Below are 60,948 nucleotides of genomic sequence, written 5' to 3' on the forward strand. Positions count from 1 at the left end.
GTCGTTGTTTTTCAAATATTCTGCTGCCTGAAACAAAATGTTTTATATCATTTAGTACTGAAACATTTTGATAATTTTGTGCAATAACTATGCCTCTTGAGGCAAAATGAACTCAAAATACAAACCCTGCCAGGCATAAAAATCCCTGCCAGAGTTAAGAAACGTTTTACGTAAAACCCTTTTTTTTTGTTGCTAATATGAAAGAGAACTGAGTAGCATTACACCAAACACGTTATAAAATTTTATGAAGTCTCCCGTCCATAAATAGCCTGGGAACATTATGAAAAAAATGATTCGAATTAAGCACCTCCTCCTTTTTTGGAGTCGGTTAATAATAAGTAACTACTCACAACAGCAAGTAATTTGAAGAACAATGTGTAGTATCCTGTCTGTATCGGTTCCACGTTATCAGCTCTCACTTTGAATATCACAACTCTATAGTGCTCGTCCGTCAATTTCGGCATCAGTGCGAAATGTCTGGAAATAATAATATAGGCTAGTGTTAGTCGCTTGTTGTACCTACTTTCATTTGCTGGTCGTATTACGAATACATAGGGCTTGGATGTCCTGCAAAAAGGTCAGGTGCGTAGGATTAGTGACCGGCAGTCCTGTTTGACAAGATGTGTGGATATGAATGAGGCAGGAGAAGTATGTAAATATCGTAGCAAGTGGCGTTCTTTGATCTCTGCCTAACCCTATAGAAAGAAGGTGTGATACCTTTTTTAGGTATGAAACATTTTTAAGCACTGGACGTCGCTTTTTAGATAATTATCACTAGTTTTAAAATATAAAGAACCCGAATGGGTCTTTTTTAACGAGATTAGATTTTTCATAAAATTTAGACTAACTGAAGGCCTGTCCTGATGAAACTTAAAATACTATTTTCAGCAAAAACTTTTTGATTTTCACAAATTACAAGCATGCGGAGCCACGGGGGTCTGCTAGATTGATAATTCCTTTAAGAACTGGTTTGATCGATTCTTACGCATATCGGTGATAATTAAATTTGTATTTGTATTTTTTTTATGTAGGAAATTGCAAATACTCACGCTTTATTCAAAACAGTCATAACTTCACTGTCTCTTAGGTTGGTTATTTGGAAATAATTTGGCATCAAAGTCTTGAACGTGCAGATTTTGTCTATTTGTTTCTTTGTTCGCTCTATAGAGCCTTTTGTCGTGTAAATGCATCTCTCAATGTAACCCCTGCCTGAAAAAAATTAAATAACGTATTCTTTATTAATAAGTTTATTTTATTTAACTGTAACTTGAGGCGCTCATAGCCAGTTGCGCTCACCGGTCGGTAAACGATCTGTGGGTTAAGCAAACCTTGGCGCGGTCATTCCATAGATGGGTGACCGCATAGTGGTATTTGAACTGGGCGTCTCCGTGCTTCGAAGGGCACGTAAAAAGTCGGTCCCGGTTGTAGTCTACTAAGACAACAGTCGTTAAGCCACGTCAAAGGCCTCTCGAGCGGCTTGAACAACTTTGACACTAGGTTGACCACTAACCATACGATAAACAAACAAACATTAAACTGTACAAAAAGAAAGCAGTAGGTTTTTAAACTTATCATCTAAGAAGTTAAGAAATATGTTATAGGTCACAAAAAAAGGGAAGAATCCTTTCGCAAATATTTAAGCAATTCAGATGTTTTTTTCCTTTACAAAAAACATCTTACCAGACCGCTAACCTTGTATAATATAGCGATTGTAGTAAAGTAGTATTAGTAAAGTTATTTTTAATTTTGTAAAGAGTCAACGTCATAAAAACAAAATAGTACTTTTTTGTTAAATGGGTTTCTAAACGAACAATATCTTTGTGTGATGAACACTAGTATTTATTCTGAGCCTGGTTGTTAATGTATCTATATGTAAGTGAGTATTTAGAAGTGTATAATTTCATCAGTTATTTGGTTACCATAGTACAAGCTGCGCTTAGTTTAGAATCAATTGACTGTGAGTGAGTTGTCTACTGATATTTATTTGTTTTATTTATTTATCTTTAACAGTATGATCAGATATTAGGAAATTGGTTTCTAAATAGTAATACTTACTAAAATCCTTCTTAACGATATGATCTTGAGTTTTGATCCAATCTTCTATAATCTTAATGGCTTCCTCTCGATCCGCTTTTTTAGTCATATTGTATTCTCTTCTGATGTCATCTAATACTTTATTATCAAACCGCAGTAGTTTGTTTTCTGGTTCCCTTATGTATTCCGCGTTCATTTTGACTTCTGAAACATGAGATATTAAAATATTATTAATTATTCTCATGACTTTCTTTCTTCTTGGGTACAGAACGCGACGCGAATGAGATGCGACGGGATCGAGACACGTATAATAATTTTCATTTTAATACCGATTACTGGCCACTACTAACTCTTGCTGGGCAAGGGTCTCCTCCCGATGTAAGGATGGGATAGTATTTCATATTTATTATTTATCTATTAATAATAATTATATGTATGTTAAATTAGACTTTGAATGCAGATATGTGAGAAAAACGCCGGTGTTTTGACATTTACAAAGTTAGTCCAATTGCAATGAAAGATGAGCCTACTGCCATGTACCGAAAATAAGACCAAATATTCTTATATAAAATACAAAAGCCGATAGCAGTATAAACTTTCGTACGGAAAACAGATACAGTCAAAGAAATGTGTTAGTCATTGTTTGCATTAGTGTTTCCATCAAAATAGTAAACTACTGAGTTTTCACCATGTCATCAACGCAGTACACAACTTTGTAACATATTGTTTATTTAGACCGAGTTTACGTTAGTCACGTTTGCATCTTTGCGTCGCCGCGTCGTTATTTGCTCTCGTAGGTAATTATGTTACGTTTTTTATAAGCCAACTAGCCTATATGTTATATTCATTAACCTATGTTACCTGTTGACGTACGATGCGACAAAACGGGATGTTTAAACTATAGCGACTTGCATATAATGAATTATATTGTGAACCTTTATACATCAATCGCATATGAGAACTCCTTCGCAGTATAATTTCGCATTTTCATTTTAAATTGTGTTAAACTGGAAATTATTGTCAATGTAGAGTACAAGTACTAGTTAAGCGGCTAGCTTTCACTACATTGTTTATAGCTGCTCTTCTCCTGTTGGTTATAGCGTGATATTATATTGCCATCCTCAATAAATGGACTACTTAAACATCACAAACATATTTGTTTTGATATTGAGATGAGATAAATGCGTTAAAACAAACAAACTCTTCAGCTTTAAATATTACTTTGTAGCTAGTTTTTAGTGGTCACGTTGGTCGCATGACCAGGGTCGCGTCGCGTTTCCGTCCACGCGACTCAGCGCCTTACTTTTAAATGGACGCATCATTAGAACTATATTCCAAGGTTATCCTAATCACTTCAAGTCATCTAATATAATAATAGCAGGTGTGCAGGAGCCCTATAATCTGCAGTTGTAAATAAAACATTATTTATTTAATGACTGGTATAAAATGATTACATTATGTAATTAAAGCAAATGTATGTAATATAAGGCGTCACCTTAGTGATCTTTTTTCTTGTAATTTTATTGTATTTATCTAGAGATAGCATTAAGTAATTATTATTATTTTATAGTGTGATTAGTGGTCAATCTAGTGTCAAAGTTGTTCAAGCCGCCAAACGGTCTTAAATGTGGTATCGACTGTTGTTACCCATGCACAACATGGGTTATGGCTTATGAGGCACTAGCTGACCCGCGCAACTTCGCTTGCGCCACATAAGAGAGAATGAATAAAAAAATCCCCGTTTTTGTAACATTTTTCGTTGCTACTCCGCTCCTAATGGCCGTAGCGTGATGTTATATAGCCTAAAGCCTTCCTCGATAAATGGTCTATTTAACACTGAAAGAATGTTTTAAATCGGACCAGTAGTTCCTGAGATTAGCGCGTTCAAACAAACAAACTCTTCAGCTTTATAATATTAGTATAGATTGACAACAGCCTAAAGCAGCATAGAGACACTCAGCATATTTAACACTAAATGAGCAGTGGGCACTCATCTAAGAAATGATTTCATTATGTAATTAAAGCAACTGTATATAAGATAAGGCGCCACCTCTGATCTTTTTTTCTCGCAATTTGATACTACTAGGGATATCTTTAAGCAATTATTATTGTTTATCGTGTCCGTGTGGTTAGTGGTCAACCCAGTGTCAAAGTTGTTCAAGCCACCTGAATTGCTTTCAACGTGGCTTAACAACTGTAATGCACGATATGGCTTATGGCTTAACGATTGACAGATATACTTAGCTTAAACAGTAATAAGTGGGCACTCATCTATGGAATTATTACTTTATGTTATGGCGTCACCTTTGTGATCTCTATTTCTCGTAATATTATTTTATTTTTCTAGAGATATTATTGCGCTATCATTGTTTTTCATTGTATGGTTAGTGGTCAACCCAGTGTCAAAGTTGTTCAAGCCACCTGAATAGCTTTCAACATGGCTTAACGACTGCTTATTGACTGTCTACGTGGCGCAGTGATTTATATCACCACGCCGATACCGTTGCGTCGAGAGGTCGTGGTTTCGATTCCCACGCGGAGTAATTATTTGTGCGATCCACAAATAATTGTTTCGGGTCTGGTTGTGCTTTGTGTCCGCTGTTTGTATGTTAGTCCCAAGAGCAATTCTTAGAGCGAGAACGGCCATAAAAAAATCTATAACTTGGATTAATTTTTCACCACAGCACGGAAGCACTTTATTTATTTATTTAGCCTATAGATCGTTTACCGACTAGCAAGCGCAACTGGCCATGAACACCCCGTCTCGTTGTATACCTATTTGTTTTTGTCTACAACAAATACAGTCATTTTATTATTGTTTTATTTCCATGAGATATGACATAATTATACACTAATTGGATTTTAATTGTTTTTTGTACTGTCTTTGTTATTTTTATACCGAATTTTAAACGGGTTTTAATGTGTTTCATTTTTTTTAAACATCAGATACATGTGTCGGAGTTTATTAATACTTCGTATTTGGTACAAAAGCAATCTATTGCTATGCTAAAATTAATCGCAATCCGTTCATTCGTACAAACGTTAAGGAAGAACAAATAAAGAAATTCTGTCACATCTACATGTGTATATAAAATGAATCCCTCAATATGTTGCTAAGCCCAAATTCAAGAATTTTTTGTCATAGTTGCTTTAAGGCCCGTAGATTTTTTTCATGATGAGAAAAAAAGCACGAATAAATTAATGAAGAAAAGATATCAGTTTACAAGTAAGCGAAGTCTCTTCGATCAGCTTGTAAATAATATTTATATGGATTTTAATGGCCAGCTTCACAGCTTATGAATAGGTGTGAGATAACTAATTTACCTACTAACCTCTTTCTTTCTTGCTAAATGTATTCTCTCTTCTCTTCTCTTTCTCTTTAAAAAGGCAACTCCGCACAAAGAATAATTGGTCTTGAACCCACGACCTCACGACACAATGGTAGCAGCGTGGTAACCTTAACCACTGCGTTACGGAGTATGAATAAGTGTGAGATAACCTATTTTCTAAATAAAGTGACAGCTAATGTATAAAAACAACTGTTAAAACGCCATCTGCAAAGCTACTTGATAGTTATCTAGTTGTGAAGTTGTGAAATATCATAATATTATTAGGTCGGGAAAAAAGTCTTTTCGCATTATAGTATGTATGAACCTGTAATAAAATCTCTTTGGCTTCAAGAATCACAAATGAGTACACGGGTCATTAGGTTTCTTTCAGTGAGCTCGTGAGGTACCCAAATATCGAGCTTTTTTGTGTAAAAAAAAGATTTTATTACAAGTTCATACATACTATAATGCGAAGACTTTTTTCCGACATAATATAATATATTATGCTCTTATATTAGTACCTACCTAGTGTAGGAAAATTTATTGTTAATTCAATATTAAGGTCGGTCAAACGCGTTTATTTTTAACTTTCCCTTAACAGATCACGTTTGTGAAGCTTTCAACTGTAAATCAAGTTTAATTAATTAATCGTTTAAGTGGACAAGATTAAACTCTTTAGGGGAAAACACTTCCTGCCAAATAATTTTAATTAAGTTGGAAAATGCCCCCGAGGGATTTTCTTAACAGTCTTTGATTAATTACGAATTACGATCAACACATTTTATTTAAATACATTCAACTTTTGTAAACTTCTTTGTAGGGATTATATTCCTTGCTGCATCCGCTTGGCGAAATTGACGCTTGCAATGATTATAAATATTTAATACTAGCTGACCCGCGCATTTCGCTAGTGCCACATAAGAGAGAATGGGTCAAAATTTTCCCCGTTTTTGTAACATTTTTTATTGCTATATAGGCCTACAGCCTTTCTCAATAAATTGACTATCTAACACTGAAATCATTTTTCAAATCGGACCAGTAGTTCCTGAGATAAGCGCGTTCAAACAAACAAACAAACTCTTCAGCTTTATAATATTAGTATAGATTATGATTATGTACGCATTCCCTCCATAGAAATAGAGAGAGTCCATAGTGACCCTGTCACTTATAATTAACAAACCCATTGAGATGATTGATAATTCTGCTATATGAAGCAAACTGAAACGGATCCACAAGAACCACTACACACTGTAGAATGTGTAAATAAATCTATTTTTATTCCCATTATTCTTCACAAACAATGTCACCTTGCATTTTTTGCATTTCGCAACAAAAGGTTTAATTACACGTTAACACTAAAAAGTGTAGAGATATAGCAATTATCCTCATTATATTAACAGAGTTAATTATAGAATTTTAAACAATTAACGTATTTAGCGTTGCATTGTTGCTCGTGTCACACGGTAGTTAGAGATTATTTTTTTCTGAAAAAGGATTAATGCATTTTTTATTTAAATTGCATATTTTTTGTAAGAATGGTAATAGTTTTTCACGTACAGGAGAAATTTACCGCAGTAGTAATTGTAAGGGAATCTTCTAAGGCCCAATCAATACTAATGTCATAAAGCTGAAGACTTTGTTTGTTTGAACGCGCTAATCTCAGGATCTACTGGTCCGATTTGAAAAATTATTTCAGTGTTAGATAGTCCATTTATCGAGGAACGCTATAGGCTGTATAAAATCACTCATCAGCGGAGTAGCAATGAGAAATGCTACAAAAACGGGGAAAATTATGACCCATTCTCTCTTAGGTGACGCAAGCAAGTTGCGCGGGTCAGCTAGTTCACACATAAAGCTTGATATACGGTCGTATGAGATATTTAAAGACACACCAAAATTAGTTTTTCTTTAACTCTAAAGATCCAGGAAATGAAACTTAATAATAGAGTATTTTTTTAATAATAGAGTTATTTTGCGCTGAAAGGATTAAGTGCGGGGTCGGGATTTTAATATTTTATAAAAATGGAATGTCATGAAAAACTGTGATTTGCGCGTTTTATGCGTAGCGTAGCTTGTTTATGTTAATTATATCAATTAAAATTGCAAGGACAACTGAACGTGCGACATAACTTTATTAAACCAGGTGATATCACCATAATTGAATTTCATCAAAAAATCCTGCCTGTCAGTCTATCGGAGCTTCTTTTATGCCTCTGAGGTTAAAATAGTAGAACCAATTAGGTATAGAAAAGACCCTGTGATAAATGCTATTTTAGGGAAAGACGAATAAATCTCTATAAATATAAACAAAAAAGAAATCACTGACATTTGTGTAGGCAGGCATTACTTCAGAAAATCTATACAACATTATATTTTGCTATGATTGTAATTTTTGTCAAGGTTGGTCTGGGATCTAAAGTCTCCCACGGGAATAGCCCGTGGTACCAGGCCGAAGTTGGGCCGGGTAGCTAGTTTAATATAAGATTCACGCAACTGCATCAACGGTATAAAACTAGCAAATGACTAAATGCAACGAGGTTAAATACTTCAATAATTGACAAGATTGCTCTAGAAATAGCGTAATTACCAATAAATAAGTAATTAAAATAGATACACGTGTCTAAAGTCATTTATAATTTGAATTTTATTCATCAGGTCAAAACGTTCGCAAGGAAAAAAATTACATAAAAATTTTGAATTAAATAATATCAAAGTTTTACACCTGTGTACATTTTTCAAGGTCTTGCGTCGGGATTTACAGCAATTATTTTTAGTGTGCTTGTTTTATTTTATATTATTTAGGGGACATTTTGATTACTATATTATTACGATTTATGGTGTCCGGAGACGCATTTTTAGTTTCTGGCTGTTACATGGAATTTTTACTTGTTAAGACGCAGACATATGCTCGCCGTTGTGGGATGGAAACTTTATTTTGTTTCTTATATAATATAACTAGCCGACCCGCGCAACTTTGCATACATAAGAGAGAATAGATCATAATGTTCCCCGTTTTTGTAAAAAAAATACTGGTACTCTGCTCCTACTGGCCGTAGCGTGATGATATATAGCCTATAGTCTTCCTCGATAAATGGGCTATCTAAAACTGAAAGAATTTTTCAAATCGGACTAATAGTTCCTGAGATTAGCGCGTTCAAATAAACAAACAAACTCTTCAGCTTTATAATATTAGTATAGATAAAAAAATATTAAATATAGATACAAGAATGTACGCGATCACGCATGTTATCTAAAAAAGTCTGACATTTCGGGGCAGATGCACCCTGGCTATATGATCGCATGCTGTGAACCTGTATGTACGATGCGTGTTCGTTAATTCGCGGTTTCTATTATATAAGAAACGGTTACTTATAACTATATTGCGTTTCCCATGTGTTGTCTATTTTAATATTTGTTTCTTTTGTTAATTTGTTAGCTATTTAGTATATACAGTTAGTTTATTGTTGCTGCAAATAATTTAAAATGTAATTGTAAATATTCACCATAAATAAACTAAAGATAATTATATAAGAAACAAAGCAAAGTTTTGCAAACAAAGCAAAGAAATGCGAAACTTTACGAGTAAAAGTACGTATACTTTATTTCATTTACATTTTATAGCTAATCCGGATACACTTTTTTACCGATAATTTTTCCATTAAGCTGTCAATCGTGTTTTAATATTCAATAGTGTTAAATAATCGCTTCTCTGTCTACAATGACGATATAATTTAGTTTTTTCTTTGATTTATGGCTGAAGTTTAATATAATGACAATAATTATTTCGCATTGTCATTGCAACACACGCAATGACATAAAAACTAGTTGCATAGAAACACCTGTAGCGTGATTTCCTACACTCAGTATTATGAAGACTCTAGATTTTAATATTCTAAGCTCACGAGTTCAAAATAAATATTAAGTCGCATATTTGGGTACCTCACGAGCTCACTGAAAGAAACCTGATGAACCGTGTACTCATTTGTGATTCTTGAAGCCAAAGAGATTTTATTACAAGTTAATACATACTTTAATGCGAAAAGACTTTTTATCTATCGCTTAAGTTATCTGATATATACAAAAGTTGCGATTTTCTACAGTCGTTACGTTACTATCAAAGAAATCATCAATCAATGATTAAATAATTATCTATAAGAAAGACGACTAAGGACGCTAAACAGGTTTTCGTATAACCTTACACGACTGTCAGAACATAAAAAGGAACCTTTGTTTTATTTTCGTATATAACTATCTCCATGGTAAACAGTTATCGTTCAAAGGATCGATATTAGCGTTTATAATAGGACATATTGATATGAAAGTCTTACCCCCGGTTTCAGAGGTAAATTTAGCGGTAGTTTATCTATTCTTTAAAGAGTTGAAACGCTATTGAATGGTTAAACTGCCGCTAAATGGGCCTTAGAAACCGGGGTCTAGTGATCTAAGTGTTAGAAGACTACAAACCTGCACTTATCTTTTCTTAGAGATAGATTACTAAGAAAATATAATATGAAAGGTTGGAACTTGAAGCAACTAAATCATATTTAAAACAAATATTTTACACTAGCTGACACGTGCAACTTCGCTTGCGTAACATAAGAGAGAATGGGTCAAAATTTTCCACGTTTTTTAACGATACTCTCCTCCTATTGGTCGTGATGATATATAGCCTATAGCCTTCTTCGATAAATGGTCTATGTAACACTGAAAGTATAGATAACATGAATGTTAAATTTCTTAGCATAAAATCGCGCGCTAAGCAGCTAAAGGTTCTATTTAATCTAACCACTTAGATGTAATGACTGGAGTCAATATTTTCAATACTAAAACAACTTAGCAATTATACTTATATAATGACTAATATTTTATCCGCCTTATCTTGACTACCATTTATGTAGTTCTCAAGGATTTTTGAATAAAACTTTGTACGTGCGTAAGTAGTTTTTTCGAGGTAAGGACATTTTTAAAACCAACTCTATAAATTATTATCTATGTAGACATATTATGTCAGAAATGAAATTGTTGAAAAAAAAATGCTTCGGCTCTAGGAATTCGTTTTGTTTACACAAGAAAGTAAAACAAAAGCTTGTGTAAAACGACTTTTTGAGTCGTGATTTAGATTACTTTCTTTGAAAAATGAAATTTAACAATTTGTACCTTTTTCATACTAAGTAGATCTTTAAATATACTAATATTAAATATACATACACAATAAGTATCGATTTGTTCTAAATGTGCGTGATCAATTACAATCACCGACCCACGGTAATATCCAATAAGATTTTTAGGGAACATTTGTTTTTCAGAAGTGTTTCCAAATGATTTGTCACTGAATCTGCTAGGTAAATTTATTATCCTACAGTCATTGACCATTCGTCGTTAAAAATCGATTGATTTATTATCAATTAAAGTCATTAAAACAATAATCACTATGTAGAGTTAACACACATTATTAACTAATCTACTATCAAAACTATATCGAAAAGAAACAACCGCCTGTATACAACAAACGCAAGGAAATATTTACAAAAAAATTAAAAAGGTAAACAATTAAATGACCTATACTAAAATAATTAAAAAGAAAAATGTCTTACCTGAATAAAAAAACAATGAAGATAAACAAATTAAATGTCCACTACCGTCCAGTCTAACGACCAAGCTTCAACAACATTCACTAAACACTCAACAGCATCAAGCAAACAGTGTTTTTCCCTCTTTATTAAATGGTAATAAGTGGCAATTATGTACCTGCTACTTATGACCCTTTGGAATTACGGTATCATGTATACTAATAATATCAAACTGTAGGTTGTTTGTTTGAACGCGCTAATCTCATAAACTACTAGCTCGAATTGAATTTTTATTTATTTGTTGAATAGTCTATTTATTCCTGGCAGGGTCGCCATGTAAGTTTAGAGGTATTTAGGGAGAGAAATAATAGTCTCGACTGCCAAAGTAATACTTTCTTTATTTAAGGTTACATAAGATTATATATTAGTTACATACATAGACATCACTTGTTAGCTAACACTACATACACACTGTAAGGTCAGCTGTATGGTATTACTCTATGTCTTATAGGAGCGGAGCTGAAACTAAAGTATATGCCACCAAAATCATTCTGTAAAAACCTCAAGTCTCGCAGCTCAGTCTTTCTGGCGTAAAAAGTGGTGAGATCTATATAATACCAAGTCGATTAATCTATTTAGTCTCTACTTAAAGGACCTTTTGTCCTAAGTTATTATCATGCCAATATTAAAAATATTTTACGTTTAAAACAAATAGACCGATCTGGCCATCGCATGATTTGTATGTATAACACTAAACAGCACGACGAGAAGTTAATGCTCCTGTAATTATAATGGCAAATTGTGTATTTATGTCCAAGTCGCGGGGGCCTCTAGTTAAATTTAAGTTGGAAACTCTATAATTTTTTGCACGAACATTTTTGATGTAAGTTTTTGCGATACCTATAAGTAAGTTTGGTTGAAACCTGTTTAACTTATCTAACTGTTAAGACAAGCTGTTTTTTACGGATGTCAAACGTGATAATATAATTAATAGGGACAGGTTCGTAGTTATAAATAGAAAAAAACGGATTATATTTGTATTTATGCGTCTTTTCGAGTTTATTTTAGATAGTTTCTCAATACAAGTCCGGAGTTTTGAAACGTGCCCGGTAAATGGCAATAGGCTTTATTACATGGGCATAACGTTGTCAAGGGCGAAACGTAGGTGTATTTCATACACCTCTGCCTATACCTTCAGGTATGACGGGCGCAATTTAATGTTTGAATATATAATGTATGTGTGTGTTATATTTACCGCCGAATTAACTACTTATTTGCACGGCTTCACAAGCTATATTTCAATAAATATTGGTTATCTTATCAGGCGGATTTCTATTATAATTTTTCACTATTGGATGAGTAATTCGACAATATTATCAATAAGCTATGGAACTAGCCTTTAATGGGAATAAAATTAAGTTTTCATTTGTTTTCATTAGTGTGCTGTCATTTGATTTATCGAAATGTTGATCTGTATCTGCAAGTTTTGAACCTAAAGTTAAATTTTCGGGTTTTGTCCGCTTCGTCCGTTTAAATCTTGCAGTCATCTCGTTAATCAGATTTCAAGTTCCTAATTACATTATTATGCAAAATTATGGATTTATTGTCATCTTGCTTTTCCTGTTTAGTTCTTATTTTATCTTCAATCTTAAACATGCGGGGGTTTTTCTGAAGAAATAATAAATTTAATTAACAATTATATAATAAACATTACGAGTAGCTAATTATAAACCAAAAGTAACTAACAAAATGTAAAAATTGTTAGTAAATTGCGATTTTTTATTGGTTTTTATGATTTTTGACTTGTCTTATGCTTTCTACACAGTAAATCTAAGATTTAACTTTACTGTATGCAACTATGCTGATTTTATTAACGTGTTAAAAAGCTTTAATATGATTATTACATTACGACAGTCTATCTTTATGTACGCTCAAAAAGCTAAACTATTGAAATGGTACCCGAGCTAAGTACATAATTATCTTCTTCTTATCTCTTTCATTATTTTGCTAAATATTCTTAATATTATATTCAAATGGGGAGATAACAGTTGCATCTGTATGATATAAATTCCATAGAAAAATGTTAAAGCTATATTTAAATCCATTTCAAAAGTAAGTCCTGTAGTAACGTTATTAGGTATGGCTCAGGGTAGTGTTTTGGGACCTTCTCTGTTACAATGACTATTGACAGGTATGTATTTGTTGCGCAAAATTCATTGTCGTTCAAAAGTCATAGACATGACTTTTGTCAGTGGTCTTTCCAAAAGTAGCTTTCAACAAAAACAGTAGGAATTTTACTGACCATTGGTCTTTTTATCAACTTGTGACAAGTAAATTTGAACTGAATCAAATAATGATAGAAGGTAATTTACATAAAACATAATCAGTATAAGTTAGAATTTATTTATAATGCGTTACGCATAAAAAGTCAGTTTTCAACATCCAGTTATAATGAATACAACATGTATTGTTACACACATACTACATTTTTATAGCATTTTTTGTCAGGTAATATACAAAATTTACAACAGGATCTGGTCGTTAAAATTAAATTACGCAACTGAGTTAATATAATAATATATCAAAGTTTATAATATAGTTATTTTAATAATTATAAAGACCAAATAAACGCAATTGAACTATCACTCCGTACACAGTGTTTTAATGCAAGACGGGTCTTAACCGCTATTAAAGGGCTTTAATAAATGAGGGATATGCCTAGCCGTGCTTATGTACTTCCAAGTATTTGCCCTGAGCCTGGTTGTAAATTAACCTATATAAGTATGGTTTTAGATGTATATAAGTATATTTATTAATTATATGGTTACCATAGTAGAAGCTCTGCTTAGAATCAAATGACTGGTGGGGAGTTGGCCTGCGCCTTAGATCATAATAGACTGTCTCTTTTAACTTACTGTTGAGTATCTCAATAGTAATCTGGAGTTTAGTCACGTATCTGGTAAATGAGAATAAGCTCGCGCCCTATTTCACAATGGGACTAACAATTTTTATGGCGAAACATGGGTGTATTTTATACACCTTTACCTACACCTTCGGCATCAACTAGTGTAATATTATGTATGTTTGTATGTAATAGCAGATCCATTACAACAGTATAAAACCACTTATCTAAATTACTTAAATTTATTCGTAAACCTAAGATTTTTTTCGTTAATAGTTCGTCGTCAGCGCTGGTCTTTGAAGGTTATGAAACCTTATTTATTACTTGACATTCGAGCGATCAAATGTAATAAAAATACTCTTTACCCAGACAACTTATTAGAGAGCTTTGGCATGAACAGTTTGTCTAGATTCACTAATAAACGTCGAGTAAACTCTTCATTCATAAACACACTATAAACCTATTTTAGTTAAAAAGCTACTAAAATATGTTTTCTCTTTTTAATTTCGTTAAGGAGTGAAAGAAACAAGAACTTTATAAGCCTTTCATAACTTCATATATTTTTATGAATAAGAGGGTTATTAGTTACGCAGTGTTGTATATTTATTGAAAGCATAATACTATGACAAAGGATAATTAATACCGAGTGCCTATATTGCAAAATTCGTTCGCTGCGTGTCACTGACGTTAAAAATTCAAAATTTTCTATATTTTTGCTAATTCAGCATACAAGGCTCCCTACAAAATTGACGAACTACTAAATGTGATTAAGATCTTAATCATGTCACTAATAAATATTAAACTTACCTAACAGTAATAAGAAGGGGACGCAATTTGGTATGCATTACCTTGTAAAAACTATTTCAAGATATTTTTGCCTTGAATTAGCTGTTCTTGAGGATAAGCGGATTAGATTATTTCCACCAAATATGAGAGGTTGTCTTTTCCGACTTACTGATCTATCGTAACGTAAAATTTTTATTTGAATCTGTTTCAATATTTTCACGTAATATATGTATAGATAGACAAACAAATACACTACGTTTATTCTATTAGTAATATAATTATGAAAGATAATTAAGTAATAATACTATCTCCTTTCAAGGATTTAATTTTGTGATAAATATTAGGCAATAGTTCACCAAGCTAGTCAAGTAACATGTTTGCAAGTATTGTATATTCAAAGTGTGAGAGCAATAATGGTATTAATATCTTTCATCATTATTCAATTAATTGCCTCAGACTCTATGGTCTGCTTGAAAGTTACGAGTAGGATTTCAAACAAAGTGCTATTAATCATTTTAATTCATAAAAGTGTTGTGCCAAATTTATCTTTATAAAAGGAAATAAGTAATACTTCTAAAATTTAAGGATTAAGATAAATCTAATTGTCAAACCTTGAATAGACCGTCAGAATACATAATAATATGACGCAGCGGACTATTTTCCTGAATATGCAAGGACGAACAAATACATATTGTTTTGTACTTGTACAACAATGAGCTGTCATACTTATAGAGAAAATGTGGCCTGTCTATTAAAAGATTTGAAATAGTATGAGGATGATTTGCTAAAAAAGGTTTCATATAAAATTCTTACGTAATAAACACTGGGCGAAAGTAATTTAGATGTCAAAACTATAATAATATCACCAAAAAATAATCTTCTGAAATTTTCCAATTCGCAAGTAATTTAAACGTAAATATATATTTTTGGAAAAGGTATTAAAATAGACTTACCTCTAAAAATAAAACAGAATTAAGAAGATATTATTAATACAACAAACGATCAGCAAGAACAGGTATGGTCATCAAAAGATACCGTCCACTACTCAAAAGAATTAAGTATGGAGTTGATACTTTACTCAGATTATCTAAAAATACACACACTTATAAATGCACGCACACTTAAATATACAAATAATCTATTCAATACATACTAATATTACAAATGCGAAAGTTTGTCTGTCTGTAACGCTTTCACGGCTAAACAATTGAATCAATTTTGAAGGAAACTTGCTTGGGGTAAGTTTCGTGTTCAGGTTACGTAATCAGATATTTTCTTTTAACCTTTTTCAAGAATCAACCCTTATGCAACTGTAACAAGGCATAAAACATTGAAAGCAGACGGACTCGCGAGTGTCAGCTAGTAAAATTTAAATATTTAGTAATTTATAGTTTTTGTGTCTGTCTGTTTAGAATTCTATTAAATTTCAAAAATAAGTTTTAACGTTAGTACTCACTAAGTTAGGAAACATTAAATAAGTTATTTTGTAAAATTCTATTTCACATTTTATTCATTTATAATGATTAGAAGGTCCCTAATTCCAACTGAGTCATGTTGTAAAATTATACATAGAATAAAATCTAAAATTTTTGGTCACCGGTAAATCGACCTAGACTCTTCTGAGAATCAGTATACCCAGTTCCCAACTAATTTTACTATGATACGCCCCACGTTATACCTAAGAGTTCCTAAGTTATTGACATTTTTGTGCTCTTTAAATAAAATAACCATTTTATTTTTGTGCAACACTCTCTACTATCTTTATTGTCCTATCAATGTTCGATATGTGTATTCGATGTGGAAATAAAGTGAATTTCTATGTTTCAAATTGTACCTTAATACTTTATAGCTGACCCGCGCAACTTCGCTTGCGTCAAATAAGAGAGAATGGGTCAAAATTTTCCCCGTTTTTGTAATATTTTTTACTGGTACTCTGCTCCTATTGGTCGTAGCGTGATGATATATACCCTATAGCCTTCCTCGATAAATGGGCTATCTAACACTGAAATAATTTTTCAAATTGGACCAGTAGTTCCTGAGATTAGCGCGTTCAAACAAACAAACAAACAAACTCTTCAGCTTTATAATATTAGTATAGATAATTACGAGCAACGTTGAATATAGAAACTAGTTAACTAAAGGACCTTCTGTGACAGCAAAAACCTCACATGCACATGCACGGGTTTAGACTAGCTAGATTTTTATTACTTTACTTCCTTTTTTACATCACAAAAACCTTGATTTCTATAAATATATAATATATATATATAATGATAAAATATTAATAGCATATACAAACATTCTATTTCTACAGCTATTTATGCAATTATATTTTAATTTGAGGAAAATTATGACTTTATATGTTTAAATCAACACATCTAATTGCTTGAAGCTTTTCATTTTTATATATTTGTTATTTATTAAGTCATTTGAAACTAGCTTTAATCTTACGTTAAATATTAAATAATCTATACAGTTCGGACATCTGAAATACGTCCTCTAAGGAGCAATTATCTTTTTTTTAACCATTGATATTAAATGAAGAAGATAATTGGCTTTAACTGACATTGTATACTCAGGACAGTACCTCGATCCTCTACCACTATTGACTACCGACAACCGGCTAGCTATCGACATTTTGACGTTTAGAATGTACTGCCAAAATGTTTCTAACGACACCCGTCAGAGGCGCTGATCAGATTTTCACACAAAATTTCTCGATGACAGTTCGGTTGTCGGTAGTCGATAGCAGTAAAGAGTCAGGCACAGGTCTCTAATGTCCGCTTTTCATACGGTTTTCACCAAAAGATAAAGCAATTACGGAGGAGAGTCTTAAAGCATAATTTGTGAAGACATTATTCGATTTAAATTGGTAAGCTGAAACAGTGAAGTAACAAAGGCAAGTAATATACAAATAAATTTTCTTTAAGTCCTTTATTAATCCACGCTTAAATTTCTAAAAGATCCAGGCATCCCCATGTACTCTTCGTTGAATTTGTCTGTTCGTCTTAAACTCTCGTCCGTGCAGGCTCGGCACATCATCTCCATGTACTTCACGTGCTCTGGTGAACTTAGTTCGTCTATCCAGTCCGCTGAAAGAAAAACATAATTATTTTAAAATTTTACCTCTGAAGATGTGATCGATCAGCGGAGTTATTTTTTGCATTTTCGATTGTTGAAAATCAAGTAGCTATCGAGAAAGCCTATTTTATGTTTTCTTTCCATTTGTTAAATATTTTTCTCATCTGGAAAAAGAGCAGCTCTGAACTGTAACACGTTATCTTTTAAACCTCACTTGATTAACTTCAAATAATGTAATAGCAATGTTTTATTTAGTCGCTATTCTATACGCCTGGAAAAAAATATAGCAATATGAGTTATACGAGTAAAACATACATTTATTTACAAATCGTTGCAAAATCAGATTTATATAAGTGAAATATTAACTTACTAAATTATTTGTATTGTGTGTTTGAAACAAACATGACACGCTTTAACAGCGAAGAAAAATATCGATTGAATATTCAGGAGTGATAATTTTATACCTTCTTTTTATTGGCGTTGTATATCTTCCAATACTTGCCAAGAGCTTCCGGTTTTTCTTTCCAAAACTTTCTTTCCTGTGTCATATCCCACCACGATGGACCTAAATTTTAATAGGAACTTTTGAAAAATATATACCTGCTAAATCATCTACCGAGAAATCTTTCCCTCCATACTCAATGGGCAGCAATTCTTTAGGCACAGCCGTTTGTAATTCTTCTATAGTCTTGTGTACAAATATTCTATTACCAACTTTTGTGCTGAGTAGTTGTTTGACTACTTTAACTACTATGTCTACTGTCGTCGATTGGGTTAGTATGTGTATTCCTTTTATTCTTGCTCCGAAGCCTTCCTGGAATTAAAATAACAAGCTTTTGTAACGTATCCTTAACATTAACGGATTATGGGTCCGGTTTTCCATTGAAAGTCTTTTTCTTTGATGATTTGTTACTTATATTGTGATTATGAACCAGCTGACTCTTATAGCTCCGGTTGCGTACAAAAATACCATTTGAGAAGTTGTTTTAACTACCCCACCCAGTGCAAGATTCAATACTAAAATTGTTCAGTAAGTGTGTAAGCATAATAATCTGACAGGCAGACTTTTGTTTATTTTTTTTTGTCTATCAGCTAGATTTTCAATAATGATACTGTTCACAGTTTAATGCAATTATCTGACTATCGTGAGGAATGTACTTACGGTAATAATAGAAATAAACTGTTGTAATTCCACTGTATTCATTTTAGTCGCCAAATCTAACATATTTACTTCTTGCAAATCGTTCACAAAAACAAATCCGTCGCAGCAGTCATTTCTTTTTAGATATTCACATAACTGGAAAAGAAAACACCAAAATGCATCTTTATTTCATTTCATCTTTAAGCATTTTTTTTTATATCTTCACAATAGGAAAATACAATTGTTAGTGCAATTATCATGAGTCTAAGACTCACATTCGATTATAACCAGAGTAACTAGGCGAAATTGTCAAGCAAACCGTTAATAGTGAAATTTTGTATACTCGTGGAATAGCAGACAACTTCCGAGCAACAAAACAGTTTTACAAATTAGCTTCCAGATCTTCTTACTATATGTCTGTGGTATGATTGCTACCTCTACAAACAGGAAACGCTATCCTTATAATTGTATTGAACTTTAGACAGTAGAGCCAGCAAATATTGACTTTATGATATCATTATCTTAATATTTAACTACAAACAAAACAATTTATAAAACTACGTACTACAATAGCTCCCTGGTAATACTCAAAAAAGTGATTCACGAATCGTCGATCGCTGACTTTCAGCATCACCATTCTGTAGAAATCCTTCGTCAATGTAGGTAAAGGAACCAAGCACCTGTAATTTAGAACCGATATTCTTTTAAATTAAAAATAATTAACATAATTCGAGTTAATTGATGTCTTCCTATTGTGCAACGGTAGATGTATTGCTCCAGAGTAAGGGAGAGCTTAGGCTTAAAGTCCACCACGCCGGCCGGTTGTCACTAGGCCGGCGTGGTGGTTTACTAAAATTATGCTCTTTTATTTATTTTAAACGTTTTTTACACAGATTTTTTAAGGCGGAATTAACGCCAAGGGCATTGTTTGTCTTTCTACCACCTTTCATTAATATTCTGATCTGATTTAATATTTATTCTATTAGGGTTTTTCGACATCAATTTTATATAGTTTTTCCCAATTCCTAAGGCAATCGATAATTTAATTTATATCACTTACGCAAAACTCATCAGGTGTCCCATCTCCACCTTAGCATTGGTCTTTAGGAAGTACTGAGGCAACAGCGTCTTCATCGTACATAGTCTGTCTATTCTCTTCTTTGCCTTTTCTACGGAACCTTTGCACGTAATCAGCGTAACCTCCAAGTAATCTCTACCTGAAATTATGAAACAACATAATTTAGACTTGCTCGTAATATAAATTTGAAGTGTTTGTCTCTTTTGACGCGCTAATTTCAGGAGTTACTAGTCGAATGAAGTAATCTCTACCTGAAATTATGAAACAACATAATTTAGACTTGCTCGTAATATAAATTTGAAGTGTTTGTCTCTTTTGACGCGCTAATTTCAGGAGTTACTAGTCGAATGAAGTAATCTCTACCTGAAATTATGAAACAACATAATTTAGACTTGCTCGTAATATAAATTTGAAGTGTTTGTCTCTTTTGACGCGCTAATTTCAGGAATTACTAGTCGAATGATAGAATATTTTTGTGTTGAATAGTCAATTTATTGAAATTCTAAAATTAACTAAATCGAACTATATTTGGCGAGTCAGGTACCTTAAATAAAGGCAAACCTAACAAAACCGTTAAGGGTATAATTTTAAAAGCTTTAAGTAGATTTTTATGACACAAAATGATAAAAAAGAATGTTTAATCTAGAAGGAAATTAACGTGCTCAAGCACCATGGCCAACTTATGACCTCGAGTTGCAATCAGGTCTAAGTTAATAACTTTAATATCCTCTAGTAAAATTAAATTACTTAGATTATGATTCAAGATCATAATCTCTTTATCTACTTAAATATTTGTCCTAGTTTTGTGTCTCTCTGTCAAGCAAATGGCTCAACCACGGGATTTGAAACCCTATGATAAGTTATTTCTGGTCATTAAAGCTGTAAAAATATGTTAAAGCAACAAAATATTACTTAAGTGTACATTACTAATATGAAAAATGCAAAAATTTTGATGTCGAGATGATTGGATGAAAGTTTGCTACAACATCCCACCAAAACTATTAAAAATATTTTCATACAATTTGGTACATAGAAAGTTTATAACCTGTATTAACCAGGAAATCGTTTTATCTAAGAAGTAGCGGCTAGAAGCTAGTAAAATTATAAATAATACATACTGAAATCCTTCTTCAATATATGATCCTGTTTTTTAATCCATTGTTCTAAAATATCTAACGCTTCCTCTAATCTTCCCGGTTGATCTAAATTATGTATCTTTCTCACTTCCTCATTCACATTAGGAGGGAATTTTAACAAACAATTATTTCCTTTTGGTCCCATATTTGCACTACGAGTATTGAAAAAATCAACTGTGTTGTATGAAACGGGAACTACGAATGAGACAACAATTCTGTTGAGATAAGAAATATAGTTTTAAAACTTTGTACTGTATGTGTGTCTGTTGATAAGTGTGTTTATTATTTTTTAGTTCAGTAATTATTGGTAGTTTTATTATACTTCTTGTTTCTTTCAATTATTTTTTATTTATTTTTTGAGTAAAAAATATTGTAGAATGTTTTATAGTCTCGTTTTAAATCGTTTAAGTTTTGTTTCGTATATGTTTACTTTGAGAAATAGACGCTATGTTATGATATTCGTCTGTCAAAATGTAGAACAGGTTTTTTATTTACGTCAGTCAAACACGTGATTATGTATTATAGTAAATTAAATAAGTTATATAGTTTGAGTAATAGATTTTGATAACATTTAAAACATTTAAATTGAATCAGAATTATGAAACATTTTTTCTACTCGAATTAAAATTAGCTTGGGCTCTAATAACTTTAAGGATAAGTTTCAAGTTTTATTAACAAGTGTCGCGTAACCTATCCGATAGTTAAACACAGCAGGTGTCTAAAAAATCTGTTGATATTTCAATTGATAAACTAATCAATACTTATTAGAAATGGCGAATAAATATATACCGGCAATAAATCAGCTTCAATAATGTTCAGTTCATCACGAACAGACAGATATGGCGAAGGGACTTGGTTATAATAATAATATGTATCCGCCCGTGACCCTTTGAGATAAAAATAACATGTTACAAATATAAACATAAAATACATAACTTGTTTTGTCACAACTGTTACAAGTGGAGTCCATGGTCATATTTGTTTTGACGGTCTGATTCTAGATAACAAGTATTGCAGCTTTGTAAGGAAAGGACTATAAATAATAATGTTCGCGTTTAGTTCTAGTAGGGGTAAGTATTTCAGTGGCCGAATCGTTTGGACATAAGTTTTGGTATTGAAAAGTCTTATGTTTTCTTTATAGTTGTCTTATCCCAAAATATTGTTTTTGAAGGTAGCAATCCAACAATGCAACGTATAAATTGAATGGTATCGTGGAATTATCTTTAATGTTTTGAAAATCAATTCCCTAAAAATGTTTTAATTAGTAACAATCTACCCTCTAACGCAATAATTAAATACATATGTCTATGAGTAAATAATACTTTTTACATACATACACACATACATACATATAATCACGCCTTCTTCCCATAATGGTAGGCAGAGACCAAAGAATACCATTCGGTACGAGTCTTACAAACCAAGGAAGTTATAAACGTTATACATGTATACCTACAGTTATATCTCAAAATGTTATACACATAAGATTTATCTATGTATATAGAAACAGGTTATCTTAGGGTCTGGCAGTGACCCTAATAGCATACTACGTGCTGACTAGTTTGTATTAGTAATCAGTATTTTAACCTTTGACTTTATATATCTATATTTTATATATTATAGGCTTATTTATGACATATTATGATATGTATGGACTACTTTCTTAAAAGTATTAAATATAAGTGTATGAATACCAAATCAAATTGTCTTCATTTCAACATAGTATTAAAATGTATGAAAGCAAAATAGTATTGTTAATTATTTTATCCTTGATATGCTTGACACAACTACACATGGTGATAAGCTACGTATTAGTGTAGGTTTTTGTTTTGTTAGTGGTCAACCTAGTGTCAAAGTTGTTCAAGCCGCTCGAGAGGCCTTTGACGTGGCTTAACGATTGTTATCTTATTGATAACAACCGGGACCGACTTTTAACGTGCCCTCCGAAGCACGGAGGCGCCTAGCTCAAATACCACTATGGGGTCACCTATCTATTTTTTTTTTATTTTTTTTTTAATTATTATTTTTTTTAAAAGACAACTCCCGCACTAAGAATTGCTCTTGTGTCGCGGGGACTTTCACAAACATACAAACAAGGGACACAAAGCACAACCAGACCCGAAACAATTATTTGTGGATCGCACAAATAATTGCTCCGTGTGGGAATCGAACCCACGATCTCCCGATGCAATGGTATCGGCGTGGTGACCTAAACCACTGCGCCACGGAGGCAGTCCTATGGAATGTCATGGTCATTCCATAGATATATATTCCATATATCTATGGAATGACCATGACATTCCATAGATATATGGAATATATATCTATGGAATGATCGCGCCAAGGGTTGCTTAACCCACAGATCGTTTACCGGCCGGTGTGCGCAACTGGCTATGGGGCACCATTGTAGTAAAATGTATGTATGCAAAATAGTAAAGGGGCGTAACGTTAATTATTTTTTCTCTGATATGCTTGACTTTTCGGCGCATGGCACAACTACATATGGTGGTAAGCTATCTGTTGGTGTGGGTAGAAGTACAACAATATAGTTCGAAACTATATAGTTGTAATCTTATCCTATGTATAAGTCAAAGCACTGACAAAAGCCGTAAGTTCCTTGTTAGTAAAAGTTAAATAAAGACAGGTTTTGTTTCTCTTTTTTCTGTAATTTTATTTAATAGGTGACAAGTTACAAAACTTCAGTAAGCTACTGAAGATAGTTACAGGAAAACTCGGAATCTAGAAAAAGTCACCAGTTAACACACAGATAATATTATACATTACTACTGTGTCTAACATCCGAGCGAAATAATAACAATGTAAGTAGATATTTTTTTATAAAAATAGCATAAATGATCAAAACAATTATTATTGTGAGAACTTTGCGTGGAAATATTTTGTAGATCTCTATATTTTTTGTTTAAATTTACTTTAAAACAATAACTAGTATACAGGTCATTGTTAAAACATGCGTCAGGTGTTTTTTTAAATTAAGATATGCCTTTGATGATAGGTTTTTTGTAGGACATCGATGGACTAAAGCAAGAATCGACTGGCAGCCTTAGAAAAAATGGATTGCTAAATGATCATCGTCAGTACTCATAGGGTTAATTATAAACAAATATTTGATTTGATTTATGTTATGACCTACGTGTGTTCGGTAGTGTTGGTAGCAGCTCCTTAAATCATCAATGATTTATACCTACTAGAAATATTGTTAAAACCATTTGGCGATAAAAAAGAGTGGCCAGTAGTTTCTTGCCAGCTATTCTCATTGGCCCTACCTTCCAAACTGGTGGTAAATTCACTCTCTGTATCATTGACTATCATAAGTGTCAGCATTTGACTTAAATTAATAAATTAATTGATTTTGATTTTGAAAAGGCCTGTACCGTGCTAGTCTGACTTAATAGATATAAGGCATAAAATAATTGATCAAATCCATCAATTATTATGATTTAATCAATCAGTATTGTTAATTTCTACTTGACGATTACTAAAATAATGTAGTTATAACACTTTTAAAGATTTGAGGCATTTTTCGAGTGTTGCGTAGAGATTGCGTATTCATTTCTTTTTTTCTTATATTTCCTATAAAAATGTTTACAGCAAACCATTTAATGACGAAGTTACAACATATCTTCACAAGGCATTTAAAGTATATTAAAATGGTCTACATCAAGAAACAATCGATTGCCTATACAGTCATGAGAACAAGCGAAAAAAAATAACTCTTTATTTTTTTCCCCCGTATAGTTTCTCTCCGTTTTGCATTACTATGCTTTAAAATGACTAAGTTCTTAAAATCTACACAAGAGGCGCTAATAGATTTTCTATAGAATGGTCGATAATATCTTAAAGGCTCGCGATCTCTCCACTACTAATTTTATTAAGAGCTTGGTGTGTTAGTTACACTTGAAATTCCTAGATGGCGCTAGAGGCTAAACATTTTTCTACACTATTATATATCTTATTTAATATTAAAACTTAACTATACCTTTGTGGCATGGTCGGTAGTGTATGCGACTTCCGTACAAAAGTTTTGGAGATTCCCATTTCGGGTAAAGGATTGGTCCTATCTAATTTATATAAGAAGGTTTTCCAATTATGTATTGTAACCTGGATTTTAGTAATGCGCCCCTCTTATAAAAGACTCACGTTATGAATGTTGAAACGTAGTTATATACCAAATACAGGTGGCATACACTATTATAATCAAAAGATATCAGCATCAATAGAATAGATAGATAAATAGAAGGTAACACTTAACATCAATAATTATGTTAAGAGGTAAAACCAGTTACATGTTGATAGGCAGGTCAGGTTTTCAAAATAGGTATCATTGTTGAACCTTTTGGCACGTTGATTTTAATTGTCTCAGTACAGGAAGGAAAACTGTGTCTTTTGTAAGTCGTGTACGTGATTTTTATATTAAACGACTTAATGCATTCTAGCATAAAACTACTGACTATAATTTATACTAATATTATAAAGCTGAAGAGTTTGATTGCTTGAACGCGCTAATCTCAGAAACTACTGGTCCGATTTGAAAATTTATTTCAGTGTTAGATAGCGCATTTATCAAGGAAGGCTATATATATCATGACACTACAACTAATAGAAGCAGAGTACCAGTAAAAAATGTTACAAAAACAGGGGAAATTATGACCCATTCTCTCTTATGTGACGTAAGCGAAGTTGCGCGAGTCAGCTAGTTAGTAATATACTGACTATAAGTATGACTATAATATATATGTAAATTTTCAAAGCTATGGGATATCTCTTTCTGTGGATATTGTGACGAAACGTTCGAGCATGCGATCCCGTCTTACCTAGGCCACTGCAGCCTTCACCAACTCCTTCCCCACTGCTGCAGTGTCCCACAGTCCCACCCCAACCTATATACCAGATTCCTTTATCATCAGCCCATATCCTCACTGCCCAAATGTATCTTCCACTTTCCAGTTAAATGAAGGACTTTAACGTTCCAAACAGTTTTTACGATTACAAAGCTACCTCATAGAAATTTTAAACATCAACTGTGCATTTCCCTTTAACGTTTCATCCTAGGATGGGGTCTATATATTAAAAAAAAATGGGTTTGAAAGTCCGTGGATATTTTTTTTTCTAATTGCAAAAGCGTTAAAAAAATCTTTGTTATTTTATGCCAATATAATAACTTAATAATAATAAATAATTACAGGAAACAAGGAACAACAATTATGAAAAAATATATAACAAAGGGCTATAACGATAATTAGGGATTAAGGTAATAAAAAAAAATATAAGAAGAATTATATTCGTCTGGATGTTTGTACGCGAATAACGCTGTAAACACTGCATCAATATGTATGCGGTTACCACAGCTTTCTTATAAGACTAACTTTAACCTATCATCATATTATTACTATGTAAATTTATTTAACCTAGAATCTTTTTATTTTCTCTGAATTTGTCGAAAATAATACATTCTTCAGATGTTAACAGCATGTTTTTGGAAAAGAAAACACACTCTTTTTTTCCTCCTCTCTCATAGCCTGGTGAGACGGCTAAACCAACACGACTAATGGTCAGTGGTCAGGCGCAGGACCGACGGCTTTACGTGTTCTTCGAGGCACGGACATCTACGACCTCAACTTCTTAACTCTGGACAGTCTCTGAGAAATTCTAAACAAAACAATTCAGCAAAATCTTTTTAACCCGATCTAGGTTACGAACTCGAGACCTCTGAAAGCACCACAGAAGCAGTCAAACGTGGGATAAGGACGAGACAAAGAAAAGTTTGTAGTGAGTAAAGTCGCAACAAATATATTTTATATACCATTATAATGATAACAATAATATCCATTGTCTCTTATTATTCTCGTTGTTACAATAATATTATTATGGAACGAATCAATCCACAGTAAGCTTTAATTTAAATTTTATTGCCCATAATTGATTTTTTTTATCATATATTTGATCATCACCACATCTTTTAAATTAAGTCCCTTCACCGCGTCGGTCTGTCTGTTCACGATAAACTCAAACTCTAGACGAAACTTAATTAAAAATGCTACAGTTGACTGTAGTAACAGTTAAAGTTTAAATAAACTTCGTTATCGTTTTTGTATGTACCTAATAAGTTAAAATCATTTAAATAGACGATTAGAACTTGAGGTTAATTCCCAAGTACCTTGTAACCTCTTCAACGAGGTATAATAATTAAATATAGCAATCACAAGTAACTAAGAATATAATTACAACGATTTAAAAACCTGATACCTTTGTTCTATGCAAAGAATTTTTACAAGGAAACGAGAAATAAGTGATTTAAAGTAAAATACTATGAAGAGTTTGTTATAAATATTCATCAAGGTAATATATAAAAATCTTACAGAACTAAAGTTCCTTAACTTTCTTTAAATTTCCTCAGTTCATACTCTTTGAAATGATTGGCCATATTATTATGCACTACAAATCTTTGAGTAAATATGTAAAAAATAGTAATTAAGTCTGCCAGAGGCAAGTAAAGAAAAGCCCAATGTTAAGTATGAAGTGAAGAAACATTTCCTAGCGTATGTAATACGGTACGGCCGTGCCACTTTTTTTTTTGCTCGACTTGCGGGGGAACTGCCGTGCCCCCAGATTTTCTGCAACGAATATTATGAGAAGCTAAACTATCACATTTTTTTTACCAAGTTGCACGCGAGCATGGTCTCGCAATCTAGTAATTATTTAATGAATTCTCGGATTATTATATGACTTAACAAACCACTTAAATAATATAATATATAATAATAACCATACATTATAACAATAAAATACTTCTACTTGCTATGTAAAGTGTTTTGTCACTTTGAACGCATTCATAAGGGCCTGTTCACATCTGACGAAAGATGAGCGGACGTAGCTTCATTAGTATGGGCTTCCCACCGACGCATTCGAGGTCGATTTTTTTTCTGTACATCTGTCTGTTCTGGCGTTAAGCGAACGATAATACGCGACGTTTAATATTCTGTCAGATATGAACCGACCCTAAGAATGAGGAAACTATGCTATAACAAAAACTGCAGTTTTTGTATTTGAGTGCAAATGTATTAAGCACTTGACTCCCACGCAAGTGGTCAATCGTATTAAATCTAGAACCACCAACAATAGTATAGTAATTATACCATTATATAGTAATTGTTGTGATTAATATATTACTGATTATTACGTATGGCGGGTGGCGGGTTCGAATCCCGCCCGGCACAAATATCTGTGCGATGAGCACAAGTATACTTTCTGAGCCTGGTTGTAAATCTATATAGGTATGTATTTAGAAATATATAAGTATGTTTTTTAGTTGTCTGGTTACAAAAGTGCAAGAACGGATTAGTTAGGAAACATGACCGGGTGTGAGTTATCCAAAATATATTTATTCACTAGCTGACCCGCGCAACTTCGCTTGCGTCACTAAGGAGAGAATGGGTCAAAACTTTCCCTGTTTTTGTAACATTTTTTATAGCTACTATGCTCCTATTGGTCGTAGCGTGATGATATATAGCCTCTGGCCTTCCTCGATAAATGGACCATCTTACACTGAAAGAATTTTTCAAATCTGACCAGTAGTTCCTGAGATTAGCGCGGTCAAACAAACAAACAAACAATCAAACAAACATTATAAGTATAGATATCAAAGTAGTAAAAGAGTAGATAACAAAACAAAACTTTTGCATTTAAAATATTAAGTAGGAAGGATTATTGCTAATCTTTCCTCTTATAAAAGCTATAAATAAAATAATTACATACTTCACTATTACTGTATTTAATTCTACAGTTAATTGTACAGAATGATATCTTGTCGATTGCAATAATCTAAAGAATATGTTATAATAATATTCCGATTTTTCCTCTTTGAGCCACTTGAGTTAAATAAATAATAATATGTTGAGACTACTCATACACGGATGATTACTAACTGAATTAAAATTGTGCTATGGTAACTAGACAACTGATTAACATAATAATAAATAATATTGGACAATCACACACGGTCATTCGATTCCAAACTAAGCAGAGCTTGTACTATGGTAACCAATTAACTGATAAACATACTTATATACTTTTTAAATACATACTAATATAGATAAATTGACAACCAGGTTCAGAACAAATACTCGTTCTCATCACACAAAGATTTATCCCATAACACACACATATTACTTACATATCACATACTTAGGTACATACTTCTTTATTAAAGACAACTTCTGCACTAAGAATTGCTCTTATGTCGCGGAGACTTTTACAAACATACGAACAACGGACACAAAGTACAACCAGACCTGAAACGATATTTGTGTATCGTACAAATAATTGTTCAGTGTGGGAATTGAACCGATGACCTCCCGACGCATTGCAACCGTTTATTCCCATCTACCACCCCTGAGCTTGCCACCGGGATGGTGGTTGGCACTAATAAGTGGCGTTTGCCACCCAGGTGGTCAATCTATACTAATATTATAAAGCTGAAGAGTTTGTTTGTTTGAACGCGCTAATCTCAGAAACTACTGGTCCGATTTGAAAAATTCTTTCAGTGTTAGATAGCCTATTTATCGAGGAAGGCTATAGGATATATATCATCACGCTGCGGTCATTAGAAGCGGAGTAGCAACGAAAAATGTTACAAAAACGGGGAAAACTATGACCCATTCTCTCTTATGTGACGCAAGCGAAGTTGCGCGGGTCAGCTAGTAGTACATATTTCGTTTCATCTGCACCCTTCGTTATAATACAGAGGTTTAGGATTATTTATGTCTTGCTTTTACATGAAACTTCGCCCGCGTGAATGGATTTTCCGGGTGGTGAAAAGCTCAACCAGTCCCTCATTCTGAGGGGAAACCCTTGCCCACCAATGGGCTAGTAATTCCCAAAAAAACGCAGTCTCAATCTCCATTTAAGTTTAGTTTTAACAATTAATGTTTTTGTCATATTCGAAACTCGATTATATAAAGGTCATATTACTAAAGTCAGTTTTTGTGTGTCGTCTATGTGATGATATCTAACTAATTAGTTAATAAATAATAGTCATAACAGATAATTATCTGTTATGATATTTATGTAATTATAGTTTTATAATTTCGTTTCAAAATATTACAGTCAAAGTCAATTACTATTTTCAATTTAATTAAGAAAATAGTGTAAAAAATATCATCAATAACGTACCTATGTGCAATATACATTATTCACTTTTTTAGAAACACCACTCGCTATGCGTTCAATATCAGCCAATCTCTATTGTCAGGGGAACTTGTTGACGGCATAGGGTCAACCAGTAGTTGAAGTACTCTCAACGCGGCGTTGTCTTACCTAATAATTGTTAATTCGCTTCCTATATTCACGTTTGATTGATGTCAATTTCTTGCTAGTCAAACTTGCTCTTGTCCAGTTGGCCAGTTTTATTAAAATTGCCCATCTCAACCAAATATCGGCCAACACGTGGAGTTTTCTAATTATCCGCCATTAATTTCTAATTCTAATTGCTAGTATTATATTAATTATTATCTGTCTAACGAGGTTGTTACGTATGGTAATTGTTTTAACTTTAATATCCTTCTTGTAAGTGTTATGATACCTATTAGTCACTAATTAGAGTATTCTTGAAGGTTCACTGCTAGTTATAGATAGATTATCTGATTGAGTGACAGTGAATGAGCTCGAGAATTGAGAATTTTGTATCGTCTATGAAACCGAAAATTTTGCTGTGTCGATCAGTAACTGTAAAATCGGTTTTGCAGCAAAGATAGGCGAGTGGTATAAGTTGGTACCAAGTAGTTGCAAATTCGAACCCGAGGCATCACTTTTAGAAGTTATGTGTGTATTAGGAATAATTATATTATCACTTGTTCCAACGGTGAAGGAAAACATCGTGATGCAACCTTGCATGTCTGAGAGAACAGTTCTTGAAGGTACGCAAATTCCCAAACCTACAATAGGCCAGCGTGGTGGACTCAAGGCCTAATCTCGCCCTCATTACGTTAGGAGACCCTTGTCCTGCAGAGGGACGTTAATGAGTAAAATTTATCAATTTTATGCACATCGCGTGTAGTGTGTGGGCATTGGTACTGCGATTTCGCAGAGCCAGGATGTCTACGACGTATTTAGTACGTTAAAAATAAAATATAACGTAATTAACGTTTTTTAACTCTCGCGACTACTACACATTATATTATAATGCAACGGGTCTTAAACGCGATTGAAAATTAAAGGTTAGGATACCTTATTTGTTCACCCGACTTTTCGATCGAATTACATCGATCGTGGTCACGGGCTGACTGAAACGTCTGGTGAACGAATAATCCTAACCTTTGATTTTCAGTCGCGTTTAAAACCCGTTGCATTATAATATTACAAAAAAACCGTAGCTGGAATTTTTTCTAAGTTGTTAGGCTAAAATGAGGGCTCACAAATTTAATGTGTAATAGAATACGGGAATTTACGCGAACACGCATTCTACCTTAAAATGCCTAACGTTTCGGCGCAGGTTGCACTCGCCGTGGTCGCAGGCTGATTTTATTATACGTTAAACATGCAACGCGAGAGTTTAAAAGTTATGGTCTACAAATTATCAATCCGTAGAATGTTGGAACGTAAACTAGGTACATTTTTCCACTACATAACAACAATCTACATCCTAATATTATAATTGTCACCTCTTTGTAATTACCTAAGCATTTGTTACAATGTATGTAATCGTTATAATCACATTATTAAGACGTCATAGAGTTATCTTGGTTAATAATCGTTATTCTGCATATTGACTGCGTCTAGGGTGTGATTGTTTGTATGTTTGTTAAAGGTCGGCAAGATTATTTTAGATACATACATACATACCAGGGGTGTTGCAGATATTCGCCTCCGCATCCTCATGCGCGGATGTTCAGAATAAAACCTTTGCATGGGCATTCGCACCCGCGGAGATCTAAAAATCGCCATCCATAAAAACATGCATACAGACATACATACAAACATACATACATACATATATATTATGTAAAATCAGATAAAAAAATACATAAAAACAGACATTTTTCCTACAGGTATAGGTAGACGTGACCAGGGAACAGTATGATTCTTACAAACTTCCCAAGATCATTTTATAGTTCAAATATTGGTTTTGCTGTATCGTTCCAATCCGGCTTTCCCCTTGTGAGACTTTCTTCCTAATTCACCACATTCCTTTAAGACCGTCTTTTTTAAGATCTTAAATACTAAGATTAATTTAGATTTTCTTTAAAATCGAAATAAAAAAAGGAATTCTTGAGATTATGAAATGCCTTAAATGCTCATCACTGCATGCCTACATTAGCAAGTATATTACCTATAAATAATGTACATAATATTATTTATTCTGCATTGCGAGAATACTACACGTGTATAATATGATATTAGAGATTTTTTCTTACCTGTCTAGACTCCTAAATAAATTTATATCTTCACAAAGTCATAATTGTATCTTTGTCTATAACAGTGACTGACAGACAAATTGGTTTTAAAGCAGCAAGCAATAAGTTCGCGTACTTGCTCGGTTGGGCGTAATGTCACCAATAATTTGGCTTGCGTGAAAACGTTTTATTGATAAGCTTTGAAGTAAAGAGGTATTATTCTATTTAGTCCAATGTCAAATATTGTCAATTTGGGAAAAATACATATTTTTTGCTAATAGGTTAACCATGTAAAGAAAAATCAATGAATTCACTTAATGGAAATTCAAGATTAGCAATTTACCATTTTTAACCGTGCCAGCTAAACTAGCAAGCTGCCAACCATATTTTGAAAGTTTGCCTGCTCTGTTGGACATGCAAGTAAAAAAGTACGCCAACTTGCTCCTATGTGTGTCACTTAATAAAATCTACGAGCACGTTTTTTGTCAAAAGCTAGTATGCTATTTCAAACATCATTTTTATAGACTATTTTTAGATATTAATACATCCTTGATCTTTAACAGGTTTACCAAAATTATATTGACTACCTGACCGCTGATCATGAGGTCTCAGGCTTGATTCTTGTTTTGGGCAAATTGCTATTGGTTTTTCGAATGATCTTAATGGAGTCTTTTGGAGTTTGGTTATATGCCTGGTGTATGGCCATAGTCTCGCCCTCTACGTGGGTGTATTTCGTGACCCTCTGTCCAAATCTTCGGATATAACAGGTGTGAGGTAATGTTTGTATTTCACTTGTCAAATTGGTCAAAACAGTAGGTTTTGACCAATTTGATTCTTTGCCATCAGTCGATTGACAGAAAAAAGACTTTATTGCGAATACAATATTTTCCAAACAAAAATCATGCAAGATTTTCATAAACCAAAACAACAAAGTATTTAGTCAAAACAAAACATAATAATATATCTACTATTTAAAGACTGTTTTTGAAAATTTAGCTCAGTAATTAATTAACGTGTTGCGGAGTTTAACCTAACTTTTTTAAGCAAAAAAAAACTAAAGAAATAAGCAATTATCCCGCTAAGACATTAATTGTAAACCTTCCATACAATAATCTATAGCAACTAAAGCTCATTACTTCAGTAGAAATCAAACGAAAGGATTTAAACGTCTTAACAATTATCTCGCTAGCTTTACTGCTATAAAACATTTTACCTGCTTATATCCGACCTAGTTCTAACCCAGCCCGTCTTAGCAGCAGTGGTTTAAGCCAAATATTATATACAATAAAAGAATATATACACAAAAAAGAAAATTCCAGTTTTTACGTGAAATAAAACCAGTTGTTAGTTGAGTGATAAAATGGAATCGTTACCAAAACATCACCTGTTGGAACTCCCTTCCAGTGCGTTACAAGATGTAAGGAAAATCCATAATCTGGATAAACCGGGAAGAATTGAAGAAGCTGTAGATATTCTGCAAGCGTGGTTGCAGAAACAAGATCATATTTTGAAGAAAGATTTTTGTAAGTTTTTAAAATCATTTTTCTTAATTTTTTATTGTTATTATTTTAGTGTATTTTTATGAAAAAGAAACCAAGGTGTGTATCTAACCTGCTTCGTAAAAAAGTTAAGTTGTTCCTTCATGAGCTTTCTTTATTTAATTTTGACACGGAGTAGTAGGCAGGAACGGATAAGCATGCCTTATTTTACTGTACCATAGTTCGATCGACATTAACATAATTGTAACAAGAAACAAACTACAAATCACCTAGTAATGATTTTTAGTTCAGCGTTCTCGTTGATTATATTTTTTTTTTATCTAGCCTATTTCTGTGTCCCACTGCTGAGCAAAGGCCTCTCCCCTAGACTTCCAGTCCCCTCGGTCGCTTGCTGCTTCCGGCCATTTTTTTATAGTTTGACACTTTGCTTTGTTCTTGATTATAATAAGGCTACAAATTATCAGAAAAAAAATTGTCGCTGCCAAAAAAGAGGGCCCTACATTATTATTATTTTACAATATACCTCAAATATTTGTTTTAAGTGTGGGTTCTATTAATCGTTGGAATTAATACCTTCTAACCCTTTTACACCTGCTTTGAATAAACCACTAACCATACGATAAATAAAATTAAAGTAAATAAATTATAGGTTACTTTGATATAGTCTTTGTAACAAACTGTAATCTTTGGAAATATTTTGAAAATGAATTAAATTATGTTTTCATAGAATTTTTCAAGACTATAACGTATCTATAAGAATCAATTTTGTTATTTTCACATGTTATCTGTTCGAAATTACAAACTTGTAATTTTTTTTCCAGTAATGTTTATAAGTACGTTTATTTTTCTTTGTCACATAATTGGTATCCCTTTTTTGTAACAATAATTTTGTGTGTTGTATAAGATGTGCTGATTTTATCAATCAGCACATTAATGGTTATATAGTATTTTAACCCTAAATACGTAGTAGAGACCTGGTACACAAAATAATTAACAACAAATTGTGACGTTGTAACAAAATACAGGTAATGTAATAAACAAAATGTAATAAAAAATGGGCAAAAACGTTGCAAACGATGCGACGATACCTGATGAACAAAAGTATATTTCAATGTCGTCAAAAACCTCGGATAAAAAGAGGGTTTGTAACATTAAGTTGTTTTTCAAATTTAAGACTTTAGTACCTGCTATTTAATGACTTTTGAATAAATGAACATTGATTAATGAAAAATACGTATTACATAGAAATGAATGGACAAAAGGTCACCTTAAAAAAGACATACTTAGACATATCGGTAATGTTCTTCAAAAAGGTCAGGTGTATAGTACTCGTCACCGGCGGTCATAATATATGACACGATGTATGGATGAAAATGAATAAAAATAAGTTTTAGTGTAGAGTGGGCAAAAAGCTCATTCGCTTTTCCGTCTAATAAGTATCTGTATCATGAACAATTTTAGGCGTCAGTATTTAAAGCAAACTTATTACGAATACTATTTTAATTTTAAAGAAAAGACATTATTTTTCAGCACAGAGTCGCGAACCCACGACCCCTCGATACGGTAGTAGTGACGTGGCGAAGTGGCGACCAAATAAACCACTTTTTAATTTTTAAATCTACATAATTGTTAGGTAAATATTATTAAGACGTGAGTTCTTGTACGGTGTGTTTGTATGCATGTAAAAAATTAAATATATTATGCTATGCTAAAGCAATGTTAAGTGTATAAGGAAAACTGCCAGGAAACAATTTTTACCTATTTACTAAATGATACAAAACAATCTTCACGATCATTACGTGTTTGTATGTTTGTGCTGTATCTTATAAACTGCACACCAACTTTTGACACGATTTTCACTTCCTATAGAAATTTGTTCAGGAACATTTGAATGTGTAGGCTTTACAAATCATTGTTTTTTGACTGAAATAAAACTGGTTGTATATATTAATATGTACTCTTTAAAAAGTTATAATAATTTGCATGGTTACTTTAACTGGGTTACAAGGACAAACCATATAAACACAAATACACAATTTGAGAAGATTTTAATACAACTCTGACTACATCATATTATGTAATAGCAGAAAGAAATATGTACGATGATACTACGATGCTGGATTTTATTGCAAATAATTGACAATTATATTTATCGAGCTGTAATTATTGTCATAATTATAATCATAATATTAATAACTGTATAATTATATTTTACGTTCCTAAGTAATTACAGGTTAGAAAAAAAAGAAATAATAGCAATTACAGTCCGACAATTTAGCTAGTATAACAGGTATACAAAATTCTGAATTTTGACCATCAGTGACCCGCGAGCTTGACTAGCTGACGGTGGCTTGCTTGATAGTGCTATATTATTTCGAAAAAGTACTTAATTATTAGTTATACACTAAATAAATCGTGTAAACTAAGATTCTCTTCTAAGTCGGACTATAGTACTAGCATTAAATAACATAACTGACCTTTGTCAACAATGATGTAATACTATGCGTGTGCAAGCCGCTGTTTTCTTCCGTGTGGACTTTAGTTTTCCTATTTTCACAATGTTTTTTTATTGCTGCTTCACTCCAATTAGTCATAGCGTGATTCTATAAAACTTTTCTCGATAAATTGACTTTTAACACAAAAATAATAATTGATTCGAGCCAGTAGTTTTTGAGATTAAGAGATATTGGTATCGAGACTGATGGAGTAATTTTGGGGGAGACATTTGTCCAAAAACATTTGTTCACAACCTCTGCACTAAGGATTACTTTTGTGTCACGAAGACTTTTACAAACATACAAACAACGGACACAAAGCACAACCAATCGACCCGTGTGGGAATCGAACCCAAGACCTACCGCCGCAATGGCGTTCTGGCGTGGCGACCGCCTCAACCATTGCGCCATGGAGGCCGTCAAAAATAGGAACAGGATAGGTTGAAAAAAGGTTCCTAAGATTAGCGCGTTCAAGCAAACAAACTTTTGCAACTGCTCTTGTACCCACTTGCCTTGCCCTGTGTTAAATTTTGTCACCAACCATATTCAACATGATAATTATATTATATTTCTTTCTTTTACAGCTCGAGAGTACTTGGAAAGGTCCCTACTAGCCAGTAAGGGATCAGTAGAGAAGGCTAAGAAACAGATAGACAGACTATGTACCATGAAGACGCTGCTGCCCCAGTTCTTTGAAAAGAGCAACGTTCGGAAGGAATTGAAAGATGTAATTGATATTGCGTAAGTAATTTCATTATGCATTCTCTTAGATAACATAACAATAGGATAAGTCAAAGTGAGATCTAGGTTTCCTACATTCGTTACCATCAAGTAGATATTGATTTAAAGTACCTATTACCCCAAATAAAAAGTAGTTCTTGCAGAATACGCTAGGAGCGCTGATCACTATTTTACTCATAATTTGTCGAATGACACCTCCCATGACAATAGTACACATAGTATGATAAAAGTTTTATTTGAGAACCTAAAGTCTCCCTTGATGGCAAAAAAAAAGTGATTACTGTCTAAGGTTCGATGCCCGGGCCAAAAATATTCCCTAATCTTTAATTTGATACAGTATGATGTACCATTTTATACTATCGATAGGGTCCAATATCCTAACTATAATCACTAAATTTAAAAACTTATTATATATTTTTTACAGATGGCCAGTATTAATGCCGACAGTGACTGATGATTACTACAGGATAATGGTGATTAAAATCAACGATAAAAAGTTCACGGAAAAAAGTTATTTGGAATTTTTCCAATATAATATTAATGTGAGTTATTATCCTGTTTTAAAACGTGATTTTTCTCTCGAGGGTTATTTCAAGTATGTAATAATAGTAATATAACGGGTATAGCAGTTTTCTATATCTTTTTTCTATCTTTTTTACTGGCCAATAATTTAGGCGGAAAGATGTTTGTTACGCAAGTACTAGCGTTTGTTGTTGTGAATTTAGTATAAACTAAAACTAATAAAGCAGCAGCCTACCGAATATTAAGAATAGTAATTTTAGTAACACGATGATGGCAACAAATTCTATATAATTGAATGTCGAAAGACAAACGCTAAATCATTCAAGATCTTTTTTAAATAGCATTAGTAGTCCCAAAAGGAGTCGTTCCCGTTTTGTTAGTCTTTTTTGTCCACCCCTATCAGGCTAATTTGTAAGGGAAGTGTATGAGCGTGGTACCAACCTGTGTGGCATCTTTTTGTCTCTGCCTGCTTTTATGGTGGTATATGGAAAAAGGTGTGGTTTTACGTATGTATCTATGAATTTTATTAAGCACTAACATTTATACGAGTATTATTATCACCAAATATTACTTTTCAGATCTGCGAATACGTGAAAGCTCGTGACTACGTGAACGGTTTTCTGATCGTGTACGATTTTCGTGACACCAGTATGTTGGAGATACTTACAAAACTTAACCCGATACTTATGCAACAATACATGACTATATTAGTTGTAAGTAACAACGTTATTTTTACTCAACTTCATTCCTACCAAATAAAAACGTGGGATAAACAAAATGCACGAAAAATATGAAAAATTACCAAAATCCTGAAACCAATTAAATAGATAATAGAAATATTCGTATTGTATTTATTTAGTACTAGCTGACCCGCGCAACTTCGCTTGCGTCACGTAAGAGAGAACGGGCATAATTTTCCTCGTTTTTGTAACATTTTTCGTTACCACTCCGCCTCTAATGGTGGTAGCGTGATGATATATAGCCTATAGCCTTCCCCGGGCTAAATGGGCTATCTAACAGTGAAAGAATTTTTCAAATCGGACCAGTAGTTCCTGAGATTAGCGCGTTTAAACAAACAAACAAATAAACAAACTCTTCAGCTTTATAATATTAGTATAGATGAGGTAAACATTGGTTGAGTCCTTCAAGAAACAGCTCTTGAGAAAGTGTCTAACTCACCCACGTTTTGCTTCGTGCATTCAAAACTAAACCTCCCTAACCAAATGCACTCTGTAGCAGCAACGCCGTATTCACTCTCTATTTGACTTATCAAACATTATTTAATTTCAACAACACACAACAATTTCATCTGTTTTCTATACAAACTTGCTCATGGTTCTCATATTTTTGTTGCAGGAAGGTTTCGGAGCCCGATTAAAAGGAGTCCACGTGCTATCAGAATCAACAGCCGTGGAACTGCTATTGAAGATGATGAAACAATTCGTTGGAGCTAAGATAGCTAAAAGACTGTACGTCCACAAGACTTTAGAAGACTTACACATGTTCGTACCAAAAGATAAACTGCCCAAGGAATACGGAGGAAATGGCAGATCTATTGATAAAATTATTGGTAATATTTTTCACATACTACTATTTTCCACATCGCAGAGCACGTAACGCCAACGGTCCTGCGCCTAACTTTCTGGTCTGGTCGCAGCGATTTATCTGTCCCATTGGGCTATTAGAGCATCTGCATGGCCACCTAAGCCGAATATCGGCCAAGGATCAATATTTTTAATGCCCTTTTTCTGTGCACTGCAATCTATAGACATCAACTAACTCTACCTATAAATCCCTGTTTTGTTTTATGTCCTGTCGTAATTAGCCTGCGTATTACCAGATCGTTGCACCAATTATGCCTTCACTGGCTTTCACAGCGATATCCTAGATATAGTTTCCAGCTTTTAGCTACCTTTCACCAAATGTCGTCCGATAAAAAGGAGCTCTGTAAAATTCTTATTGAAGCTGGTATATTTCTATGAATTCTTTCGAACTAGCAATATCGATTAAAGCAGTCACGGTGATTTAAGTTTTGCTATAAAGATTTAAGAAGGTGCTTCTATTTGGTGAACTCAAAAACTCTTTAATGTATTTTCATGACATTTTCTGCATCAAGTAGTATACGGTATGTTTAAAAAAAAAGAATTTAAGAACCCTTCTTCTTTGCGTGAATGAACAATAGAATATAGTAATCTGGTGATAGTAGTTCAGTATGTATTACGAAAAATAAAACACCTTCCCATAATCAGTGTTCAATTAGCATTTAGTAAACTGAAATTTTTTTTTCAGCTGACTGGGCTGACGAACTAAGCACGCCAGAACACGAGGAATACATGAAAATGATGAGCAAGGCAGGAACAGATGAATCACGGAGATGTTCCGACCAGTTCAACGAAACTTACATGGGGATGCCCGGGTCTTTTAGAAATTTAAGTGTAGATTAATTGTGCGAGATGTTTAGCCTAAATAATAATACAATATGCACGTAGGTAAAAGTAAAGAAGTTAATCTTACAAACATGTTTAAATTATTAAAAAGCTTATGTACTTAAAATTTATGTACTGTCGAATGTTAGTAAATAAATATAATAGTAAAAATCTCGTGACATTTTCTCAAATTATAAATTGCGATGGAATTCCAAAAATTAGTTTTGCCCACTATTTTAATAACATTGGTGTGTAATTTCAAAGGGGCGTATCTCACGTAACAAAGATCTAAGATAATATGTACCCTTTTTAGAATGATGTTTCAGTAAATAGGGATATAATAAGAGCGCCTACTAATTTGTTGCGGTTTCTTAATTGTAATTTTAGACAATTTACTAACATCAATAAAATATTAATAATTAAATAAAGTGATTCCAAAGGCAACATTTGTTTTTATTTTCTTAGGTCTACTAACTGAACATTGTGGTCTAACATCAGCGTAGATTCATTAAACCTTAAACTGCCTCTGTTGGGTCGAAGTCTTCTCCCGGAACAAGGAAAGGAAACCTTGAATCTTGGGAATAATAGGTAATAGGTACAGTGACTCGATAACCTTACAGGTGATAATAAATTAGAAGAACAATTGACCATTGAAAGCTTTGAAAAAAATGCTTTCTCATTGATCGTACTCATTAGATATCAAATTATACTAAGACAATGAATACAGGAAATTTACTGGCTAAAGATGCAGTGTAATTAATTATGTGATAATTGCTGTTTATTGCTAAATCGGTGGCCAAGTTGTTATGTTTAACTATTGAGAAATTTGAAGACAATGGCGAATTGGAAAATTCCTCCTTCGATTAAAGTTTTTTTCTTTCACAGCCTGTTTTAATGTTCTATTGATTGGTCAACGCCTTCGCCTTTGCTTTCCAGGAAGCAGTTATTTTGAAAATGTATGTAATTATAAAATAAAAACATTAACATTGTTCAGCGAAGGTCTTTCTTCCGGGGTAAGACCTTGAATCCACACGTGCCAAATTCGTATTGGATCCCTCAAATAGTATTTTATAGAACTCGAATCTTTGCGAGAAATTGAGTGCTCAAACCACAGTCGCATTACTTTAATTTATTTAATTTAGCTTATTAATTTAATTTTAAAAGAAAAAATACATTGTCCACTGCCGTTTTTCCTAAACAAATAAAACACTTCTAATGCATATAAAAACAAAAAATACGTGGGAAATGGGAATTTACAAAAAGTATCAATGACGTAAAAGTTGGCAACCGACAATCTATTCGAAAACTTCATATTACAAATATGAAAGTCTGTCTGTATGTTCGTTATGGTTTTCAGGTTAAACCAGTGCACCTAATATAAACATATACCTACCTAAAATGTGGAAATAGCTGAAGACTCAGAATTGAATTACTGATTATAAAAAGAAATCTCTGTTCGTTGTAAATGGGGATGAAATTTGTATTTGAAAAGCTATTTTTGTCAAATAAGTGCTGTACGAGTTAAGAGCCGCGCAGGGCAGCTGATAAAATGACTTGTAGTCAAAATAAACGGTTAAATACGGCACGTGCACAAGCAAGTCAATGAAACAAGTTTAAAGCACACGTGTAAATCGTGGTCTTTCTAAAAACTTACATACTCGCTATAAGCAGCGGTTTTGCTCGCATTTTTGACAATTTATCTATTGCTGAAGGTTGTAATTCTGTTGTGTTGTTAGATTGCTTACAGCTTTCTTGATTCAAGGGCTATCACACACACAAAATATTTTGTTTTGATATATATGATTGAGATAAATACGTTGAAAGAAATAAACAAAAAATATTTTTGTTGAAAGCCTGTGTCTCATCTACTTCTTCTACACACTAAATATTTTTGTTTTGATGTATTTGATAGAGATAAGTACGTTGAAATAAGTAAACAAAAAATATTATTCTTGCAAATACAAACTTGTGTCTGATCTCCTTCTTCTTCCGTGCGTAGTTTATCTTCTCAACAACACTTATCGAAATCAGAGCAGCTATTTTGGTGTTGTATGCATGACAAACAAACAAAAACACAATTAACTTTATAATATGAATATGGTATGGATACATTATCCTCATGAGATACCTAAATAACCTGTTGTATAAATATTGTTTTCTCATAGACTCAAGGACACAGTTTAAATTTTGATCACAATTTTCAAAATGCTCATCTACCAACAGTCTTCTGATCAAGACAGTCGTATTCAATGGATAACCCATCTGATCAATTACTGCATTTGCCTGCAAATGTTGTTCAGGAAGTTAGAAAGATTTACAGTTTGGATAAAAATGGGAGAATTGAGGATGCTTTGACGATTATAGAAGAATGGATACAGAAACAGGATCATATTTTGAAAAAAGATTTTGGTATGTGACTCTTTTACTTTTGTAATTAGACGGGTTATTTGTCTTTCAGTGATCATTTTTTTAGAAATAATGTTGCTGTTACTTAGGTGATAATATTTAAAATACTACTAATACATTAAAATTTTATTCATGGTTCAATATTTATTAATATTTAAATTATTGTTGATTAGTTTTGCATACATACATAATACTATTATTGCTGCAGTTAAACGCAGAGGTGTATTCAATACAGCCAAATTTCACCATTAACAATGTTAGATCCATGTAATAAGAAGGCATTATCGATAGGGTACGGTGTCAAAGACCCTACTATTGAGAATAATCTAATTTAAATGAGAAAATGCCAATAACACGTCGCCAGGCCTTCAAATCTAACCCAAACTCTGCTGATCAGCAGTCATAACACTATTTTCCAAACCGGAGATGCAATCAAAGTAGTCAAAATTATTTTTGCAGATAGAGATTATTTGGAAAAAGCTCTGATAGGATGCAAGGGTTCCGTGGAGAAAACGAAGAAACAGATAGACAGACTTTGTACTATGAAGACGCTGTTACCACATTTCTTCACAAAAACTAACATAAGATCTGAATTGAATTACATTACAGATTTAGCGTGAGTACATTTAAAAAATAATGTATACTTTTGTTTTATTCTAGAAATTTGGTTACTTCTAATTTTAATTCTAATATTTATTTTTCAGATTACTAGTCCCGTTGCCGACTCTTACAAAAGATTACTACAGAATCATATTCATGAAAATGAATTCCAAACAATTAACAGAGAAAACCTTCATGGATTATTATCAATACAATATTATTGTAAGTACATTTAAAACTAACTTTTGCTATCAACTCATCGTCCCAGTAAAATTTATCGCCAATTTATCGCAATAATGAATGATATACTTTAAGATTTTTTTAACAGTAGTCAGCAGTTTTTGAGTTTTGACTTGCTCTAACGGCTGACAATTTAACTACATATTATATTAATTAAATGACTTATAAGGTACTCGGTTTTTGCGGTTTAGGTATACAAACCTATGCCTTTTCTGGGGATCTAAACTATCTTTGTGGAAAATTTCACCTGAATCGGCCAAATGGTTTAGGCGTGAGGAAACAGACAGGCAGACAGAGCTATTATCAAATTCATAATTTTTAATATTGATGATAATGATAATATAATATATAAGAAGAGATTATTAACATTTTTCCTCTTTCCAGCTTTGTGAATATTTAAAAGCACACGACTATGTCAACGGATTCATCTTTATAAACGATTATGAGGACACCAGTATAATGGATTTGATGACAAAAATTAACTCAGTTGAATTGCAACAGTTTCTTACTTTACTGATTGTAAGTATTTTTGTAGAAAATATAATTATAATTAAACTATGAAAAAACAACGTGAATAAATCTTGCATGCCTAAGAGTTCTTTAACACAGTTCTCGAAGGAATGCAGGGTCTCCTACTTGAGAAGTATTAAGGACTTTAACTTCTTCGTCATTCCGGGAGGTCACCAATACCTATCATAATAATAATTATATGGCCAGTATATCGGTTAAAAATTATAATGTATGTATTAGTTGTATAAAAAACAGATAAACGAAAAATTTTGTTTGTTTACGACATTTCGTTTCATAGAATATGCGTAGGCTTGCAGCTACTTAACATATTTAAACCAGTTTTTCAACTTAAATCTTGTTTTTTAATATACTTTGTATACACGTGCTATAAATTCCAAATTAATTCTCAAAATTTAAGTTTCTTATTCTTTGGTGACAGTGACCTATGTGTTTATTATACATTTATTATTTCCTATGAATTTAATATATTATGTTGTTAGTCATCCGATGAGCTTGAGATAGATTAAGATTGATTCTCAAATCACATAATTTAGCAAATTTTTGTGTCTGCTAAATTGTGTCTTGCTATATCGCGTACCTAGCAGCACCGACTGTTATGTCACGAAGCTGATTGTACGACAAATTTATTTACTAAAAGCTGCAGCAGATAAATAAAATATTTTAAAATAATTTGTTTTTGTTCCACTGCTGGGCTTGGTCTTCCTGAGAGAAGGATTAGAACTTGGGTCCACCGCGTTAGCAAAATGCTGGTTGGGATCTATGCATGCCCTGAAAAACTGTGTTAAAGAGAAGAACTTTTAGGCTTGCCCGGTTATATAGGTATTTATAAGTTATTCTCTAATTTTTTCTTACAGGAAGGATTTGGGGCAAGAATAAAAGGCATACATCTACTAACATCATCTAAAGCAATAGACTTGTTTGCGAAGCTGATCAAACAGTTCTTGAGTCCGAAAATAGCTAATAGAATCAACGTACATAAGACTTTGAAAGATTTACACTCAGTAGTACCGAAAGAACTGCTGCCTTCAGAATATGGAGGAACGCAGAAACCTTTGAGCAAATTGGCTGGTTAGTATATTTTTTTTATTGAATGCTATATAATACTTCTGGAGAGATAAATAGAGAGATTGTAAATCCGTGTCGGTATCGCTACGATATCGTCAAGGTGTCGTAGCTACATTGTTTACTAGTAATGAGCTAAGATGTCGATTTCTTCCCGGGTCCGCAGTAATAACCTGGCAATTAGTTTCAAGTGGATGTCGTGATAATATTGTGTTGATATCAGTAGCTCGATCGACAATCGGCATGTAATCGAGAAATGTTCTATGAAATCTGATCAGCGCCTCGAAAGGGCGTCGTTGAAATTTTGACAGTACATTCTAAATGTCAAACTTTCGATACTCGACAGTACCGACTAGAGAATTGGGCTACGGTTTTCCTTGTCAATAATATCAAACGTGAAACAAACCAGTTTATAACAACATGAGTATGCGTGCGATCAGTTTTATTTGATAAAATATAACTGTACTCTCATAGCAGGGTAAATAGAATTACATAAAGAAAATGAGAAAAAAAATGAATATAGAAAAATACAGTGGATTTTTATATAAAGTAAATTAATTAAATATATTTTTCTTTCAGTCGAATGGGCAGATGCATTAAGTACAGATGAACATGTCGCTCACATGAAGATGATGAACAAAGCGTGCACAGATGAGAGGTTGAGACGATCAGCGAAGTTCAATGAAGAATACATGGGCATGCCTGGAGCATTCAGAAATTTAAGTGTGGATTAACAAAATATTGTCATTGTAAGGTCAATTTGGGTAACCTATTATAAAGGTTTATTTTAGTTTTGCAAACTTTTATCAATTGTGTTGGTTTCATATGAAAAAATGATCGAAACTAGTTCAAATTCCCACGTTCAATGTTACCCAAATGATTCAAAGTTACCCAGGTTGACTGTATTCCTGTGAGGCAGAGGCTTTGGGTTAATTCCCGGGTCAGTCAAAGTACTTTTGAGCTTTTGTGATTCATTTTCATTCGTATTTTGGGGTTTATCTGCACGCATTATTTGGCAAAAGGCTCATCTCCTATTACGCAGAACTTTTTGCATAAAAGGCCAAAAGTGATTGTTCCAATTTATACACCTCTTTCAAAATTTTCGGCCTTTTCTACTTAACCCTTTTGAAATTTCTTGAAAGACCTTAATACTGTAATAAATAGTTATTTAGTATTTCTAAGCTTGTCATATTAGATTAAAGAATATTATGTAGTTAATTCTTAGTTGTGATGGTAATAAATATTTTATTTCATATCATATTGGTAATTGTTTTCAAAACGAAACCTTTCTAGATTCATTTTAACGTATAAGATTAGTGTTTCTAAATTCAGACCTCTGTTTTCATTTCCATCGTTTGCAACAATGATGCAAAGTTCTTGGAAACATGTAGGTATGTCATGTAAACAAGATTCTGTTTTTAAAGTAACAATATAACGGTAAGTACTTATACAATAAAGCCTTTAAAACTTTACCGTATAATTATTAAACCTGATTTAAATTTGTTTATTGCGTGTGTACGTAATTTTGATATTGATTCGTATGACCTTGCTCTATGTATTTGTTTTTTTGGTTTCATTCGTCTCAATCGTTCTATGAATCATTTTTAGTGCGTTATGGTAAGTATTTATTATGTTTTAGGCACGTGGATGGTGTCAGAAAAACCAAATTTCGAGCAGTAAAAACTAGTTCGATAACTTTAAATACTGTTTTAGTGATTTGATTTTCGAATTTGTGTTTGTGACTTTTACGAGCGAAAAGAAACAACATTACGTATACGTGTGTATGAATGAAAATAAAAAGAAAATAGGTTTCGTCAATATTTTACATAAAATTGGTACAGAAATTAACTTTTACAATCGAAGGAACAAAACACTGGTCCGACATAGTAAATATTAATAAACTTTAGGAAGCATGTTTATCATAAGATATCCATACACATATTTCTTGAGGACATGCAAGTCTCCAACCTACAGTTGGCCAGCGCGGTGGACTCAAGGCGTTACCCTTTCCCTTGATCGGGAGGAGACACTTGCTCAGCAGTGACACTATCATAGGTTAAAGAAACAGATAATACTTATGCATAGCTAATACAATTATGTACTTAAAATATTGTATACATTTTCAACTATATCCATTACTATATAGCGAAGTTTACCGTAAATGCATTTTAATCTACGCATTTAAACTAGAACCTATCTATTTTGTAAAGGAAAAGCGTTTTTATTAATATTTTTAATACAAATAACCAAAAACGTACGAAAAACAGCGGCTTATATTTCTATGTGTTACCTAAACACCAATAAATATAGGAATATTGTAATATTAATCTACAGTCATATTTCTAAAAGAGCCCGGCATTCCGAGGTACTCTTCGTTGAATTTGTCCGAGCGTCTCAACTTCTCATTGGTGCAGGCTTGTCTCATTGTCTTCATAAATTCGATGTGTTTTTCAGTACTTAGTTCTTCTACCCAGTCATCTGTAAAGAACAAATAAGTTTATATTTTAAGAAGCGTTTTGAGAGAAATTATGTTTGAAACAAACCCACACTTGGCCTGCATAGTAATTATGCATACATGAGCGAAGTGGATATAAATCATTAGGAAAGCTGATGTCCCCAACATACAAATATTATGTCGGGGAAAAAGTACACGGTTCATTAGGTTTCTTTCAGTGAGCTCGTGAGGTACCCAAATATCGAGCTTTTTTGTGTAGAGAAAAGATTTTATTACAAGTTCATACATACTATAATGCGAAAAGACTTTTTCCCCGACATAATATAATAAAAAAACCTTAGCAAAGTAACAAAGAGAAATATAAGAAAAGCTTTACATTTTTTTGATGAAATTACATGTATTTAAATTTTAAAAGTGTCTTTATTTTGACTCATTAATAAAGCACTAATTCTATATGTACTAGTATTTCGATTAATTAGTCGAATACGTACCAATTAATTCCCGGCAGCTCTTTTCTTCGCCTCCATATTCCTTAGGCAGCAGTTCTTTAGGGACCACATCATAGACCGCGTCTAAAGTCCTCTGCACACTCAATCGGCTTGATATCTTCTGACTTACGAACTGTTTTATCATTTTCACAAACAAATCTACCGTCTTTGACTGTGTTAATACGTTTAGTGATTTTATTCTACCTCCGTAGCCTTCCTGTAAGAAACACACATAATGAAATAAATATAAGTAAGTACTTTAAACATATCGGTGGTATTTACTTTCAGATTTTAATCTTCATTCTATATGATGTATTTTCACTGCATTGAAAAAATGCGCATAGCGATTTTTTTATCATCACCCGATAAAAGTAAAGGGTCCATCTTTAACCGATTCGTTGCGACTTGCGTTTTCGTAAATTTCTAGCTGTGGCGGCAAACAAATATTTCGTGACACGCCTGTCGGGCCAACCGCCATAGAAGTTGATGACTCAATTTGAGCGAGTTATATGATATTTAAAAAAGACACGCCGCTCGTGTCATACGCCATACATAAAAGAATTGAATGGCACGCCTGTCGTGCCATCCGCAACGAATCGGTTAAATTAAGTTAGATTCAAAAATATCTTACTATTTACTTAAGAATTACGAAAGTTTCCCCTCATGTTTATTCCACTAGCCTAGTCCAACCTCATGGTTTGATACTTATACTATTCAATTTTCCTTTAAAAGTACAAAATACTTACAATTACTATAGACACGATCTGTTGTAGTATTGAAGGACTTAATTTGGTGACCACGTCTAAAATATTGACCTCTTGAAAGTCGTGAAGGACTATGAATCCGTTGCAATAGTCGTGTATTTTCAGATACTCACAGAGCTGTGAAATAAAAACGGGGAATAAGTATCAAAAAATTCTCCTGGACAAGGAGTCTTCTCACCAAAGATCCCTTTCATCACCTGAGATTTGATCTCTAATGAGCTAAGTATATTAAGCATTTTGTGGGAAAAAGACCTGAAGTTTTGAAGTTCAAAATATTGTATGAAAGAGACTGAGTTTTATAAACGTATTTTATTTAATAACATATTACTTACAATCACAACATATTGGAAGAATCCGAAATAAATTTCTTCTGTAATAGGCTTGTCGCTTGCTTTGACAAGTATAACTCGGTAAAAGTCTTTTGTTAATTTAGGTAGCGGAAATACCCACCTGAAAAGAAGCAATGCATTACATAAAGTAAAAACGTTGAGACATAATAAGAATACAAACATAATGCTACGCCGAACATGTTATATACGTTGCTGTGGCTGTACAAAAGACAGCCACGTTTTGCTAATGACGGTGTTACTCCTATTTACTAGGTAGCCTATTGCCACTTTACCAAACTCCAGGCAACTATTGAGAAGTATTCTTATAAATTAGAAAAGAGTCGTACTTTTCCGACATTGCTAGTCGTACTTTGCCCGGCCTGGGAATACTCAAACTCGTCACCTCATGATCAGCAGTCGGATTCATGACTGACTGTGCTACAGACGCAGTTTAAGAATATTGGGGTGATTGCAATACCTTTCCAGATTATGGTTAAGTGCAAGTAAATAAAAAAATACAAGATTTATTATGAACCATCAAGACCTAAGATAACATTGAAAACCCATGTCTTTGAATGTAATAAAGACATCAAAAATTTAGTGAGCGTAAAAAATATAAATACATGATCGCATAATATTTGGCTGAGACAAGATGCAATTTATATATTACAGTAATTTTTAATAATTATACCTAATTATTTGATAAAATTGATAAAAACTACACGGTCATGGTAAAAAATTACCTCAACTTTTTATATAATTACAAAAAGTTTATCATTTATATAATTTTTCGTGACTGTACTGTTTACCTTTTGCAAACGAATTAAATTGTTTTGATTTACGAGTGCATTTAAATTTGATTGGCGTATAACTCATAGCGGTTTGCGGTCAATATATGCAGTTAAAAAGGTGTTATTTAATATTATATGGACTTGAATGAAGCAAAGGAAGTTTGTAAGGATTGTATCAAGTTGCGTTCTCTGGTCTCTATCTACTCCTACGGGAAGAAGACGTGATTTTAAGTACGTAAATTGTACATAATATTTCTTGGTATCTTCAAACTGGTTTTTTGTTTTGGTCCCACCTTCTAAAATCAATCTTGCGTTTGGCCCCGTTGATCAATGTGGTTAATCATAAGCTTTTGTTATTGGGTTAGAGAAAAAAAATTGTTGATAAAATTTTGAACCCAGAAAATTTTCAGCTATGTTTAATTCTTTCCTCATAATATTTTAATATAAAATTATTAAAGATAAACAACATATTAATCACTCATTTGATCCCGACGAAAAAACTATGTTAGTGACATCATTGCATTTGTAAACTAAAAAGCGTTTTAGACGTTTTGTAAAGAGTACCTTATTTGAGTGGTAGTACCTCTAGAATACCGTATTTCATCATAATCAGCTCAGTAGTTTAGCAGTGAAAGCATAACAGACAGAAAGATTTTTCGCATTAACTTTATTTGTGATTATCGATCAGGACGAATGTATCAATTGTGAATTACAAAAGTGATCAACCTTGCATAAAATTTCAAAAACTCAAGGATTTTTGTGTTCCATTTCGTTTCCTTGAATTGGATTTTTTTACGAGCTTCCGCAATAAGTAAGGGATTGTTGTTTTTAAGAGCACTTATTAATTGCGTATCAATTCTTAGTGATCATTAAAGAAACTACTTTAGGACTCGATTTCCAGGTTAGGCCGGGTGTATTACTATTAAGTCTCCATGTTTCTGCTGGAAAATTAGTTTAATTAGCAGATCGGAGAAAGTGGTATTTAGCGACACGCTCGGTTTACATGGGACTATTGTATTGATTAGTTAATTAGTTATTAATATTGATGATTGATTGCTTGTTTTTACATCTGCCACATATACCTCGGTAATGTTTATGTAAATAAAATAAATATATGAATTTAACCCACTAATGTCTCATTGCTGGGCAATGGTCTACTCCCGTAATGAAGGAGGGGTTAGGCTTTGAGTTCACCACGCTAGTCAAGGACGTATAACAATGGATAACGGATTGAAGAATGTTTATGAATGTAAAAAATAATATAGTTTTACTTACACGACATCCAGAACATACTTCAGTTCTTGTTTAACATTAGATCTTATGAAGTATTGAGGTAACAGCGTCTTCATAGTGCAAAGTCTGTCAATCATTTTCTTAGATTTCTCCATGGATCCTTTGCTGCAGACAATTGTGGTTTCCAAATAACGCCTGTCTGTGATTGCAATGAAAAAAACATATTGCCATAATACATTTTAAAAAGTAACAAAACAAACTTTTAAAGGAAATTATAATTATCTATGTAATATACCAAAAATACGCTCTCAATATATTTTTCCTACTTTTTACTTAATCAGAGGTACGCTTAAAGTACTACAAACGAATTGAGAACCTTCTTCTTTTTTTTAAACCGATTAAGGAGTGCGCATTTTATTTTTCGAATCTGGGTTTTTTCCTACAGTTTCATAATATTCTAATTTCCGCTTGTTAAAAACCTAGTAAAAGCAGTGGTAACCTTCTTTACCTGCTGTGCTTCATATCAAATGTAATAGGCAAAATATGTTTGAATTTTTGGTTAAGATTTTTGAACATTAACGGCCCTCCGTTCATTGTATATGTTGCAAATATAACGTCATCGGATTATGAGAAACTATTTATTAAGAACCTAATCAATTAAGACTTGAACCATAATAAAGGTAAGTAGAATAACTATTAATCGGTATATAAGCCATTTTTAATAATCTTGTGATCTGTCAAATTTAGAAATAAGTCACTTTTTGTGAAATCGTAATAAATAATAGTTTCTGGAATTCGAAATTTTGCTCGGAATCTTCAACGAAGCAATCAATAGGTAAGCATAAATTTCGATACACTCATTTATATCGTAGCACTACTTACTGCCGTGATTAGGATTCAAACCTAGATACACATCGCAATTAGCATTTTAAATCATCACAAAAAGCTACGTTCTACTTACCGAAATCTTTCTTCAAAATATGTTCTTCTTTCTGTATCCATTCTTCTAGCATGTCGATAGCTTCTTTCATTCGCCCAGGTTTATCCAGATTGTGACACTTTCTAATTTCTATCAAAGCATTTGGTGGTTTTTGCAGCAGTTGGTTATATGGTAACGAATTCATATTTACTTCTTTGAAAACTTATCTTTTTCAATATGTTTTGCTGTTAATATTTATTTTTACTTGTCCCACTAACGTAAATATTTTCAAAATTATATTTTATTCATTAAATTTTAAAGAATACAATATTTTAGTTTGGATTTTAAGATATTAGTCCCACGTCAGTCTGCAAAGACGTCGTAAGCAGAATGCAATTATTTTCCAATTGTATGAGCGTAATTTTTGTCATGTATTTTAATGCCCTTTGCCACAATCACTGCAACATTGAAATTGTCTTACTGAGTAGATTTCTGAACTGTGTAAGTATTAATACTAGCCTTACACATAAACTGCAGCACAAGAGCCAATCGCAATGGTTTTGTTACAACAAATAAAAGTGGTTTATTTTTAAAAGCCGATCTTTTGACAAAACTTGAATTGGATGGTAATTATCTTCGAAGTACATTTTAGGGTTCGGCATTGTTTAAAGTTTCTCTGGCTGTTGCCTTTAAAAAGTTGTCACCTTGGTAAATTAGTAAGTAGTAATATTCTACAATGCGTATTAAAATCAATTTCCTGTTGAGATAGTCGTTTTTGAGAATCATAAACCACTGGTACAAGAAATAATTTCCGGCATATACTTATATTGATTACAAATTGAAACGCAAGTAATAATTCCACCTGCCAACAATAATGTTTTTCTTTATTGTGTAGAAGGCAAATTAATTTAAAAAGGTATAACTTAACAATGATTCTAGCAGTTAACAGTAACACTGGTTAGATTTCAGAGTTTTCAGTTATGCTTAGTTCGTGTGCTATAACGATTCTCAATCTGGGAAGAAGCCCATAGTCAGAAATAGTAATAATTAAAATTTTCGTAAACTCAGAACCCAATTTATTAGTAATCCAAGACACTCTTGGAGATCAATGTAAGCTGACGTCATTAGGCTGTCTGTTTAACTCATCATCAAGATTTCTTTTTGTTTAAAAATTAACAAACTATCAGAAAAAATGGGTGTGAAGTCTTTTTGACGATTTAGGTCGTGTTTGTTATAACATCATCGGTGTGTTGCTAGCTGCAATTAAATTTTGAAAAATAATCTAACCGAGGGGTATCTTGTTATAATCTTGTATAACCCAGGTAATTGGGTTGTGTTGGTCCGATAGCTAGTCGTTCCATGTAAAATACTGGTATTCAGCTGCATCCGGTGAGACTAGAAGCCGACTCCAACATAGTTTAAAGAAAAACCAGATTGATTCTTTGCTGCATGTGTGGGGGCCACCACAAATTGCTGCAGAAGACGTGGGATCGATTTCCATTTAAGGAGCAAGTATTTCGGTGATCCAGATTGGGCATTTTTGGTAGGTACTTTCTCGCTTTTCTCTTGCAGTCTCTTATTTAAAACTCTTTCCTGTTTCTCCATCTTGACACTTATATAATTCCAAATATAAATCTACCCAATGACATATTTCTTGTCGCTATTGGACGGTTGTCCCAGGTTCTGTACATTTCCAATTATTTTCTTTTGGAAAACTTTGTTGTAAATCTGTCACTAACTCATAACAGCATTATTATCAAAAAATTCACGTCAATTTATGCACTTGAAATTTTTTTGGTAAAATGACGTAAAGATAGATTATGTAAAAATATTTTTTGTGCAGTTTTTTGCCGAACAGGGGCGCAATTTATTTTTTTACCTGTTTTTTACACACTTAGATTGTTTTAAAAGTACATAATTGTATTAATTTACTCAATGAATTTGACATCTACTTAAAACGTGCATATTGTGATACCTTTAAAAAAAGTTTTTTATTGTTTATAGGCAAACTTATCACTATCAGACTACTTCAAGGGGGTGAAGCCCTTTTTTATGTACATCGGGTGCAGCTCGCCTCGAGAGCGTGTAAGAACAATTTAGATTTTAAGTTACATTTTCATTTAATAAAGTGCGTTTCTGTGGACTAGCGTAGACCTAGATGCCACTAAGAATCTATCATTTACCTTTCACATTAAGTCTAAAAAAGATATTTTTGTTAAATATCTGTCAGTAGCTGAAATTATTTGCTTAGTATCGCAATAGGCTTGTGGCAATTTTGCGGCGGCACTTTTAAACAGACATGAATGTATTAACAATGTGAATTAGTAACAATAAGTAAATTCAACTTTTAATTAATACCCTGCTGGCTATCTACAACGTCTAACCCCTAAAACAGGTCAGGTCTTTGAACTTAAAGCTGAATAAAAAGTGGAAAATAAAGGTATGTCCAAACTAACCCGCCTAGCCATAATGAAATAGCTATTAGCACGCATCTGCACTGTAGTGTTCATATAGGCGGCTGAATACCTACCTAAATCAGGTGACTTACTCCTGACAGTATTGAATTCTAATGCCGTCGAGGTTTGAGTTAATGTCACATCGTGTAATGTTAAAATGCTAATGTTAAATCACAGAATAGTACCTACATAATTATAGGGTACTGTGGTGTTACAAAAAAATCAACAACTTTTTGAAATTACACCTTCGTCGTGTCCCCAATTCTCGGTATTTTTTTTTTAAAGACAACTCCCTCTCTAAGTATTGCTCTTGTGTCGCAGGGACTTTTACAAACATACAAACAACAGACACAAAGTACATATAACCAGACCCGAAACAACTATTTGTGTTTCGGGTCTGGTGGATCGCACTAATAAATGTTCCGTGTGGGAATCGAACCCACGACCACATGACCACGCAATGGTAGTGGTGTGGCGATCACCTCAGCCACTGCGCTACGGAGGTATAATCGGTAATCGTGCCTTCTGTTAGGCTTTATAGCTGACGAAAATTTCGTTTGAAAAACGCAATTGTGCAGAAGGTTTATAATAAAACTATGTTTATGTTTCCTTGCACTTTTGACCTAATTTTTTTTCAAAGTCAAGTTTTTTGTTCATGTTTATCTTATCTGTTTATTATTTTGCCTTTTTAGAAGTGTACTCGTGATTCAAAAGACAATTTTTAGATATACCTGTTATTGAACGTGGTGGGTTAACATTTTTAAAAAATGATTTCACTTGCATATTTGTGAAAAATAATTGTGATTATAGTGATCTTAATAAATTAAAAACTTTTCTTATATTGAATGAAAATTTCACTTCTTTATGCAATAATCTGCCTATTAGAGAGGATTTTACAAATAGTTCTGCAATTCTTTACTTTGCGACATTTTGATGAACTTATATACAAACCCTCCCTCATTACGGGAGGAGACCCTTGCCCAGCAGTGGGACATATACAAACATATCTGAGATGTTTACAATAAGATGCAAACCTAATTATGAGCTTACCACCTACAACCAACACAGTTTATCATTAAAATATGAAATCAGATTACGAATATTACAAAACGACAACGCAATTATACAAGGAAAAAATACATCTTTTTCTAACATAAACATGATTAATATAATATCTGATATTTATTTAATTCTTGTTTTGACATTATGGTACTAAAATTGACCTTGAGACGCCTCGTGTCTTTCGATGGTAGAAGCTATAGGCGGTTTTTCCTCTTAAGTGTACACACGTGACGAAATTATCTGCACGTTTTGTTCAGCATTCTCATAAACGTTATTCGCTTGACATTGGTCTGGCCTTACATCATCAAAGTTTTATACCTAATAGAAATCTTTCTATTAGGTTAGAAGTAATTGGCGATTAAAAAGAGTGGCCTGGAGTTTCTTGCCAGCACTTCTCATTGGCCCTACCTTCTGAACTGGCGGTAAATTCACTCTCTGTATCATTGACTATCATAAGTGTCAGCATTTGACCTATATGAATAAATGATTTGATTTTGATTTTGATTGATGTAAGAGAAGATATGCATTGTCGATTAATCTTCAATCTTCTGTGCGTTTCTTGTCCTGATTATATTTTTTTAAAGCAATAAAATCAGAATCAGAATTTTTTTATTTTTCATTAAGAATGAAGTTATAAAGCATTAAAGTTTGGGAATTCAGACTATTTATGTACGTCGTATCTTTCCTTAAAATGTGTCACATTGTGACGTCATATGACTTTTTAACTTATTGTATAATCTAATTTTTTGGATGACATCAATGGATAAACCTTGTTCAATATTTTTGATAATTCATGGCAAAAAAAGTAAACAGCCGAATGTTTAACTAACATGTTTTACAATACTTATTTTATAAAGAGCAAGCCTATTCACATGTAGAAGGCACGTTACCAAACTCTAATCAAACCCGAGACCTCGTGGTCAACAGTCGTATACACACTTCATATTCTAGACAGAAATAAAAACTCGTTTTAATCTTATAACTTCAAAGAAACACATCTGGATGTTACCATAATTTTATTTGCTTACATTGTGTTCATATAACTGACCCTTTGACACAGGGAAACTACACAATAGAGGGATAATCTAAGCATCAACAAAATAATTACTTGTAATGGAAGTTAATTGGAAACCAAGGTTTTGTTATAGAATTATAAACCACATTTGCACTTTACAATGTTGCGAAGTAATTAAAATTGTGAACCCATTTTTCTTTAGAAACGATTTATTTATAGATTACTAGGTGACCCGGCAAACGTTGTTCTGCCATAATTTTTTTTAAAAAAAGTGTCACTTAGGGGCATGAAAAATAGATGTTGGCCAATTCTCAGTCCTACTCAATATGCTCACAAGATTTCATGAGAATCGGTCAAGCCGTTTCGGAGGAGTATGGTAACGAAAACTGTGACGCGAGAATTTTATATATTAGATATGTATTTCTATCGTAATTTGTTATTTAAAATCAAGGCAGATTCCACATTATTTTTTGGCGTGCCAATCGTTATCAATGCAACTATTCAAACATTACTATAGTGCCATATTAAGAGGAGCAACGGAGAGAAGCTATCAAACGCCATCTAGCGATAAATTTCAGAACTACACGAAAAAAAATCACTGACGGCTTGAATTAGGTTTTCGATTAAATGTAGAGATCTGATACTTAAATGTTTATTTATTTACGCGCTTTTGTTTACGCTAAAGTTAGCATAAACAAAAGGTGGAACGATTAAACGTTACTTTAAGGCATCTATGGTTCTAATTTTTATATGAAATGACCAGTAGCTCGATTCTCTACTACTATCGACTACTGACAACCGGCTAGCTATCGAGAAATTTTGTATGAAAATCTGAACAGCACCTCTAACGGGCATCGAAGGAACTATTGTCAAACTTTCGATACTCGACAGTACCGACTATAAAGAATCGCGTTTCAGTACAATTATTCTAAAATGTTTTAATAACGATTGAGTTATAAAATCATGTACAATTATCATAACACAATTGAAAATAAGAATTCAATATCATAAAAAGAAAACGTCATTTTTGCACGTTCAAATTAAACATTACAATTAATCAACGCTCAAATTTCTAAAAGAGCCCGGAATTCCCATGTATTCTTCATTGAATTGATTTGATTGTCTCAAACATTCATCCGTGCAGGCTGCGTTCATCATTTTCATGTAGTTCACATGATCTTCCGAACTCAATTCATCTGTCCAGTCAGCTGAAATATATTTCATTTGTTTAAACTTAGCCCATTATAAAAGTCATTGTAGTGTTTGGGTAGGTATGTATTTCAAATCGAAGTTTTAATTTGTTAAAACATGCAACGTAATAGTTTAATAGTTATTATTAAAAAGAGTTTAATAGGCATAAAAATGGATAACAGTACATATTATAAATCAAAATCTCCCGCCTTGTGTGATTGTTTGTGTTCATAAAAAATATTTTAAACAGATTTACTTGCGGTCGTTTTATCAATATAGAGATACTCTCACTTTAGTTTGTAATATTTTTTTGAGATTAACCTGAGGAACAGCCAAGGCTGCTATCATCAGTTCATAAAACGCATCAATACTGACTAACAAAACCAAGGTACACTCTAATAAAGAATTGCCTACAATCGAAATATCAGCAAGAATTTTCATTTGATCAAGATGCTATTAATTTTTGGAGCCACTCCCATTACATAGGAAAGTTTTTTTAATAGTTTGATTAATTATTAAAGTTAAATTATTCTTACCTATAATATTATGAACGGATCTTTCCTTCCCTCCATATTCCACCGGTAACAAATCCTTAGGAACCACTTGATGTAATTCCTCCAACGTTTTGTGTACATGCATTCGATTAGAAATCTTCTCGCTTAAGAACTGCTTTACCATCTTTACAAATATGTCTATAGCTTTCGATTTTGTTAGAAGATGCAAACCTTTGATTCTTGCTCCGTAACCTTCCTAAAAGAAAATTTGAGAATTAGTTTGTTTACCGTTCTTGTATTTTATACTTTCGTTGATTAAACATGCTCATGTTAAGTTTGAATCAGGCGTTTTCAACGTATTCCATTATTGTGCCCCTGCTGGGCAAAAGTCTTCTCCCGGAATGAGATAGGGATAATGAGTCTACCATGCTCATGGCTGTGGGCAGTGTTGGTGACTTTTTAGAAAGAGTTAATAGCATCGCATTAGGTAATTTCGCTAGACTGATTTCTACAGACTTAACATAAATACATTTATTCAATTCTAACTAAGACCTTAAATATATTTATTACCATGCACTAACGTGTCAAATGCCTTACTTAAATCTACAGTATTGTATCTGTTCCGTAGATGTACAACTCACAGCTAGCAGTTAATTACATCTGATTTTATTAATCTCGAAATAATGTACTCGTAGGTAAATGTAAGGTATACTAACTATTGCTATAGACATAAATTGTTGGAACATCACAGGGTTCAATTTTGTGACCAGCTCTAGAATGTTTGTTTCTTGATAGTCAAATATGACGACAAAACCGTTGATGTAGTCGTGTCTTTTGACGTATTCGCTCACCTGAAAAATAGGTATTAAGTTTGGAGTAAAATTATTAGGTACTAAATAGAATATTTTGAAAATATTTTTTATTTTTTTATTTTTTCGTAACACTATAATCAATTGTAGAAAACGGATTAAAAAGACCTAAGTATAAAATTTTAAATGAAATATAAATAGAAAATCAAACAACGTTGATAAAAAGCGCCTGCAACAATGATATAAATAATAAGAAGTTGCATTTACATTTGCTCTTTGGAGACATAGTATTCTTAATTCGTTTTTACTAAAAACATTTGCTGTGCAAATTAATTTAGGCTAGGAATGCTAATGTGTAAAAATTATGACTATAATTGAATATCGGTTGGCTTTTTAAAACAAACATTAGGAAAGGGTTACTTACAATAATGCCGTATTGAAAATATTCTAAGCAGTGCTTTTCTGTGAACTGTTTGTCGTTAATTTTGAGCAGAATAATTCTGTAAAAATCTTTAGTTACTTTCGGCAATGGAGCTAGCCATCTGTAAAAAAAACGTTTTAAAGTAGGAATATTGTTATGTAGTATATCGATAGCTAATCGTTCTTGAAGTATAAACAAATAATGAAATGTTGTTCGTATTCAAATAATATTTTTATACTTTTGACATAAAAAGGAACTGTTTGCTCTGAGATTCTTATCGGGTAAAAAAAATGTATTGTAATGATACTTCGAGTAAAAAATAAAGTGATTTAACTTACGCTATATCCAGAATATGCTTTAGTTCTTTACTAAGGTTTGTTTTGGTAAAGAAATGTGGTAGCAATGTCTTCACAGTACAAATTCTGTCTATCTGTTTCTTCGTCTTTTCTACGGAACCTTTATTTGCTATTAGAGCTGTCTCGTAGTATATCCTTTCTGGAAGCAAAATAATGGTAGAACCTCAGTTATAGTAGTTTTGCCTGTACCTAGTGTAATTAAATAGGTTTCTAGTTTTTCATACCTACTTAAAATTACATTTATGTTGATGCTACATAGTCCAATATTGTTTATATCGACAAAATATTAGTTTTCTCCTATCTAAAGTAAATACATTGCTTAGAAAAAAAAATACAAACTCATTTCTCAACGGTAGGTCGACGATTTCAATCTATGTATATTTACCCCAAAAAACTGAGACAAGATTTAATTCACACAAAAACATCATGAGTATACTTCTAATACTTACTGAAATCCTTCTTCAAAATATGATCCTGTTTTAACACCCATTCTTGTATGCAATCAACAGCTTCTTCAACTCTCCCCGGTTTGTCTAGATTGTGGATTTTTCTCATTTCTTCTATAGCTTCAGGAGGTAGTTCCAGAAGGATTTTCTTTGAACACAAGTCCATCATCACTTGTTACTGTGTTGATGTCTTCTTGTGTTTTTGAAACCATAGTGAGTGCTTTAATGATGATTTGCTCGAAGTAATTAAGCTAATTGCTTTAACCCCTTCTCTTTAATGTTGATGTTTTGAAATTTTTTATTGTAATTTTAAAGTTTTTGTGTGATTATACTGGTTTTATAATCGACTAGCTGACCCGCGCAACTTCGCTTGCGTCACCTAAGAGAATGGGTCAAAATTTTCCCCGTTTTTGTAACATTTTTCGTTGCTTCTCCGCTCCTAATTACCGTAGCGTGATGTTATATAGCCTATAGCCTTCCTCGATAAATGGGCTATCTAACACTGAAAGAATTTTTCAAATCGGACCAGTAGTTCCTGAGATTAGCGCGTTCAAACAAACAAACAAACAAACAATCAAACAAACAAACAAACTCTTCAGCTTTATTATATTAGTATAGATTTTAGGACTGAGTTTATTTTTGGATTTTCCTATAATTATATAATTTCATAGAACACCTCTCTTTATAAGAATCGAAACGCGACAAAACTCAATATAGTGGAAGAATAACAGT

General features: G+C 32.8%; 6 protein-coding genes across 8 annotated transcripts in view; 2 read left to right on the forward strand and 4 right to left on the reverse strand.

Annotated features, from left to right (window-relative positions):
- Positions 1-5,545, reverse strand: part of LOC142981808 (uncharacterized) — an 8,685-nt gene extending 3,140 nt beyond the window's left edge. The window contains exons 1-5 of the mRNA XM_076127922.1: positions 5,367-5,545; positions 2,056-2,238; positions 1,050-1,209; positions 351-477; positions 1-27 (exon numbers count right to left, since the gene is read on the reverse strand). The exon at positions 1-27 is cut by the window's left edge and continues 108 nt beyond it. Of these exons, the coding sequence (XP_075984037.1) occupies positions 1-27; positions 351-477; positions 1,050-1,209; positions 2,056-2,230 (489 nt within the window). The 5' untranslated portion in view covers positions 2,231-2,238; positions 5,367-5,545. The remainder of the gene's footprint in view (positions 28-350; positions 478-1,049; positions 1,210-2,055; positions 2,239-5,366) is intronic.
- A 12,004-nt stretch (positions 5,546-17,549) lies between these two features.
- LOC142981632 (uncharacterized) lies at positions 17,550-21,254 on the reverse strand. Its single transcript, XM_076127669.1, has 6 exons — positions 21,040-21,254; positions 19,904-20,060; positions 19,409-19,523; positions 18,865-18,999; positions 18,303-18,516; positions 17,550-17,713 (listed from the first exon to the last, which is right to left on the reverse strand). Exons 1-6 carry the CDS (start codon positions 21,200-21,202, stop codon positions 17,559-17,561), a joined length of 939 nt encoding a protein of 312 aa, XP_075983784.1. The 5' UTR covers positions 21,203-21,254; the 3' UTR covers positions 17,550-17,558.
- Positions 21,255-33,496: 12,242 nt separating this feature from the next.
- LOC142981599 (clavesin-2-like) lies at positions 33,497-40,586 on the forward strand. Of its 3 annotated transcripts, none has more exons than XM_076127611.1 (6): positions 33,497-33,988; positions 37,044-37,200; positions 37,625-37,742; positions 38,301-38,435; positions 39,079-39,292; positions 40,012-40,586. In XM_076127611.1, exons 1-6 carry the CDS (start codon positions 33,826-33,828, stop codon positions 40,164-40,166), a joined length of 942 nt encoding a protein of 313 aa, XP_075983726.1. In that variant the 5' UTR covers positions 33,497-33,825; the 3' UTR covers positions 40,167-40,586. The 3 variants fall into 3 exon arrangements, with proteins under 3 accessions (XP_075983726.1, XP_075983727.1, XP_075983728.1); XM_076127612.1 differs by lacking the exon at positions 33,497-33,988 and adding an exon at positions 36,289-36,346; XM_076127613.1 differs by lacking the exon at positions 33,497-33,988 and adding an exon at positions 36,412-36,910.
- Positions 40,587-42,378: 1,792 nt separating this feature from the next.
- Positions 42,379-46,658, forward strand: LOC142981847 (uncharacterized). The gene is made up of 6 exons (XM_076127978.1): positions 42,379-42,557; positions 43,014-43,170; positions 43,259-43,376; positions 43,779-43,913; positions 44,780-44,993; positions 45,567-46,658. The coding sequence occupies exons 1-6, from the start codon at positions 42,398-42,400 to the stop codon at positions 45,719-45,721; spliced, it is 939 nt and encodes a 312-aa protein (XP_075984093.1). The 5' UTR covers positions 42,379-42,397; the 3' UTR covers positions 45,722-46,658.
- A 209-nt stretch (positions 46,659-46,867) lies between these two features.
- LOC142981845 (alpha-tocopherol transfer protein-like) lies at positions 46,868-52,485 on the reverse strand. Its single transcript, XM_076127977.1, has 6 exons — positions 52,009-52,485; positions 51,090-51,246; positions 49,027-49,144; positions 48,677-48,811; positions 47,934-48,147; positions 46,868-47,465 (listed from the first exon to the last, which is right to left on the reverse strand). The coding sequence occupies exons 1-6, from the start codon at positions 52,169-52,171 to the stop codon at positions 47,311-47,313; spliced, it is 942 nt and encodes a 313-aa protein (XP_075984092.1). The 5' UTR covers positions 52,172-52,485; the 3' UTR covers positions 46,868-47,310.
- Positions 52,486-57,552: 5,067 nt separating this feature from the next.
- On the reverse strand, positions 57,553-60,382 carry LOC142981898 (uncharacterized). The gene is made up of 6 exons (XM_076128038.1): positions 60,220-60,382; positions 59,753-59,909; positions 59,418-59,535; positions 58,901-59,035; positions 58,227-58,440; positions 57,553-57,707 (listed from the first exon to the last, which is right to left on the reverse strand). The coding sequence occupies exons 1-6, from the start codon at positions 60,380-60,382 to the stop codon at positions 57,553-57,555; spliced, it is 942 nt and encodes a 313-aa protein (XP_075984153.1).
- Between the last annotated feature and the right edge of the window lie 566 nt (positions 60,383-60,948).

The sequence above is a fragment of the Anticarsia gemmatalis genome, chromosome 20 (genome assembly GCF_050436995.1).
Source record: "Anticarsia gemmatalis isolate Benzon Research Colony breed Stoneville strain chromosome 20, ilAntGemm2 primary, whole genome shotgun sequence".
Lineage (NCBI taxonomy): Eukaryota > Metazoa > Arthropoda > Insecta > Lepidoptera > Erebidae > Anticarsia > Anticarsia gemmatalis.

What these genes read in the sequence shown, in the direction of transcription:
- LOC142981599 (XM_076127611.1), top strand. Translation starts at nt 33,826, where the DNA reads ATGGAATCGTTACCAAAACATCACCTGTTGGAACTCCCTTCCAGTGCG. An exon ending in AAAGATGTAATTGATATTGC is followed by an intron (nt 37,201 to 37,624) that starts GTAAGTAATTTC and finishes TATTTTTTACAG; the next exon opens with ATGGCCAGTATTAATGCCGA. An exon ending in ATCTATTGATAAAATTATTG is followed by an intron (nt 39,293 to 40,011) that starts GTAATATTTTTC and finishes TTTTTTTTTCAG; the next exon opens with CTGACTGGGCTGACGAACTA.
- LOC142981845 (XM_076127977.1), bottom strand. Translation starts at nt 52,171, where the DNA reads ATGAATTCGTTACCATATAACCAACTGCTGCAAAAACCACCAAATGCT. An exon ending in AGATCGTGTCTATAGTAATT is followed by an intron (nt 48,148 to 48,676) that starts GTAAGTATTTTG and finishes TGTTTCTTACAG; the next exon opens with GAAGGCTACGGAGGTAGAAT. An exon ending in GAGCTGCCGGGAATTAATTG is followed by an intron (nt 47,466 to 47,933) that starts GTACGTATTCGA and finishes TGTTCTTTACAG; the next exon opens with ATGACTGGGTAGAAGAACTA.
- LOC142981898 (XM_076128038.1), bottom strand. Translation starts at nt 60,382, where the DNA reads ATGGACTTGTGTTCAAAGAAAATCCTTCTGGAACTACCTCCTGAAGCT. An exon ending in AAGCATATTCTGGATATAGC is followed by an intron (nt 59,536 to 59,752) that starts GTAAGTTAAATC and finishes TTTTTTTTACAG; the next exon opens with ATGGCTAGCTCCATTGCCGA. An exon ending in ATCCGTTCATAATATTATAG is followed by an intron (nt 57,708 to 58,226) that starts GTAAGAATAATT and finishes AATATATTTCAG; the next exon opens with CTGACTGGACAGATGAATTG.
- LOC142981632 (XM_076127669.1), bottom strand. Translation starts at nt 21,202, where the DNA reads ATGGGACCAAAAGGAAATAATTGTTTGTTAAAATTCCCTCCTAATGTG. An exon ending in AGTTTATTTCTATTATTACC is followed by an intron (nt 18,517 to 18,864) that starts GTAAGTACATTC and finishes TTTTAATTCCAG; the next exon opens with GAAGGCTTCGGAGCAAGAAT. An exon ending in CTCGGTAGATGATTTAGCAG is followed by an intron (nt 17,714 to 18,302) that starts GTATATATTTTT and finishes TTTTTCTTTCAG; the next exon opens with CGGACTGGATAGACGAACTA.
- LOC142981847 (XM_076127978.1), top strand. Translation starts at nt 42,398, where the DNA reads ATGGATAACCCATCTGATCAATTACTGCATTTGCCTGCAAATGTTGTT. An exon ending in TATTTTGAAAAAAGATTTTG is followed by an intron (nt 42,558 to 43,013) that starts GTATGTGACTCT and finishes TTATTTTTGCAG; the next exon opens with ATAGAGATTATTTGGAAAAA. An exon ending in ATTATCAATACAATATTATT is followed by an intron (nt 43,377 to 43,778) that starts GTAAGTACATTT and finishes TCCTCTTTCCAG; the next exon opens with CTTTGTGAATATTTAAAAGC.